This window comes from Diadema setosum, chromosome 18 (genome assembly GCF_964275005.1).
Source record: "Diadema setosum chromosome 18, eeDiaSeto1, whole genome shotgun sequence".
NCBI lineage: Eukaryota > Metazoa > Echinodermata > Echinoidea > Diadematoida > Diadematidae > Diadema > Diadema setosum.
In genome coordinates this window covers 26,038,457-26,095,443 of record NC_092702.1, presented here as the reverse complement: position 1 = coordinate 26,095,443, position 56,987 = coordinate 26,038,457, and the positions used below count along the sequence as shown (strand labels likewise).

At 37.7% G+C, this 56,987-nt stretch overlaps 2 protein-coding genes across 2 annotated transcripts; both read left to right on the top strand.

Moving 5' to 3' along the window:
• The first annotated feature begins 11,991 nt into the window (after positions 1-11,991).
• Positions 11,992-27,692, top strand: LOC140241418 (extracellular serine proteinase-like). The gene is made up of 8 exons (XM_072321149.1): positions 11,992-12,240; positions 14,045-14,185; positions 15,051-15,174; positions 16,980-17,086; positions 18,132-18,276; positions 18,730-18,914; positions 21,715-21,886; positions 27,409-27,692. Exons 1-8 carry the CDS (start codon positions 11,992-11,994, stop codon positions 27,690-27,692), a joined length of 1,407 nt encoding a protein of 468 aa, XP_072177250.1.
• Positions 27,693-35,486: 7,794 nt separating this feature from the next.
• On the top strand, positions 35,487-56,514 carry LOC140241417 (extracellular serine proteinase-like). Its single transcript, XM_072321148.1, has 8 exons — positions 35,487-35,696; positions 39,523-39,663; positions 42,184-42,307; positions 43,220-43,326; positions 44,625-44,769; positions 46,540-46,724; positions 55,893-56,064; positions 56,282-56,514. The coding sequence occupies exons 1-8, from the start codon at positions 35,487-35,489 to the stop codon at positions 56,512-56,514; spliced, it is 1,317 nt and encodes a 438-aa protein (XP_072177249.1).
• The last annotated feature ends 473 nt before the right edge of the window (positions 56,515-56,987 follow it).

Genomic DNA, 56,987 nt, shown 5'->3' with positions numbered 1-56,987 from the left:
TTTTGAATGGGGTTACGTTGAATTTGCATGATCATCTCGTGAGAGAATTCATGAAGTATTTTGTTCTTTACAAGTGAATACAACCATTCTATAGCACTGAGACGAAATATCAATTTTCAAAGAAAACACAATTGTAACCCCTCCCTGGGAGTGAGACCGGGACGGGCAATATGATTTCATACCTTCCTTTATTTTGGCTTCAGATTTTTTTCAGAAAAAATCGTATATAACGTATATTGTCAGATTTTTCTTCGATGATTGAGTGAAATAACGAACGAAATGTTCTGAAAATAGTTATTTTGTATCTCTGTCATTCTATATAATGTCATGTAGGCCTCCTGATTCTATTTAATGAATTATGAATGTTACATGACAATAGGAAGGAAATAAAGAATAATCCAAAAGAGTAGATAAAGTTCAAATGAACCTATCAGGATATTATTATTCGGAATCAACACTACTTGTATCTTACCTTTTTAAACGTTAGAAATGTAGGATCGAGTTTGGTTGCCGAACACATTCACAGACCAAAGTCCATTTACACAGATTATATTAACATTTCACATCTAAAGTACGAAGGATTGTCTTGCTATCACTACTAAAAGCAGGTATCGAAGATATTTTTTTTTTAAATGAGAAAAAAGAATCTTCCTTGATGGAAGTGACTGGCTGCAGGTTTGATAATGGCAGAATGGCGAAAGACGCGTTTACCGCATATAACTGCGTATGATACGTTCATACGCATATAATACTGCCGCAATTTACATTTCAATCAAGTATGATACAAATATTTGAGACAAAAACTTGCTCTGCCAAAAGAGATCTGTATCGTAGGCCTTTACGGTAAAAATTGACATCAGTTACTGTATAATTAAGCAATCTTGAGTTTTTCATATTTTCTCAAAGAACTATCCTTCTTCTACATTAATCTTCAGTTTGGTATCTTAAAGGGTGTGTACAGTTCTGGTCGAGGTCAAGATTTAGCTTTCAACGTTTTGTGAGATATTCAGAAACCACTCTATGAGATGTCAAAGAGCATGCGGTTCTAAAGGGTGTCAATAGTTTATTCGATGAAAATCGGCTTTGAAATGGCTTAGATATCCAAAATCAAGGTGAAACAAAGAGATACTAATAAAGTTGGGGCATGTCGCCTTTTATTATTAGCACTTTTTGGGATATCTCAGCCATTTGAAAACCAATTTTCATCAAATAAACGTTGAATCCTTCTTAGAATTACATGCTCTTTCATATTTCATAAGAGGCTTTTCATTATCTCACTTAGGAATGTTTAAAACATGAATCCCCACCTCAACCAGTACTGTACAGTCCCTTTAACATGTATGGAAAAGTGTGTTTTTTGCAGTTTTTCTACAACCCTTTTTTGGGGAAGAGTAGAATGATCAGGTATAACTTAGAGGCCTTTTTTCAAGTCTTGAAATCAATGTCTTGAAATCAATTGCACACTCTTCACTTATAAGTCTAATAAGTTTTGAAAGGATAACGCTGCTACCTTGAAAGTTAGCTTCAATTATGGGCGGAATGTGCTAATGGAACATGTATGATTTCAGCTTAATCTGATAATCCCTTCATTGTTGTTGCTCCGGTGGTTTACATCCTGTGTTTTGTCCCTTTCATGGCACAGCTAACACGGCTTGGTAGAGATTAAGCGCTTGAATAGATCGTGTACTTCAGAGCCTCTTTTCTTAGTTCACACTTTTCCAGAGTGTGTGCCTTCTTTCCAGTATTTAGGTAGGTTAGGGGAGTCCATTTGAATTGAGTTATACATCATTTTAAAGCTTAGAGTCTGCTCTTTCACAATCTGCCCTTAACTGCAAATTCATGTCTGGCGACTTTTTGTTGGTCTTGTGGTGCAGGGTCACATTTGATGTCAAAGGAAATTGTTTAGATTGTGTCTAAAATTCATACGTCTGTAAATTGATCTATAGTATACTTTCATAACTGATCTGTCACCAGGCCATTGACATATCTTACATGAAAATAATATGTAAAATAATGTGCGTTGTGTTAAAACACACACACACAGTACACACAGAGATTTCAATGATTTATGGCATGTTTCACGTGATCCAAAGGCATCTGGCTATCGTGATCTCTTCTTTCCACGCTCGTTGAACTTTGAAGATTAAAGTAAAAAAAAAAAAAATAGCTCTCATATGCCTGCGGAACTGTTTATATTTGCGGTATAACATGTATAATGTATACATTATGCATAAGCAATGCGTGAAATAGCGTTATGATAATACGATATCAGTTGATCAACAACGAAAGCGCGAGATATTACCCAATAACATTCGCCTGAAGTCCGACAGTCTAAGTGCATACCCAAAGCGTGCTTGCTACCAAATTTTTCATAATCAATTATCGCCAATCGACAAATCTGCTATGCAGATATTGCTATGGCACGATCCACCTCCTCAGAATGCTGAACGAGGAGAACTTTTATGTGGAATGAGGGTCGTGTACTACGATGGAAACATTATTTGACACTTTTGATCTCAAAACACTCCAAAACAACTCATCATTCTGGCAAACTGCGTCAGTCAGATGATTTTCCATGTAGAATCTTCAAGTGTTTTTACAAGCAAATTCTAAAAAGATAGGAACCTTCTGAGATCCATGTTTTGAGCTTTAAATGCATCGTTGTACAATATTCTAAGCTTTAAATCTGAACTGCATGGTCCTACGTCATGGGACTATAATTATGGTATCTGATATTGTGTGTGAACATGAAGCCGTGCCAAAGAATATTGCGGTTGAAAATGATCATAAAACGGTCGAAGGACCTTTTATATGCAACCACAGAGAGGTAAATTTATGGAGGGGAGGGATGCTTGAGAATTTTTCTTTCCCTTTTCTTTTCAATGACGTCTCTGTTTGATTTAAGATACGTATTATCAAAAACAAAGTTCAATCTCGGGCTTGACAAACATAAAAAAAGAATACGTTTCAGGTACGATGACGTCATTTACTCTAACAGAATCCTTGCAGGGTCTTCACGTCTGTCCGCCTGCAGGTATTGCCTGCTTTCAAGTGGGAAATATTTTACGGGGGGGGGGGGACGCATGGGTATTGAAATGTGCTGAACATGGTTTAGTATGAATAATGCGATAGTTTATTGGCATTCTATCAATGAGGTAAAATTTTCCTCTTAGCAACAATTTAGCACTGCAAATGGTGATTTAAACCTGTTACAGTTCTTTATTCCGAAGGTTCGTCATTTCAACGTTCGCATAACTTCGAAATTGAAATGATGAACGTTAATAATCCGATATGATATAAGGCTCCTTATTTCCAAGGTTCATTGCCTCAAAAGTAAGATAAGGTTCGTTAGTCGAAAACTGACAGGAAAGAGTTCTTACCTTATTTCATAATTTATCCAGAATTGCAAACTTCCGGAATAGCGAACAATATGGCGCAAGAAAAGATGAAACAAAAGGAAATTTTCGGATTATTGCACGAACTCATACGTGCAAGAAATATGTGCTTCAGAATGATTAGCCTTTGGAATAGCGAACCTTATTTCTTTTTCGTATTAACAAACCTTGGGAATAACAAACATCATACACTTTACTTCACCAAATTCCCCACATCACATTTCTATGGTTTGGTAATTTAGCTTTCTTTTTATTTCATACGTTTACTAGTCAAATTGCAACTACTCCGTGTGGTCGAGTAAAATTAGTTTCATTTGAAAGCTTCTTTAAAAGCATATTCTATTGTTTTGTTAAAAAGGCTGCCAATGCTTACATCAACGACACCTTCCTAAAATGAGAACACATTTTACAGGACAAAATTGCCAAATAGTTTCTCAAATTGGGATTTTGGCTTTGTTATTTTGGCTTTGTTGAGCTGCTTTAAACTGCTACACCATGTCTTTTCCAGTATAAGATATGAAGGGGAATCAAGATTCGATAATCGAAAAACGATAAGATGATAATTTCTGCTGGAAATTTCCATACAACGCAATGGATTAAGCTGCACTGAAATTTTCTTCAATTGTCTACTCTACTTGAGGCTATAACACTTAAGTCATGACGGTAACACATCGCACATCTATAACATCACTGGCATCGACCAAAGTCGACCAGCTGGTTCTGGCCATTGTATTCGAAGAGAGAAAGAAGAAATGAAACAAACATCTACGTCAATTACAACAAATCTGCAGTCCTCCATTACTGATACCTATCTTCTGGAAAAATGAATACGCTATGGCGGCTGGTATGCCCCCGCCATATAGCATTGTTCTTCCAGATCTGCAGTGCATCACAGTTTCATAATGATTGAAAAAAAGAAGAAGATAAAATAGCATGATTGAAAGTGTGAGGGCACAAACCTTAATGTGTTGAGTGCTTACACATTCCTTGAACCAGGTTAAATTTTGGATAGCTATTGTTTCAGAGAGCGAGGACTTAAAAAATTGAACATATTTACTCGTCCTTTGACCCTTGCCCTTTGACCTAGTAATATCCAATTTTCATAGCAATACTTGAGCTACTTTGAGCTATTTTCAGAAAAAGGGGGAAACAGGAATATTCTCTTATTATCACTTTGATAACCTTTGACCTTGTGGACCAAATCGTCCTTTACAGAATCATTGTGCAGTAATGCATGAATGCATTAATATCTAATGTTCTGTTTAAGACCCTCAAGACCCTTCTGTTTAGGTTTCCTAATCTGTTTGTACTTGTTTTGGACTAAAATTTATGTGTCGATATGCTGTTTGTCATAAATGATTTGTACCCAATCATATCTAATGTAACGGTATTAAGCAAAAATAAATCAAATCAATTCAAATAATCTAATGGAGATTAGATATACAATGAGCAATTTTCAAATAGTGTAATTGCGGCATTAATAACATAATTTGAGCATATTCTCTTGACCTTTGACCCTTGACCTTTGACCCATGACCCCCAAGTCTCAGAGAATTATTGTAAGGCAATACATGCATAATTTATGTATCAAGTTTCATGAAGATAACTTGAGCTAAATTCGAGATATAGAGAAATAAGTGAAATTAAGTAGCATCACTTGACATTTGCACTTTGACTCCACAGCCGAAAACGAGAATATTCAACCGGTAATACATTTTTACTCAACACTTACTGAAACTAAAAGAGGAATACAGTGGAGTTTTAGGAATATGACCTTGACATAATCACTGTTAACCTTGAGCGTGAAAACCCAAAAGTTGATAGGCACAGCTTCTTCCACTCATACATTATGTACATACATTTGCATACTTAAAGTTGCTTTTAAAGGCATAATTTACCATTTGCAGATGAAACAAAAGGTCGGCTTTAGTGCTTCAAAATAGTTCTAAAATGTGAGTTGTGGATAGAAAATATCGATATAAAAATGTAAATCTGTTTAATCAATGTTAAGTCTTGTTAAATATACAAAATGAGAACAATATTTATAATAAAATGTTTCTGGACTTACATGTAATCGTCTACAGTTATGGCTTAATGGGTAAAATAGTGATATCTCCTTTTATTTAAGGCTTTACTGTGAATTGTTCACACGGTAGGATGTTTTATGATACAACTGACCTACTTATATGCATAAAATGTGATATCTCGAACATTTTTAACATTACTGCTCCCAATGGTAAACAGTGCCTTGAAGTTACGCTGCACACAAAATCGAACTGGGAAGGAATGAAGGAATTAGGACAGATGGACGGACATCCCGAAAACATCACGCCTCCTTTGGCATTTTGTGGCGGAGGCATAAAAAAGAAAAACTTTGGAATATGGGCATTCCTTCTTAAGGTAGGTCACAAATTTACAAGACCATGCAGATAGAAAGTTTGCAACTGGGCATCCTTTAACCTATTTCATCTCCAGTACCAGATGGTATTATCAAAATTCCCCCTTCTTTTATACATATTGGATAATAAGTTTTGATTGTGATACTGGATTTGCAAAAGAAAGTTGAAGATAGTATTAGTGATAATAACAATGATAATAATAATGATAACAATAATAATGATAAAAATGATAATGATAATAGTTATAATAATAATAATAACTATTGTTATTACTATTGTTATTATTATTATTATCATTATTATCATTATTATTATCAATATGATTAATATTACTATTATTTCACGCTCCTACAACAGGTCTGACAGCAGGAAAACAAAGCTTGGAGTCGAAGAACTCCCCCAGAGAGGTAATGTTAAAGACAATTATCATTGATTAAAAAAGTTCTTGGTTACTTTATTTAGCATTAAGTCCACCTGTTGCAACGACCGAACGCTCCGTCACGTCCCTACAACAGGAAGAGTTCTTCAAGTGCTCCTCTGCTCGACAAATAAACCATCACATTTTTATCGCTGCAGTGAGGATCGTATATAAGAAGATAACGCAGCAGATATCATACGTGACAGCTACACTGATGCAATGTGTTTCCACGTTTCGTTTATAACATTTTTGAATTGCTATAAAAACTGATGACATACTCATATCTTCTTCTATTCAATACAAAAAAAGGGGATTACCTACTCATCCACCTGTCAGTATTTACCGAACGATTTTATGTCTGCGGACCTCTTAAAACATTTCTAGAACTCGACACACCCGAACAGTATACATAAGTGTACTCCATGAATTATTGATTGATTTCGTCGCATGCCTCAAATCACAATATGTTGACCATAAAAGGGCTTGGATTAAATGCAATATTCAGGACCATGATGTCATCAACTATTTTCATTGTTAGTAAAATTTACACTAGTATTTTACATAAGTGTATTTGCTATGCAATATGCAAGTTCTTTTAACAATGATAATATCTCATATTGATAAAGCGCCTTTTCAAAATTGAAGTGCTGAAGCAATTATAACAACATACAAGAAATCGACACTTCAGTTTACTGAACTAAACAAGAGAAAAAACCAAAACAAACAATGGCTTTAAACTTAGTATAATCAACTAGATATACCAATTTACTTAATAAAGGGGATGGCTAGTAACTGATCAGTGGGAATCAGTGGGAATGCTGGGGGTGATTGTTCCAATCCCTGTGGGATTCATTTAAGAGTACATTATAATCTTATATCTATTGTTGGGTGAAAATTATTTACTTTAGAATGACCTCATATTCGATCGTTAACGATCGCCCCGTCACTGTACAGGCATACTAACCTGGAAACATTGAAGTGCACATTACTTGAATATGAGACCATTCTAAAGCAAATAATTTTCACACAACAATAGATATATAATGTACTCTTAAATGAATCCCACAAGGATTGGAACAATCATCCCCCAGCATTCCCACTGAGTCCCACTGATCAGTTACTAACCATCCCCTTTCAATAAGAACTATCCTCCAGAAGTTTTACTTTAGAAACAAATGGATCTTCATTTTGTTTATTTATTTTTTTTTAGATTGATGTGTGTTAACTGCTGACTGGATGTTTTGGGGAGACTTATTAATTTGGGGGAGAAGGATAAGGATTGTGGTGCTGCAACACTGAAGGCGCGACGTCCGGCTGTTGTTCGAGCTCTTGGAGTGGTTACTATACGTGTGGTAAATCGGAGGTTATACTTTGACTGTATGCAAATTATTGAAAATAATCAAGAGCATTACTTGTAAATGTTTATGATTATTCTGTTCCAGTGCATTCCATTGGGGTTATAGGATTAAGACTCTCCAGATTTTGTTAATAAATACTTGTTCCGTCTCATTGTTCATAATGTCAGCCACGAAAAATAGAAAGAATGAAATGAAATATGTTGGGTTACGATGACAGTTGATATCTTTGTATATAATGTTTTCAACTGATAAACAGTATTTTGCATTCTCCGATGATATTGATTTGACCTGTTTATAGTCTTTCTGTACAATTGCATTTCTTCGGGTGTGGGAAAAAGCTCGATATATTGTGATGATAATCAAGATTTTGTCTTCCTCTTATCTTCCTTGGTATCTTAATGATAGGACCTACGTATACAGAATGCCATAACTGGAAAAAAAGAAACACAGTGCATTTATTGTATATAGGGTTGTGTGTTAGTAGTGAATGAACTGGTTTTCCCCCAATGGATATTGTTTACCTCCTGATTGAATATAGCATACGAATAATTTATGAGTTGTGAGTGCATATATTAGGGCACGAATATCGCACGAGGCGCAAGAGAAGCCACTGGTCTATTCAACAAGGCGCGTAGCCCCGCGTTGAATAGACCAGTGGCGAATCTCGCGCCGAGTGCGGTATTACGTGCCCCAATGCACGAACAAAATCATAAATTACTAGTATTTGTTTTATATATTATACAACACCTTGTCCACAATCACAGTACTAAATTAGTGACCGCCAACTCAGGAAGGCCCAAAAATAAATGTAACAATTAGGCCGAGAATTGTAAACCACCCTGTGTACTGCTTTCAAACTCTCGTCATGATTCGACCACACAGTCACAGGAATCACAAACTCCGCAGGGTCTAGCGTTGTACCCATTTTACGCTAACGTTAGATCGAGTTTAAAAATAGGCCTGACTGCTAGGCCGATCTGAGATGTCGGTAGATCTAGTAGTAGGTCTAGACTTTGTCTATTTCCGAAAATGATTTTGTATAAAAACACAGAAAAATAATCAAATTACGGTTTCTCAACTTGAAATGAAGTCTTGATTTTGGGATCACTGGCCGCAATACATGCAACTAGCTGGGTAAAGTAGCTGCGCGTACACGTATAACGTTGCAGTACTCCGCCGCGCCTGCCTGGTCGACTGTGAGACTAGACCGGCAGCGCAGCAGCGCAGCCGGCCAGCACGTACAGTGTAGTTTGCTGGCGCTTTGCTGCTGTGAGCCACAGAACTCTGTGAGCGGCCATGCATTAGTAGCCCCCCGCGAAGCCGTGCTATAGTACCTTCGAGCCGTGCAATAGGCCCCTGCCAGGGGCCTATTGTATGGCTGTCACTCTCAATGAGTTTGATAAGTATTTTCTATTGAATGTCATGTGACATGTTCTTGGCCAATCACAATTCGACATCATTCTGAGGTGTTGTATAGCGATACAAGGATAAAACAAAGAGAATTCAACATATTTTCACATTTCTAGTGAACGAGCGCTTGATTTACCTTTTTCAGAAAGCATAGGAAGCACAAAATTACCCTTAACAATTATTGTCAGTAACAAGTCAAGGGAATGTATTATTTTCATTTTTGATTATTTTTTGTTAGAGATGTCTCTAAATTTTCTATATCTTCTACATAATACGTGCCATAACAGACTAATAGTCTTCTCATCCAAAGATGGCTGCATGGAAGATTAAAAAAATCATGTCTTCTTAATCGATGTGAAAGGATGTTCATCTAAATTTCACTGATGAGTTCTACTCATACTATTGCTACATTCACTCAATCCCCGCATATACATAATTTAACCTGTCCTTTAAATTTCGAATCCTACAAGGTAAGAACATGACAGAATGTTTCTCCCAGCTTGTGTTGATACGTCGTCATAAGAGACAGCTTCAGACTGTAAAATTTTCTCTTGGTTAGCTCCCATGCTGAAAGGAGAACCCTTAAGAACTTTTTTTTTAATGGATCTACGATCTTCAAGAGGAACTTCCCATTTAGTTGTGGTTTTTCTATCCAATAACAGGTAATACAAATACAGAATATACATCATAAAGGTTAATACAAAAAAAAATATAAATGCGTCATTATGATAGAAACAATACATTCTTTGGAGTGGTGACAAAAAATAATACAACGACGGTAAAGATTGATCTGCGTATGCCGAAAAGCTGGGCTTGCAAGATATGGATCATACTTGAAATACAATATGCCTATTACCATGTACCCGAAATTGATCTGCTTATCACAGTTAGAGCATTTTATAACTTATAGTGCTTATATTTGATGAAGGTAATATAAAAACATATACTCTAGATAGTAACTTGTTTCAAAGTATAGAGAATGTGCAACCTTAAAATTGAGATTCCATTGTCAATGCACATACATTTTCATTGAACCGCACAGGTGTGACAGGAACTATGACGACAAAACAATAATTATGCATACAAACAAACAGAGTTGGTCACGCGAAAAATAGGAGGGGGAGGATGGTTCCTCAATCATTTCGTGTGTTGTTATAACTTATCATTATACCAGGATGTATAAGATTATGTGTGTAAAACTGGCAGTATTGCAGTCTCTAAATTCGATGTACTGATTATCAAAAGGAGATAAGGCTCCATCATTCATGTTTTAAGCTATCATCATAAAATGTCGTCAGAGGAGAATGAATCGCAAGATGTATTATCTCATAATATTGCGCAATAGTGTGAACACATACAAAAAAACCCCCTGAAACCAACCCTACCCATTGGGAAGTGCTAGGGAACCATGCCTCCAAAGTTTGACATCCCCCCCCCCCCCCTCACCTCCAAGTCGCCGAGTGGGGATCACCACTGTTGCTGGCCTTGCTAGAAAACGTGACTTTATAGTAGTAGGTACAGGCGCCTCACGCCTACATCTACAAGCAAAAAAATAAGGGAATAATTCATCACTCATGACTATCACCTCTTTTCAAGTCATAAACGAATAAAAAGAAGATATTTAATGTCACATAAAATCCTGTTCTTCATATGATTTCTTAATTTTGATTTTTAGGAAAACGTTAATTTGGCATAAAAGTTATGATTACGATTCCGCTGCAGATTGGTGACTCCATTTACTGTACATAATATGCCGGTATGTATGCGTATGTTTGTATCGCATGTGTGCTGTCATGAACATTCTCACATCATTCACATCGTCATACTGCACAGCCGAGTTTGACGGGAATTACGCCCTATATCAAGCAAAACATGAGTAAGTCAGCTCTTCAAGAACAGACGCCACTATCTATAAACTACCTTTAAACTTTGTGATATGATGAATACACTTTAGCGCTTACAGTCTCTCTGTAAGGAAGTTCATCTCAGATATCATAACATGATAATATCGATCCTAATCGAATGATTGACTGAGAGCAATCACATGACAAGTATGCTATTTTGCCGAATACGCCAATTAAGCGGGCATAAGATTTTACTAATGCCCGGTACTAAAGACCTCTGAAAGATCCTTTGCTAAAAAATGAAAGTTTATTGGTTCAGTTGGCTACCGTGATTTACAAAAAGAAAAAACAAACAAACAAACAAAAAAACCCAAAACCAACTTCATAAGTCCATCTTAGAGGATTGGGCCACAACCTGTATAATACGAGTGACATACCGGCAAAAATTTATTCTATCGTTGGTCAAATTGTCTCATTCTGTTTTATTTCCAGGGTATAACGACCGCCTGCACTCGTCCGCATCGCCTATTGATTTCCCCCCTTTCTTCGGTCGAATTATTACCTAGCTTTGAGCTCATGCTGCTTGCCTGCGAATTTCTACACAGCAAAATGCATGTAAATAATCAAGGTGCATTGTCAAATGACAAGGATCCACATGTCACCATTTAAAAATAATGAACATTAGTGTTAGTAAGAATTGTCTACCCTCTATTTCATTGGAACAGTCCAAAATATAACGGGCTCCCCCTCGCCTTTTTCAGCTGTTCAGACTGCTCCAAACTTACTGTCGGGTAGATAATTCTTTCTGAAAGCCGTCTGTTTAATGCGTATTATCTATTATAATACAATCATGACATTCTGTAGGCAGAATTTGAGAGTATTGACTTATACACAGGAAGTTGTTTTATGCCTAGCTGTATCCTGGTGCAAAGTGCACACTAGTAGCTAAACATTAAAAAAAAAAAAGTATTTGCGGCGCCTGACGTGAGTCGGTTTTTATGATTCATTCACTGAGCAACCTGAAGGCTACTGCCACTTTTCCACTTTTGTTCCTAGATGAACATGCATTTTTTTTTAATGTAGACATTTTAGTTTCTTCTTGTTAAAAATTCCTACCATACATTCCTGCTTTGAAGTATTCAAATTGGTGAGGTGCAAGTACAAACCATGCCCCGGTTCAGCAGTTTCTTGGCTCTCGTCATCGTGATCCTGGCACTGGTAAGGGAGGATGCAGCCATCGAGAACAAAGCGGCGAAGACCTGGACTAGCAGGACGCTATCAGTCGAACCAAAGCCCGTCAGAGACAGTGCGTCTCCGACACCGTCAAGGTCTTCTATCCCGAGTGAGCCGACTTCAAAGCTCAGGACGAAAGCAGAAAGTCACCGGGTTCCAGGAGAATACATTGTTGTACTCAAAGTGAGCAAAAGCATACAAAATCTTGAAGTAAAATATCACTATGTCAGCAGATTAGAAAAAATAGAGATGTTACGAAATTATGAAGTTGTGGTTATTTCCACAAATGCAAATGAGTGAGTTCGGGTTATAATCGTCACACATATTGCAATAATTTTACTTTGTACAGTGTTGTAAAAAAAATCTTCAAATTTCCATCGTTTTTTCTTCAAACGCGATTCACATGTAAATGGAATATTTTAATTTCAAATTTCGATATTCGATTGAAAAGCATATTTTTAAGAACTTTTAAGAAACCTCAGAAGGGAAGTAATTCCGAAATGTTGGTCTTGTTTGTGCGTGTGTTAACAAACAACAATGCAGCAGGTACATTGTACGTGGAAAGTATGACCTTACGGGGTTTTTGTTCTGTTACATCTGCCTAAAGATGTGTGATAAATTACCAGCCGATAATCAATACATGAAGGCCCTCAAACTATGCATAAAAATAGTAATGTTCAAAAGATTGTTTCCGAGAGCAATAACTGATATTCGTCATTATCACTAATGATATCCATCAGTTTTACTTTTTAATTTTGGTTCTAACAATCTTGCTAATTTTCAGGTTAGGACCGTTTTCCAGCTCTTTATGAGCTACGCTAAGAATGTTCAAACCAATTTAAAACGCAATTTAAAGGGGAAGGCTAGTAACTGATCAGTGGGAATCAGTGGAAATGCTGGGAGATGATTGTTCCAATCCTTATGGGATTCATTCAAGAGTTCATTGTATATCTATTGTTGTGTGAAAATGATTTGCTTCAGAACGGTCTCATATTCAAGTAATGTGCATATTAATGCTCCGTCACTGACCAGGGACGCTAACCTTGAAGCATTAAACTGCACATTACTTGAATATGAGACCATTCTGAAGCAAATCATTTTCACACAACAATAGATATACAATGAACTCTTGAATGAATCCCATAAGGATTGGAACAATCATCTCCCAGTATTTCTACTGATTCCCACTGATCAGTTGCTAGCCTTCCCCTTTAAACATTATGAATTCAAAGAGAACAATATTATGTTTTTTTGTTGATGCAACATCTTAGAAGCCGATACAAAATAATACATAGTCTATATGAATAAGAAATCCGTTACGAATTCATCTGTCATAAAACGTGAATTTCTTACACTATACCTTTCCTGGAAGCAGTTTCAGGTAATACTAGATAACATAAAATGTGCTCTATATTGAGACATAATTTGTTTACCTGAAGCCAGACTTTTGAAGAATTGTAATTCTCTATTCACTATACAGGCTACATACCGGAACTCTTTGAGACTGATACGCTAAAGAACCAGCAGAGGGATAGAACATTGGACGAATTCTTGATTATAACTAGTGGAGAGATTTACAAAAGTTTGATGCAGTCATAATGTAATACGTTTGTTCTGTAATTCTGTACAAGTGTTTTTTTTTCTGGGGGGGGGGGGTAGGGGGTAAAAATCGGTGGTCACAATATCAACAAGATATGTATTTCCCTTTTAAATATAGGTGTACGAATTAACCCACTTAAGAAATCCAAATGACTCGATATCCTCTCCCCCTACATGTATAGAGCATGTTGAAACGTACATATTCATTGAATTTGATAATAGATGATTCTTTTTTGTTGCGCTATTTTTAGTGGATATGTTGCGCGAAATGTTGTAAATCAATGATATATGTAACACCTGATTGTTTGTCGCCTTTTGCTGTTATTTTTCGTTTTAAACATTTTCTTCTTTTTTTTTCAAATCAATGTGCTTGTTCTTACTGTGGTAGCGGGAGCATGAGGTAAAGAGCTTTATGGACTCGCATTCAGCCGAAGTTCAGTCGTCGGGGGCAGATTCTGTAGTTCTATCGGTCTTCACTACTGTTGCCAATGGCTTCTCGGCTCGTTTGTCCCCCGTATTGCTCCTAAAAGTAAGTAAACTGCACTCACCGGAAAACTGCATAATACTAGTCCTGAGATATTTTTTTTTTTCCGTCGAGAAGAATTACTTCATGGTTATAACGCCACGAAGGTTTTTCGATTTATTTTTCAACTTTTACCATTCGCATAGATATCCTTTACCATGTGTTTAGCTGTACATTATTAGGAGATATGAAAAAAAAAATTCATTGGGTAAAAGAATGAATTAATTGATCCATTCAAGCCAAAAATTGATAATTTAATCTTTCACCACATGAAATATTCTGTCCATTGCACTCATATACATTCATCATTTGCATATTAATAATATGTTTGAAAGCAAGAGATTATTAAGCAGAGCGGTGAAGGTTGAGGTATGAATTTTCTTCAATTTGTCTTCCTCTACTACTGAAATTTGTAAGATCGCAACAGCTGAACAAACATATGGGAAAAAAGAACCACGAGACTCGAAACTGTCATTTCCTGCTTTCCATGCAGCAACACTATACTACTAGGCTATCCCTGGTTGCCGGCATTGACACGATGAACTTTGAACAAGTACCCAAGCTCCAAATTCCGACTCTGTTCTGTTAATTTAATTTATCTCCTATTTATTAAATTTGTAAGATCGCACTTGCTGATCTATTATAACAAGGAGATGAAGAATTAGACAAAATATGATGACTAGCTTTGATAATGATGTTGATATTTCTTGTTTTGTCTTGAATCATGGAATTAGTTGTTATTTAGCTGGAACGACATGCCGCAATACCTTGTTTTTCACAGTAAAATCTAATGAAACTGCCTACGCGCTTGGTAATCTGTATCGAGGAACTCTCATTTCTCTCCTCTCTATCTTTGTACATACCGTTCAAGTTCTTGGAGATGGATGAGGTGTCTTACATTGAAGAGAACAGCATCGTTTGGGCGCAGTACTCATGGGGAGTTGATCGTGTCAATCAACGCAGCCTCCCGTTGGACTTAGACACCGACTTTGCTGGTATGATATGATTTCATTGAAAAGACGCGATGTTCCTTTTAAAATGATCAGAAAACCGCGCAATCATTTGAACATTGGTTACGACGGTTCTACAGTGTCAAATAATTGTTATATTATAAAGGGAGATGTTAAATCATGCGCGGAATGCTTGGAACGAATGAGGATTTTTTTTTGTATGTAACTATGACAGAAACTTATTACACATGGTTTATCAAAACATACTAGTACGTTAAGAATTTGATATCTGCTTGCTGACTAACCAATCCATCAATGCTATCTAGTGAATCTTTTGCGTCACATTTTCATTAGGTTTTGGCAAGACACCTGTGTTACCTACGTTCTGGTTTTTGGTGGGTTTTGCTGTTGTTGTTGTTGTTGTAGTTCTATTTTCATTCCTATTCACTGACCTCCGAAAGTGACGTTGGTGTAACACTGCAGATGTTGCAACTATATTTCTTACCATCATTTCTCAGTCTGTCAGTACTTCTTAAAGAAGAAATCCCCTCCAAAATTTTAAAGCTTCATAAGGAAAAGAAAAGAAAAATCTTTACAGAACAGTGCAAAAATGATCAAAATCGGATTACAAAAAAGGAATTTATGACATTCTGACATTTCAATTTTTTCCGGAACACACTTCTTGACAAGTCCTTAATAAGAATACTCAAATCAGCAAGTTGATGATGTTATGCTCTCACAATTTCTTATTCATTTCAAATACACGAATGACAAAAGTTGTATAAATATAAAACTTGCCCTAAAATTACTCAAAAGCTGTATAGATATGAAACTTGCCTTAAAACAACTCGGAATAAAAAAAACACCACACTAAATTTAACCTGTTAAATAGCTCTAGGTATGGTAGTATACTTTTACCTGTTTTAAAAAAAAGATAATCTTTCTGAATTTCATCTATGTAACATGCGTTAGAATTTTGAGGACATGACATCATCAACTCGCTCATTTGAATATTCATAAGGACTGGTCAAGAAGTGTTTTCCGAAAAAAAAAGCGAAATTCCAAAATGTCACATCTTCCCTATTAATTATCCTATTTTTGTCAACTTGAAACGTTCCGTGGGGATTGTTTTCTCTTTCTTTTATAATTATTTTTTCTGCGGATTTCCTCCTAATTCCAAGGGGCACATTGTGTCCATTTTAATAAACATGTTCCAATTCTTCTTTGGTTTGAACTACAAGAAGAATGAAACCTATAATCATCGTCTGTAAACCGAGGATATGCACCACTACTAATAGAGCACATGAGTGAATATTTGAGGAAAATTGGACAATCCGTTAAAAAGGTAGTAATTTTTAAAGTTTTGGTGCTGACATCGCTGGATGGAAAGACTTTGTAACGTCATGTTTGGCAAATTTAGCATATTTTGACTTTTCTGGCATACTGAAAGAGCACTTGACCTCTATTTTGGAAAGCAGGGAGTGATATTAACACATTATGTGAGTAACAATTGAATCTAGAGAATATGAAATTTTTGATAAAAATGAAATTTTGTGGAATTCTCTTGAAATTTTCTTTGTATATTTCTTTTTTTTTTTCAAAACGTGGCGTTACAAACTATATAGTAGTCATTCCCTCAAAAGATAACTTTAAAAATCCATTACTTTCCAACGGATTGGTTTTGTTGTTGGCCATGTGTAAAAATTTTGCTGCATTCACTCAAACCACAGGTATATTTGGGTTTCATTCTTTTGAACGATTGCCTTAGACAAGCATTTCGAGCATGGACATGACCGAATCAGGTCAGAGTCTTTTCGTTTGCTATTTCTTACTGTACTCTGTGTATTCAGGTGACGGAAACGGAGTGAGCGTGTATATTCTGGACAGTGGAATTAATCCGAACAACACTTACTTTGGTGGCAGAGCTGTCGTTGGTACGGACACTGTTGGAGGACAGGTACTTGTTTTACATACTAAGGAAATGAAATACATGCATACAACCGTTAAAGAATTTAGCTTGTTGTTGTTTTTGTTGTTACTGTCGTTGTTGATTTCTTCCATTTTCTAATTATATTTCTCGTTATTATATTGTGAGAATCACATGGCATTATATCGCGTTACCTGTCGCCACTCAATTTACTGCCGTTCATTTTGTCATTGCAGCTGGTGAGCGCCATTTTCAACCTCCATACTGTAGTATATAATTCAGGCGTACACGCTAAACAAGAGGTGACAGTTATGCAACAATAAAATCATGTCCTTGCAAAATAGAATTAAAAATATACCTTTCTAACTTTTTCAAATGCCAAATATTACACCTGAAAAATTGCACGCCAGATCGTTGAAATTTTGATGGTAAAAAAGTTAATGCAAAAGCTCCTCCGTGTGGGACGGTTATAGCCCTCTCACCCCCCCCCCCCCCCCGGCGCTGATGAGAGGTTTAAAAAGATGTGAATAGTCATAGTAATGGCTTAGATAACTGAGTAGTAGAAATAGAAATTACACAACTACGTTTCTTTGGGACTCTCCGTTACAACTTTAACGACTGACCAACGTGTCTTATCTTTTATTTATTGAAAACGTTTTAGATATATAAAATATAATACTTATAAAAAGTGCACACTAATTTCAATTCTAAAAATTAAAAACTCGTGCAAATGGGAGACGGGGTATTCCCCTTATCACAACCATTCCACTCTGTCGCTGCGCTTGAATTATTAAACTTTCAATTTATTTCCCCGAAGATTTAACATTTTGATTGAAAATTTCCCAAGTATTCCACCAGATGTTGCATATCATTTCAATACAAGAAATGTAAATAAAGCTCTTCCCCGGACGGCACCCTAAATTGGATTGATATGTTTTCTTAGAAAGGTCCACTATTTCCAACTTTGACCTCGCCCTCCCCCCCCCCCCCAAAAAAAAAAAAAATAATAATAATAATAATAATGATAAAAAGTCAAGTTGGAGCCTATTGCTTCTATTATCGTGTTTCGATCCAGGATGGTATTGACTGTGATGGACACGGAACGCATGTCGCCGGAACGATAGGGGCAGACTCTTTCGGTATTGCCCGAGCTGCAACCCTGTATGGGATACGTGTTCTTGACTGCAATGGCAGAGGAACGCTGACTGGATTACTGGACGGTAAGATTTGCACATCTGCAGGAAAAAAAAAACCACACGCTTATTTCAATGACTAAATGAGTGAATGAATCACTTAACACACTATAAAACGTAAACGTACAGATAGATGATTTTTTTTTGTAAATTATTGAATATAACACAGAGTATGAGCAAATACTTAAGCATTTATCACATTAAGTTGCATGCAACGTGCAATATTAAAAAAAAATAGGACAAAATTTGACAGGAATCAGCGAACAATACTAACTTCTTAAACAGCATTTCAAGATATTTCTTTCGTTTTAACATTACGAAGTTTATTCTCACTCATATAGTACAGCGGTCTCATTCAATTCTTGCACCAGTCCTTCATCCCGTTGTTATTTCTCTCTCCCTCTCTCTCTCTCTCTCTTTCTCTCTCTCTCTCATCGGGACAACGTGCGGTTATCTTTCTCCCTATTGATACATAAGCAGGTTTGGATTGGGTCAGAAAAAATGCCAAAAAACCAGCCATCGTTTCGATGTCCCTGACCTCCATAGGCTCCGATGCCCTCGACGCTGCCGTGAACGATGTCTACAATGATGGTATTACAGTGGTGGCGGCAGCGGGGAATGACGAAGCCGACGCATGTTATTATTCACCTGGAAGAAACCCCAATGTAATTTAACCTTAATAGACATCTGTTTATCCACAACTCCTAAAAATAAGATAAAATAAAGTAGAATTGTTACATAACGTACATTCACATAGAAATAGCACAGTTGACGTATATAACGCAAAATACGGACAGGGGAGCCACACATGGGCTATGTAGGGCTCACAAAAGTAATTATTTTACTTTTGCCCTCAAGGCATGTGAGCCCTCATGCGATGCATTCCTGTACACATATACAATTAACTTATTAAATTATGGTTAAAACAGACTAATGAAAAAGTATATCACATTAAAATACAATAAAGAAATGATTAAAAAACACACAAAAATTTCCCAACATTCACTTTAAAACTAACTCAAAGTATACCTTCACTCTATTGAATGAAATTAAAGCATCCCCAAAAAGGAAAAAACGAAAGATAACAACTTCATACGATAAAAATATCAAACATTGTGCAATATGATTATTTGGAAGTCTGTCGACTGTATCATAAGCACGCTTTCCATTTTATTATATTTTCTATCGTACTAAACTTATTGACTTTCATTTTTTTCCGCCTCCTCCTGTTTAGCACCTGATCCTCTGACTACATGCATTGTCATCTTAGTGGGGCTTCGTTTTTTACATTTTAATGGATAGTTTCGATTTTACAATCGAGTGCAGACACTTGATTATCAACTTGTTCAGAAGTAGTTTTCTATTCCTTATTACTGGAGTCAATGGAAAGTTTTTGCATTAGAAAAATACTGCGGACAATTTAACAACCGTTGCATTTACAAACTCTCAAAATAATCTACATCTAAACACCCCCCCCCCCCAAAAAAAAAAAAAAAAAAAAAGCTCTGGAAAAGACGGTTCATCGTCATTATAACTGCATAATGCTCTTCCCATGATACAATCACAATAATGCTTCCGCTTGCGGAAAAAGGAAAAGGTGACATGAGTACCGAGTATCAAGTGGACATCAAGCGGACAACTGCAGCTTCAAAAAATAAATAGATGAATAAAAGCAAATAATAGGGATACCATCCACGGATTTCCGTTTATGACAGGGTACCGTAAAACAACTTTAATAGGGACAACGAGGTAAATAGAAACAAAACCGATGAACGTTGATTCTGCATATTTCATATTGGCTGTAACTTTTTTCACTGGTTGAAAAGACCATCCAACAGTGTCGAGAACGTGGTCCCCCTGATGTGAAAACCCCCACAGTCTTTAAGGGTACATTCGATCCCCATAGAAATATAAAGATATCACTAGATCAGGGTGGTCAAAACTTTCCTGCTTCTGTGGCCACTGATTGACAAAATAAGCTGAACATATACACCTGAATCTAGCCTTTTAGAACATACATTACTTCTTAGAATTTACACTATTTACTTCAACAGGTATTTATGGAAACATAACTTTTTCTTGTCATAGGCAAAAAAAAAAAATATTAAGACTGTGGTGAATAGGGACACCCTGGTGTCGTTAGATGGCCCTTTAAAATTTTTTCATGATTAATTGCTATGATGCCATAGATAAGCCAGTTCGAAGTTAGCTCATTATATAAGCTCATTAGTCAGAATGACCTTTGTTTTTTCTTAGACGGTTAGGGGCACTTCATTCACTTTTCAGAGCGACATAATGCATAGGCTTTACGTAACAATTTTAACATGGGATTCATCAATCCTGTTCAAACAAAGAATGAACTTGCGTAGACCATGCAGATGACCCGATTGATCTGTCAATTAACACTTGGGAAAGCATCCATCTCATTATTCTGCATTGAATGTTACCAACAATCTCTTTCTATTGATATTGCCAAATTCCACTTTTGCTGTAAGGTGGATGTGCTGGCAAGCCTCATTTATTAGGATTATACGAATAATCATGAGTATTACCTGCTTATCCGGGTGAATTTTTTGAAAAACTCAACATGCCTGCTTGAACAAAGTACCCTTTTCTGCTTATTAGCAAAGGGGGACTGCAAGCTTGCCTATTGCTCTGATATGTTTGTAATGCCTATAGCTACAATTGTAGCTTCCGAAAGTTTGAATTTTTGTTTCGAATCTGCTGACAAGGGAGCCATAAGATCATGGGTATAATGCGATTTCAGTTTTGTATCCATAGATGAGAGTGGCCCTGGCTGTCTTAACCCTATCTAAGGCGGGAAAGGTCTGGTATTAAACCCCGCCCCTATACCTACCCTCTGTCGCGTATGTGATTCTTTTTTCCTCTGGCTATAAGACGGGCCAAGACTCCTGCATGTTTTATTACCCTTAACACATTTGTTTAGATCAAACCCATACTTCAAGTGTCAGATTACAATTACTGTAGGAACTCCCAAATACTCCAGCCTCGAAATAGTTAAGTACTAGTGAATCTAGAGTGTATGATTACCGTTGTGGGTGGAAGAAGTAGTTTGATTTCAAAGAGTTCTGACGAGTAACACGTTTATATTTTAGCTCCTGTCGATGTGTTGTTAACAACTTTATGTATAAGGCTTTCTACATCTACATAAAATATCCACCTAAAGATTGAGTCGTTGAGCTGCATGAAAGACAATATACAATTAGAGGAACATTAAAATGATCCTGATTCATCCCGTTTTGCGGTATTAAAGGTAAAGAGGGACTAGTAGGCGGATGAACTCCCCTGTCCGATACACGAAGTGGCTTCTGTATCAAACCCTATAAACAAGACGTTAGTGTAGAGTGCATGAAAGTTATTTCCACATGACATCACAACTCAAACGTAATTGGACGCTTATTTCTTTTTTCTTTTTTTTTTTTTTTTTTTTACTTACAATGGCAGGTATTGACTGTGGCTGCGACCAATGACAATGACAATGAACCCGCGTTTTCCAACTATGGCAATTGTGTTGATCTGTACGCTCCTGGGGTTTATATTACCAGTACCTGGTACACAAGCGACAATGCTACCGCAACGATCAGCGGCACGTCGATGGCTTGTCCCCACGTCACTGGTGAGTTTTACGGGGACAGCAAAAGTCAACTCCATGTTTTAGATGGCATAAACTCTACTCCAAGTGCACATGTGGCCCCAATCACATCCATGTGCAAATTAGACGAGATCCGTGGTATATAGCTGTGCAATTGTCCCAATGCAGTGCGCCATGGGCGTAAATCCCGGGGGGGATGGGGGGGGGGGGGATATATCCCCCCCCCCCCACTTTTGAAGGAGGGGGGGATGGCCTGTACAAATATCCCCCCCCCCCTGAAATTCTCCCAAGAAAAAAGATGTAGGAACAAAAAAACAAACAAACAAAAAGAAATGTGGTGATGTTGATTTCAGCATGATGGATTATTGCATAGCCTATAATTTAGGCGGAGAATGCAGTTATTGTCTTTGTAATTTGCTGAAACGTATGATGCAGCGAGATAATTGTCTTTGCCAAGCGATACACCTGATGGGGCGAGACTACGAACAGTGGACGCATCTACCGCGTCCGCTAGGCGCCACGATCGCAGTTTTTTTTTTTTTTTTTTTCCGTGTAACAAGACTGCCACCGATTAAAAAAGAAAAGAAAACAACGACAAACAACTGGATCATAGGCGGCGTATTCGCGCGCATCCACTGTTCGTAGTCTCGTCGCATCAGACCAGCTGCATCCCCACCTAGCTAGCTTATAGGCTATATACTGTAATGCATGAGCCATGACGTTCGCACGCCCGCCTCGTGACGAGAGCATACTGCTGAACAGTGCTAGCAGCGCTCGCGTACTTCTCTCGCACGCCAATGCATGTAGAGCAATATCGACCGTAATGCATGCTTCGGATGTTGAAATACTGGTAGCCACACAACCAGATGGCAAGCAGCTGCATGCAACCAGGGAGGTGCTCTTCCCACCTCCTTGATGCAACACAGTCTGTGCCATCGACGTAGGCCTGAACGAGTGCACCATGCCGAGCGCGATACGACTCACGTCGAGCTCCGCATGAATTACCCAAAGATCTAAAATTTTAGATAACAAACGAGTTCGTGAACAGCCTTGTACGAGTTTCAGTCGTAGGAATTGCAACACATTTACCCTCTGCATATTGGCAACGATTTTGCTCAGTTAGTATAATTCGTTTGCCTCCAGAAAACACAAAAGGAACGGGTGTCGATTCCCATATTTTGCCATATGCAAGTACCTCCTTTAGTCTAATGAACATTGCTTTAGATTAATGGTTCAGACCTATTAACCAGATTTCTTTTTGTTTTCATGGGAGATGTGCAAAAAGCACTAGAAAGTTCACCTGTTAACAAACATAAATCAATAGATTAATAAGACAAGTTTATTCGCAGCCAATTTTACTGATATACAACATTCATCTCACGAACAGAAAAATGGATTCTTTAATCCCTAATTAAACAATCCCACAGAAAAGGCAAGACATATCATCAACAGTTTGCCAGAATAGTACGAAAAATGTTATACACTTCTGGGATTGAAATTTCCCCAGATTACATCATAAATGTGTTTACGAGATATTTGTTGCTGCCAGTAATTAATACCAGCAGTTGCGCCCGGTGCGCCCCCATCCCTTAATTCCCAAAGCGAAAAAAGTACAGCTACAAACGGCAGTTTTTGGACTGTAAAATGTCAAAATTTCACGCTCGCTCGCTTCGCTCGCTCGCATTGAATCGTCATGCCATTCTCCTGATGTTGCTGCCGGGTAATTGCCAGCAGTTGCGCCCGGTGCGCCCCCCCCCTTTTTTTTTTCAAAGCGAAAAAAATATAGCTACAAACGGCAGTTTGGGGACTGTAAGATGTCAAAATGTTCAAGCTCGCTCGAATCAGGGAGGTGGGAAGAGAAACACCTCCCTGCTCGCATTTAATCGATATGTCATTCTTCTGATGTTGCTGCCAGTAATTGCCAGCAGTTGCGCCCGGTGCGCCCCCACCCCCTTCATTTCCTAAGCGAAAAAATATAGCTACAAACTTTCAAGCTCGCTTGCTTCGCTCGCTCGCATTTAATCGTCATGCCATTCTCCCGATGTTGCTGCCGAGTAATTACCAGCAGTTGCGCCCGGTGCGTCCCCCCCCCCTTTTTTTTCAAAGCGAAAAAGATATAGCTACAAACGGCAGTTTTGGGACTGTGAAATGTCAAAATTTTCAAGCTCGCTCGCATTTAATCCTTATGTCATTCTTCTGATGTTGCTGCCAGTAAGTCAGCAGTTGCGCCCGGTGCACCCCCACCCCCCTTAATTTCCTAAGCGAAAAAATATAGCTACAAACTGCCGTTTTGGGACTGTACAGTGTCAAAATTTTCAAGCTCGCTTGCTTCGCTCGCTCGCATGAGTAATTTAATCGCTATGCTATTCTCCTGATGTTGCTGCCGAGTAATTGCCAGCAGTTGCTCCCGGTGCCCCCCCCCCCTCCTTAATTTTCAAAGCGAAAGAATGTAGCTACAAAAAGCAGTTTTGGGACTGTAAAATGTCAAAATTTTCAAGCTCGCTCGCTCGCATTTAATCGTCATGCCTTTCTCCCGATGTTGCTGCCGAGTAATTACCAGCAGTTGCGCCCGGTGCGCCCCCCCCCCCTTATTTTTCAAAGCGAAAAAGATATAGCTACAAACGGCAGTTTTGGGACTGTGAAATGTCAAAATTTTCAAGCTCGCTCGCATTTAATCCTTATGTCACTCTTCTGATGTTGCTGCCAGTAATTGTCAGCAGTTGCGCCCGGTGCACCCCCACCCCCCTTAATTTCCTAAGCGAAAAAATATAGCTACAAACTGCCGTTTTGGGACTGTACAATGTCAAAATTTCAAGCTCGCTTGCTTCGCTCGCTCGCATTTAATCGCTATGCTATTCTCCTGATGTTGCTGCCGAGTAATTGCCAACAGGTGCTCCCGGTGCCCCCCCCCTTAATTTTCAAAGCGAAAAAATGTAGCTACAAAAAGCAGTTTTGGGACTGTAAAATGTCAAAATTTTCAAGCTCGCTCGCTTCGCTCGCTCGCATTTAATCGTCATGCCATTCTCCTGATGTTGCTGCCGAGTAATTACCAGCAGTTGCGCCCGGTGCGCCCCCCTTATTTTTCAAAGCGAAAAAGATATAGCTACAAACGGCAGTTTTTGGACTGTGAAATGTCAAAATTTTCAAGCTCGCTCGCATATAATCTTTAAGTCATTCTCCTGATGTTGCTACCAGTAATTGCTAGCAGTTGCGCCCGGTGCGCTCCACCCCCCTTAATTTCTTAAGCGAAAAAATATAGCTACAAACTGCCGTTTTGGGACTGTACAATGTCAAACCCCCTCCCACACCCTCCCCCAGGCCGCTCCGCTCCCTCGCACAGATATTCAAACTCAAAGTCCCTCCCCTATCCCCCATCATTAAAACGGAACGATGCCCCTGTGATGATTGCTTCACTGACTTAAATCAAGAAAATTGAAGAATACAATTAATAGCTACAGGAAAATATCTACTGCGTTATTCAAGAAATGGATATCCTTATTATCATTTTATTGAATTTAGTTGGGCATTATTCAGTTTTTTGAAAGGGGGGGGGGGCGCAAAATCGCCTGTCAGCCAAGAAGAAAGAACATCAAAAGACAAGAGAAACAACAAGAAAAAATTCTTCATACCTTTAAGGTCTGATTCTCCGCCGAAAGTCGGCTGACAAGAAAAAACAAACAAACAAACAAACAAAAACAAGAACAAAAAGTCGTCATATTTTTGCTGCCACTTCCCTCCCACTTTGCATGGAAAGGAGTGGGACATTTGATCCCTGTAAAATGTGTGTGTGTGTGTGGGGGGGGGGGGGGGGCCGCCGGTCCGGTTATGGGCTTGTAATCGTGGTGATGGTGACTATCGCCAATCATCCCCCCCCCCCCCACTCCTCAGTACGGATTTACGCCGTTGCAGTGCGCAAAAGTCTTCACTATATTTCTTTTCCTTTGAATGAATCAAAGAAAAAGTTACTACACCAATATTTTTTTCCAGTTTTAATGATCGTGCAGCTTTTTAAAAAATATTTCTTAAGGGGAGCTATAAGTGGCGAAATATTTGCAAAAATCACTGAATCCTATTTCTGTACAAACTAAAGGAAATGATGAAATCATCGCCTTTTCTCATACTGGGAATGAAATCTTAACCGATATCAATGTGCCAATGAACAACAGGGCAGTTCTATAACATAACAAAAGAGAGCGCACACTGGCTGCATTTCATGAAATAAAGAAAGTCGCACGTACAATAAGATACAAAGAAAACGGAAAGATAAATTTGTTTATGATCGAAACTTGAAGTGTGAAATATTACTATCACTAAAATTCCATTCAATCGTTATCTCGACCATGACCACTTTCAGGTAATCACATGAATTTGAAACTGCGAGTGACAGGAAACTCCGTAATTGAATAACATTCTATTTCGTATCAGTGAATTAAAATAAACCTGCCTTACGCGGTTTTTAACTCGCAAGAAATCAGCTTACCTTCACCTGAGTCATAATGTGTGATGCTTCTTCAAAAAAAAATCAATAACACTCTGATAAAACATTTAGTTAATGAGGTCAAAAGCGCATTATAGCTACTTTTATTTACAGTTAACCCTACATCATGCATGTCATGGTTATATTTTACAGCATATAAGAAATACTAAGTTTCTTTACGTGAAAAAAATAACGAAATCCAACGCACATAGCCTCGAGGCATAGTCATAAAAACATGAAGAGGTATACAAAATGATAATAACTGCCACTTCATGCTGGTGCACCGCTCAAATATAACGTATCAATTCACTTACTGCTCTGTTACTTCTTCCATATTTTGGCTATGGATACATTTTGGTATATGCATAACTAGTCAAATGGATAATTATTTTACAGCGCTTTCTAGATGTTTATGTTGTTGAAGATGACACTCAGCCTTATTTGAAGAAGAGGAGAGAATTCTTGAAATACATGTCGATCACACCAGGCTAATGCCTTGCTGCAGGACACAAGGGCATAATGATGATAAAAAAAAAAAAAATCCGGCCAGCAGTCGTTATCTTTTCATCATACTTTATTGTGCATTCATAATTATATCATCAATGTGATTAACCATTCGTACATTCAAGAAAGATAATCACTCGTTTGTATTTTTTTAGGTCATATAATTGATCACCATTATTTTATTCGCTTATTTATAAGCATACGTGTATATTCGTTGTCATCGCATATCATGGCTGTCTCAGTATATACCTCGTTGAAATTGTCATTTAGTTACTCCCACGGCATTTCCCATGATCATCATCATTGTTGTCAATATCATATTTAGATGCTGCTATCTTACATTGTCGAGGCTGCTACAAAATGGTGACGATAATATTATAAGCAATAGAGGGATAACAATGATCAACTGACTCAATAATAGTTCATTTAATGATATTGACACTAAACGTAAGAGTGGCTTTCAAACCTACTTTTTTTCTACACCATACTATAGGCCCTAATCGAGAGTTATCATTCGGAGTGTACATGTATTATAATAGAGGCACTTGTTGTGCTTTCTCTGTAGGTGCGGCGGCCATAATACTTCAGGAACATAATTCGTACAGCCCCCGTCAGGTCATGACAAAGATCGTTAACGACGCCACGAAGAACGCCATCCCGAATGCATGGTCCATCAACAGGCTCCTGTACACACCCCGCGAGGTACTTACCACTACGGGGCACACTCCTCGCAGTCAGCCTTCTCATGTAACAGTGCGTGGTCAGTCTTCTCGTCTGAAGGGCACACCAGTGCTCTTTATCCCACTCTGCCTGATGGTCTTGATCGTCACATGGAGGGAGAATAAATGATAGAATCACACCGATGGGCATATTGCAGTCCAAAGTCCCCCCCCCCCCCCATGATTTCAGAATGTATACTGTCTTAACATCTTTAGTTCTCTCTTCGCAGGAAGAAGGAAGTGCTCGAAATAACATTACTTGGAATAAAGATAAAGTTTCAATTCTATATTTTTCAATTCAACTTCAAAATTTATTTCATTTTTCCGACATAACATAATATATCACTTCCTTTGATAACGCAGAATGAGGTAAGATGAACATTGCTGAAGGAAAAGGCTATACAATAAATGAGGAACTTTAGAGTAATTCTATATTTGCGTTCTTCGCAAATCATATGCGTGCTTACTGAAATCATCCCTCTGAAACTCACTTGCGTTTTATCGAAGTTTGTGTTGATGGTGTTGTCTTCACTACTCAGATATGTAAGGGGAAGATCAAAGTCTAGGAAAAACAAAGTCTGAAAGTGGAGAAAATAAATTCCTAGCGCATCGTCTGATATCGCAGTAGATTACTTCAAATAATATATGAATGTACTCTCAAAACATGCGATATACAAACACATGGATGAAACCAGTACCCTGATTCAGGAATGAAATGATTATTAAATGTTCATCTTGTTTTCACTCATTATTCTAATGGGACGAGTGACAATTTCTTCATAGGAGTAGGCCTATACATTGTATACAGGGAATAGTATATTCGGAGTAGTATTTTCACTAAATCATATAATATGTTGAAAATTATTTCGTAATTGGTGTGAGATCACGAATCACCAGTTTCTGTAAACCATTTTCTTTTTTTCTTTCTCTCTTTTTTTATCTTTCTTTTTGTCCAAATCGAGTGATAAAACTTTATTTCAAAGAGTACAATGGATTTTGACTTGAAACTTGTCTTCTTTCGTATGTCTCAAGGATGGAAAATTTTGAATCACATTCAGGGTCCCGTTGCATAAAACTTTTTTAGCAACCTTACAAAATTCAGGTTGGGATTTGCCCAACCTGAATTTAAGAATTTAAGAATTTAAGAATTTAAGAATGTAAAATCCGTTGCATAAAAACTCTGGTTGGGAGCTTCCAACCGGAAAAAAAAAATCCGGTTGGAGTTTTATGCAACGGGCCCCCTGATCATTAAAATGTGACGTCAGTATAAATTCATTTCCTAAAATCACATTATTGTCAATATCTTCATAAAAAGAATGCCCTGGAGCGCGTGAGGCGGGCGGACCCCGCGTTAAAATTTCAAAATGCTCCAAATAACCAATAAATGATTTTCCATATCATTATGTCTCAGACAATTTTGAGCATTGAAATTTGGCGTGCACACACGTCCGTGCGCGCGCGTAATTAGGGAGCTTTAGATTTTCGCGACGGGGACGTTCAGAGGAAAAAAACAAACATGTTCTACGCATGGGCAAAATCACGTATGAAAGTCGATTTATTCATAGCTCGCGTAGTCTGAGTTTTCACTGCACGTTTTGTGGTATTTTCAGGTCCACTCAATCCTAGCCTTTTGCAAAGGCAGCTTGCTATAATTTCAGTACACGCGCTCACAGCACGTGACCGGCGAGCCCATTGCGAGCCGCCTTTGAAAAAGGCTAGCTCAATTCACGACGCAGAGAGCTGCTTGACGCACTGATCATAATTATGGTTGCGTCCTAGCGTAATTTAATAGGGAGCTTTAGATTTTAGACGCGCGGACGTTCAAAGAGAAAAAAAAAACATGATCTGAGCGTGCGCAGTAGCGCGGATCAAGTTACTGCGCACGCTCAGATCATGTTTTTTTTTCTCTTTGAACGTCCGCGCGTCTAAAATCTAAAGCTCCCTAATGCTACTTTTGAGCACGACGCAGGAGAGGGGAGAACGTCCAACGCAAGCGTCGTCTCAAACGTACGCGCTGCATATAATAAAACTCCCTATTCACACGTATATACGCGTAAGTAAAATGAAATTGATTTCTTTTTTTCATGGAATCGATTTGTAATATTATGGATAATAATTATGTTTACCAAATTCTAAGTCTCTCCGATGTCACATGACGTCATACTGGCTCGCCAAAGTTGAAATTCCGCGCCAGCGTCAATCTTGAATCCGCTGTAGCTCATTAGAATGGACAGTAAGGCCATCTTTCAATCAAACTTTTGTATGAAATAAATGAATAAATATGTTTGTTTTTTTTTTCCTGTTTGTCATCACCAATGTCGGGATGCGGCTCATCCGGCGTTGCGGCCTTGTCGCCGTCGAATACGGTATTCAAATTATAAATCTGAAGTGCACGGTCCTACGTCATGGAACTATGATGTGATTACGGTATAGGATTGATAGCATCTCATTCGGTAGCACTTGTATACAGACAGTTGACTCTGCCAGGAACCTTGGTGTAAGACTAGATAAACATATGACATTGTCAGCCCATGTGAATCAAATTTGTAAAACAGCCTGTTTGCCTTGCGGAAGATTGGAACAATTCGTCCTTTCCTTTCTAATAAGTCGACGTAGAAACTTGTTCATGCTCACATAATGTCTCGTCTTGATTTCTGCAACGGCAGTTTGTATGGTTTATCGAACAATGAAATCCAAAAGTTGCAGAGAATACAAAACTCTCCTGCTAGGTTGGTTACACGTGCTCGACTCAATGAACATAATCAAGTCCAATCTTAAGACAACTGCACTGGCTGCCAGTAAAGCAACGGATTGACTTCACCATCTTAATCATGGTATTTATGTGTTTGCAAGAACTAGGCCCTGTATTTACAACAGCTGATAACAAAATATCGTCCAGCAAGAAATCTTCGCTCTTAGTCCAAACTTCTGTTATACACCCCCACAAATATCAACACAGTTTTACGGCACAAGATCTTTTCAGCTGGTAGCAGCAGAGTTTTGGAACAAATTACCCACGTATTTCAAGTAAACCAACACAGTAGATGATTTTATGCGTTTGTTGAAAACACATCTTTTTAACATGTCCGTGGACTCGATCTAACACTACACAATGTTTGTCACAGCTCTGTAACTTTTCATCTTGTTGTGCCTCCTCTCTCTCTCTCATGTCTATTTTCTTAGACATTACTCTATTTTTGTGATATGCACTATACAAATACGGTGTATTATTATAATGACGTCTCCAAAACTGTTAAACCAATTTTGCAGCTGAAAATAATCATAAAAAGTTGTTCACTGTACAGATAACCTTTACTATGCAACCGCAGGCAAGTAACTTTATGAACGGGAGCGAGGCTGGAGAGATTTTGAACACATCCCCTTTTCCTTCTCTTCTCTCTAAATGACGTCGCTTTTAAATTTAGTATACCTATGAATGCAAACAAAGATCAACCTCGAGCTTAACAAATATCAATAAAATTCGACCAAAGGTGCAATGACATCATGTACACTGTACTTAAATAGCATCGTCGTAGGGTCTCTGTGCCTGACTGTCTGATTACCGGTCTTCGATTGCGAAACATTTAATATCCTTAATGTTGTTCAGTTAAGCATGATGCAGTAGAAGTTATTGTGTGTGTGTGTGTGTGTGTGTGTGTGTGTGTGTGTGTGTGTGTGTGTGTGTGTGTGTGTGTGTGTGTGATTGGCATGCAGTCATCATGGTGAAATTTCCCTCTAATCGTCAAGTACCGCAAATGGTGTCGTAGACCAATCAAATCCCCAAGACTACAATTTCGTTTGGTTATGCATTTCTTTTCTTTTTTTTTTTTCATTACGAATTCTAGTAGTCACTGCTGGTACTTCGTGGATGAGGTCGCGTAAAATATCTTCCATTGATTTCTTTGTTAATCATATTCTGTTGTCTATTCTGGCTGCACAAATTTCAAAAGTGTCCTAATTCCTAGATTCTGCAGCCTCCTAAACCGACAACTCACTTTAGAAAATTTAAGTACCTATCAGTATCTCAAATTTTGAAATTTCTAATATTCCTTTTGAATTTTAAACAACTATAATAGCTAGTTCCATCTAGTTTGTCAAGATGTAAGATATGCAGTGGAGCTAAATGTTACAAATTGAATTTACAAAATGACCTCAATGATCTACTCTTGCCGAGCCACCATTCAAGTCATGACTGTTACACATCACATATCTACATACCATTAGATTCAATCTCCCAGTGTATTTAAAGAAAAAGTGAAATGATATGTCAAATCAAAACACATGAAATCAAGAATTGATTCAGTCCTCCACTTCTGTTTCCAACCTTTTGAAAAAAAAAAAAAAAAAAAAACCGCAACAAGATTTTGGCAGAGGGACACTCCTTCTGATAGTAGGTTTAAAAATCACAAGATCAAGGCGGTAGAAATGATTTGCCACGTTGCATCCTTTGACCAACAAAGATGTTTCATCTCCAGTAGCATACCAGATTCTGTATCTAAAGATTCCCCGTTCTAAATAAGGGTGTGAACAATAAGCTTTGTTAGGTGGTAGAAGTTTTTGCGAAAGAAAGTTCAAAGGAGTACTTGATTTGTGTTCTTTATTTCACCCACCTATAACAGCTGCGACAAGGAAAACAACAAAAACAAACTTGAAGTTCAAGAACCTTTTCGGGAAAGTAAATGTTGAAGACAATCAACATCCAGACTATACAGTATACTGTAGTTTCTGAGTTTTTAAGAACAATTTACTGACATCTATTATTCAAGATTCAAGATTCAAGATAATTTATTGTCATGTATAAAATATACATAAAATTTGTTTTCGGACATACATAAAGATAGAGGTGCATAAATGAAGAATATAAATCATGAAATAACTTAACATGAGTTTTATACCATACATACATAAAATATATACATTTAATACAAAAAAAAAGAATGAAATATTGCAGGAGAAAATAAGCGTATATAAAGTATGCATTTTTTTTTTCCTTCGCCCCATTCGCCCCATCCAGGCACTTCCATATGCTAGAGCACTCCTCCAGTTGAGACTTTAACACATGTTCTACACGCCACCACTACCCCCCCCCCCCCCCTCAGAGAGTACTCTCAGAGAGTACACTTCCACATACACACCCACACACACGCACACACACATACACGCACACACACATACCCCACACCCGCGAGTTACACCCATATAAACTTATTCATACACACACACACACACACACACCAAAACTATCACCTAATCAACGTGAAAGAGCGCTCCAGCACACAAAGAGCCTGGGCAAGGATAGGAGACAGTAAATTATCTCAAAGAGAATTTGCTGCGTGACAAAGGCTATATAAAAAAAAACAGAGACATTCATACACCATACTAAAATATAACAGGCAGTGTGACGTATTGCAAATGCTGAATAATGTTATCGTATTTGCATTTTGTTGAAAAGTTCTCTTAATTCTTTTCCTTCTTTCCTTTTCTGCGTATGTTCCAGTAACAAATACAATATATAATAAATTAAAAATATTTCATCACAAAATCTAAAACATTCAATTCAGTCATAGGTCATAGGGTTGGCAAGACATGCAGCTCAAAACTTCCCAGGTGTACTGTTGGCTCATCCACAATTACACTGCTGCTGTTTACAAATTTGTGTACAATTATTTTGCAATGAGTCAAAAATATGTAACAATTCAACATAACTAATGAACAATACAATTGTCATCAAGTGCACACATACTGGACTTTCACACCACAAATACATTGCACAAAGGGTAGTTAAGTTCAACACATACAGTACATGTAGATAGGTCAGAGCCCTGCTTGGGCGGAGTCATCTGGCACTTGTCTTAAAATACGACTCATGAACCATGAATCATTAAAACAGTTCACATATTTTAAACATATGACATGTACTATAAATAACAAAAAACATAACCTCATCTATTAAATCTGCTATTGAAAGCTTTACATGCTGCGATCAGAAATGACCGTCTGAACCTCTCCGTCTTTACTTTTGGAAATCTAATTCTACCTGCTCTGTTTACAGTCACCTCATCATGAAACGGATGTGATTCATCTTTCATTACAATATCAAATCTAAACACAAAAACAAATTGTACAATATCCTCTAGATGTTGCACAGGCATTCCTATAATTTTACTGACTTATGATACAACTCTTATCAATTTAAACTTATTTTTCTCTGTTAAACTACTAAACCATGCTACTGATAAAAAACACATAACAAACTGTATTACACTTTGATAAAACAAAACAAATATTTAACAATACAATCACTGATTGCCTTTTAACTAAATTTTCTTATTATTTACATCCCACTTAAGTTTATCGTCTATAATTCTTGACCTCTTCAGGAAATGTTCTTATATATGTAATATATATATTTTTTTGAAACAAGGAAGGGAAAACTGACCAGAAGCAAATAATAAATAGCGAGAATTTTGAGCAAAGAAAATGGTGTTTTCATCGGGATTCGAACCCGATGATTATGTCAGGTTAATGTGTGTGTGTGTGTGTGTGTGTGTGTGTGTGTGTGTGTGTGTGTGTGTGTGTGTGTGTGGCACACATACACACACTATAGCTTCTGACCACACGAGCAAAGAGAGTTAAGAGTTTGGCACTTGTTTGGGACGGACACCGATCTAGGGCTTTCAATAGCTCAGTCGGTAGAGCACCGGTCTAGTAATCCGGAGGTCTCGAGTTCGAATCCCGATGAAAACCCATTTTCTTTGCTCAAAATTCTCGCTGTACATAATATATATATATATATATATATATATATAATATATATACATAAATATATATTTATAATAACTTCTCACATTAGATGTCTCGTCACGGTATCATTCAAGATTAATAGAAGACAGCGATAGTGATCATGACGTGTTTATCTTCAAAGTTTCTGTTTATGGCGTTTGTCTGTACTTTGCACTTCTTATAAACTCCCAACATCGTGCACTGTGAATTTTCGCACAGCAATGATATATATATATATATATATATATATATATATATATATATATATATGTTTGTGTGTGTGTGTGTGTGTGTGTGTGTGTTACATCACTCGCACACATTATACTTTGGCCATAAAACCCCCAAAAATCTAATTTTGATCTTCTAAAGGAAGAGCTCCCAGAAAAAGAAAAGAATAAACATAATTATGCAAATCCATTTAATCTTGGGGTTATCAACGGTTTTGCCTCCGATCATATAGAAACACCGAAATGATTTTTCTTGCACTCGATGTTAATCCTCACACCGTTCAAGAAGAACTTCGAAGTTGGAGTGTGAATGTATGCAGTATAAAATCCTTAGAATTGTGTAGTTAAAGATGAATTAATTTGTTAGAAATTAAGTATTTGGTTGCTTTGGGAGATCATTACATAGATTACCTATGATCTTTTTTTTTCTGATGATTACTCGTCGCCTCTCTAAATCTCTTTACAAGGAAACTCATTTCAGATGGCATATCAACTCCTTGCATAAAGGCCAGTGTAGTCAGATAGTGAGAAAATTGGATTGACATTATTATAATTATAAAGCTAACAGTTTGCAATGTCTACGGAAGGTCTTTATTGTTTCTATCTATGTACAATGTACATATTCGTAGCTAATAAAACCAGACATTCCAGGAGGTAAATCCCGAACTTTATTGAGCACTTTGTTGGGGCCAGGCGTCAGGCCGCTTTTTCATGATTTCGCTTGAACAACCTAAAGGCTAATGTCACTTCTGTGAGTTTGCATGTGAAGACCTCTGGCAATTTTGAAACTAGCTCAAGAGAAAACACTTGTTTCGTGTTGATAATTTAGTCTCTCCGAGGAAAATTACTGCTCTACATTCCTTCTCTGAAATATTGTTTTCTACTTTCAAACTGGTGCAAAGTAAGTGCAAACAATGCCCCGGTCATGCAGTTTTTGGGTGCTCGTCGTGTTGGGAATAGCACTTCTACGGGAAGGTGAAACGTTTGAACCAAAGCCCATCAGAGAGAGCCCTTCTCCAACACCGTCACGGCCTGCTATCAAGAGTGACAGTGGGCCGACTTCAAAGCTCAGGACGAAAGCAGAAAGTCACCGGGTTCCAGGAGAGTACATTGTCGTCCTCAAAGTGAGCGAAGTGAATTATCACATAATCTACTTGCTTCCTTTGATCCAAATAAAGCGCCTATTTTGCTGATGATTTCCATTCCAAAGAGTTGTAGGCTTATTGATACGCATTCTTTTGTAAACCTCGACAATTAGGATTAACTTCGAAATAGTTTCTTCCTACAAAGTCATTGTTATGTCTACAAAATTACATGTCGCAATATGCACCTTGACCCGAGATAACACCATTTATTCGATAAACTGCCTTTTCTAGATGAAGTTTAGTGTTCTGGACGGGCATGCATAGGACAAAAATACTGTGTTTAGTTGACTGTGTACTCATGAAGTAAAACCGATTAAAAAGATAAGATTATGACAATGGCAATTTTTGTTTTCAGTTTAGTAATGCTCCCTCATATTTTGTAACAATGCATATCAGTCTGGACGACACAAAATAATTCCAAATTCAAATCCAAAGACTACGTGAAAATATAGAGGAGATGAGATCTCCTGTATATCTGACAATCTGTAGTAACTATAATCAGAGAGGATTATGATATTCAAATCTTGTCAGACAGAAGAATTTGATGTATCATGGCAAAAATAGGGAAACCATCCATCCTTTCCACTATGTGCCCTCGAGAAAGCATTTTGTTTAAGTAAGTTCCTTCTTGATATCGAAAAAAAAAAAACAGCACACACACAATCGTGTTCTAATTGCTCCGTTTATTAGGAGTAGTGCTCATACGAGAATGAATCAAAATAAGATAGAGACCTTCGAATGCTGGCCGTTTGTGGTATCATTTGCTTTATTACAGAGAAGACGCTTTCATAATCATAAAAAAACATAAAGTGATTCGTTCTTCTTTCATCGGCTCACAACGCCCATCCGTTACCATGCCGTGTTTTAAAGGTAATACTACATAATATAGTAATTTTATAAACAATGTAGTAACAAACTAAAAATCAATCACTTTATTTGCATTGTTATTGGGGCTTCATCACATTTTGGTCCTTATCGAATGCATGGATATTAATGCTATAACTAATACCAGTCTTAAGGATCTGACATCGTGCTCGGAACACTATCAAATACTGATATTTAGGACCTAAATATATACATTCAAATGCTCCATTATCAAGTTTCAGTATTCATTACATGGGTATCAAGAAGGGAATGCATTCGAAACTTCTTGTAAAAAGCATAATAAATATGTGCATGTGGGAACAAAAGATGCAGTTACGTGGAAAGTGTGTTTACGAGTCCGGTAAATATGATATTGACTATTTTTCTTAGTAATGTTACATCTGCAGCGGTGGATCTATCACTGGGTCTACCCACACTTCGTCAAATCACTTGGTCTATACTCCCACTTGGTCATAGCCATTTAGTCTCAACCCACATGGTCTGATCCCATGTCATCTACAACCAGTTTGTCTATATAATGACTATTTAGTTCAATTGCCACTTATGCTCATTATCAGTTTGTCTACTTATGATATTGTTGAGACCGCTGAGTAGGTACCCAAAACAGAGTTCAACTCTAAAGGACATAAGAAGAAACCAGGCACCAGTCATCTCGATGGCTAATGTCTCAATCCAGTATTTTATTCGAGCTTGCAAGATTACATAACTGTCACACACCAGTGCTGATACCAAGATTTAGTTTTCTCCCCAGTCAACTTCAGAAGACATATTCCTCAAGACTCACTCTAATTTCTTCCAACAGCAAGGCATCATTCATCACCTTCGTGCATACAACGAATTACTTTAAGAACAATGACTCTACTCTACAGTGACCGTAAGCGACGACCATTTGTGGTCTGGTCTGGGGACAGAGTCTACTTCGGTTGATAAACTCTACGGGGGCTCGTCCGTGGCAAGGAAGAACCACAGATACAAACAATGTTCTCAGATAATGTGTCCGCCCATAAGACTTGCCCTACCAAACTTTCAAGTGTAATCCTAATTTGCCTAACTCTGGGACCGTAACAATATGCCCATTCGTTTAACAAGCACGGGTTGTTAAACAAAATGAAAAAAAAAAGTCCAAGGAGAGAAAAAAAAATGCAATTAGGCCATCTGATCATGAGACGAAATGATTATTGGCCAAACTGGATCTTAGACAAAGTGAGAATTGCACCAAACGGGAATTAGACGAAATTGATAGCAGACAAAAAGAGTTTAGCCGGAGTATGCGACCATCTGATAGTAGACCAAGTGAAAATAAACCCCTGCAGCTGGTGATAAATACATAAAGACATCAACATTATGTAAAAACATTTTTTTAGAAATCAGTATCCTTCAAAATCTTGTGTCTCGAATTTAATCGACATTCAATATCCCCTTAGGTTTTTTTTCAGTTCTATAAGAATGTTCATTACGACGTGTTAAGGTTAGGACCACTTTCCCCAAGTTCTTAGATAATTCATTATAATTATTATTAGTTCTAATTGTTCATGTAGTTTAAGATCGCTAAAATCAATTTCAAATGAAAGTTAAACAGCATGAAGCCACGAATTATATCGTGCTTGTTTGTGGCGCCATTAATTGCAGAAATTGATTTACATAGAATATCCTTTTCAGATCGCCATGACAAATTTGATACTATCAATATACAATCCACCTGTTATTGATCAGTATTTAGGAGACAGGTCTTTATCTTATGCTGAATCTTCTCCCTGGTACAACATTCCCTTGCGTATTCATACTATGCCCACAACTTTTTTTTTTTTAAAGAGAGCACTATATATTTCAGTGATCTTATGACTTAATTGACAACTTCAAATTCCTTTCTTTCTTGCTTTTTGTGCTCTTCAAAGTGTGATAAGCGGCATTATACCTTGTATTCATTATCATCAGTGATAAAAATCAACGCATTATAATACCATATCAAAGGTTTTGCTTACAAACTGGTAGGTCAATACTCAGGGAAACTTTAAGCATGAGTGAACACATTCGTTTTTGACCTTCAAGATACAACAGTTAAAATGCAAAAAAAAAAAAGACATGTTGTCGTTTATATAATGCAAATACCCTTCAAGATAGCAATAACAACAAAAGACCAAGGAAACACAATGTGTATGAATGAAACAGTTCAGTTCAGTTCAGTTTATTTTATTTAATCACGGCAATTTGCTTCAGCAAAGCTGTTCTTCTGCAAATCCGTGAACAATATAAAAATAGCAGTAATACATACAAAGTGAATATACAATAATAAAGAAATGAACAAGTATCAGGTATAGCAACAAAAACAACGAAACATTAAAAAAGTAAAGCAAAAAAAAAAGGACAACGGAGCAAATACCCTAAAGAAACATGTTATTTCAACAATATCAAGTAGAGACAGGAGAGAGAGAGAGAGAGAGAGAGAGAGAGAAATCCTGAGCAGTTGCTTCGGCTACAGCAGATATATATCAAGAGCTCGTTTGAAACTGGACAGAGAGAGCTTACATTTCAGATCATAAGTTAACCAAGTAAGTTTTCGTTTCCTTGCGTCTCTTTATAGCCTCAAACAAAAACAAGATGAGAATATAAAAAGGGGAAAACTAAGACTTTCCTTTCAATTTCAACTTCAAAAGCAAAATATGTAATTTCATTTTAAATATACGAACCCCGTAGGAAATAAAGATGACGAAACATCATCTCTCCTAACGTGTGAAACGTGATCAAAAGCAAGCCTGCATGGGCTTGACACATGATAAAAGCTGAGTTTATGTTACATCTTTTTAGTAGGCTATGGTACTCGAAACGTTGTAAATCATGAGTCTATCAGGCAGTTAATAAATCTGCCGTATCTCTATTGTTGTTGTTTTTTTTTCTCTCGAATCAATTTGTTTGTTCATAGCCGGATTATGACATAAACACGTTCATGGACTCGCATTCACCCACAGTTCAGGCGTCGGGAGCGAATTCTTCAATTCTATCTGTCTTCACTACCGTTGTCAAAGGCTTCTCCGCTCGTTTGTCTCCCGAATTGCTCCAAAGAGTAAGGAACACTATGCAAATACTATTCTGGAGCTCTCTTTTGGTTCTGAAGTAAATTCTTCTTTTTGAATCTGTCTCGTTAATGTTTTTGCTACAGGCCTTTCTGCTGAAACTCTTCAGCCCCCCCCCCCCCCTTTTATACCCCTTTTTCACTGCTACCATTTCACTAAGATATATAATTTTTATTACCGATATTCAAATGTTTAGTGGCAGGAGGAATAGAAAAGTTTATTCTTTTTGTGTTTGTTGGTAGGTTTGTATATTAAGACAAGCCCCTTCACACTGGACACACAAGATTATTGTAAAAGTGAACAGAAAAATATAAAATGTCATTAAAACATGATAAATCTTCATATTACCAGCGAAAAGCATTCCTGGCATTGAATTCTCTCCTATTTTCAGGACTATTTCGTCCCTATACTGCAATTTTCCTACAGTATAATTATATGTTCTCATGACATGGCCTACCCATGAATATCACATTTTGGACTATAGGTCTATACCATATTCATCCACAGACATTATGATTTTCATCGAAGCAAAGCTTATCTGTACTTCACCTGTGTTTTGGATTTGATGTAAACCTCACGTAGATCCAGATTAATGCAATGCAGCACTGAAAGCGCTTGTTTTTGTCGTGTACGTGGTATTTGTAATTCTACATCATGTAGTACGTAAAAAAGATACGCTATTGCAGGATCTGTTAGATCCGTATCTGAATGGAAGGTGTTTTATTTTCTCTTTTCACACTTCACTGCAACTAGTTTAAAGTGTTTGATCAAGATGCACGTTAAACATCCACATGACGGATTGAAAGTTCGATTACTAGTATAGTTAAAGTGGCACCATTGAACAACGTTAAAAGTAAAGAAAACTCTAATGGTTATTTATTAACCGCTTTGCTGGTGGACATTGGTAGGGCAGCAACAAGGGTTTGAAGAATATATGAAAAGCAGCAAAGCTTGTAACAATTACCCTAGTCTTTTCACAAGAACATTGCGGACTTCATATTGTTGAATAGTACAAGTACACCTGTATTTGTTTTCTGTCTCTGATTCCCCCTCTCCTAACACAAGCAGCTGATATGCATATCAGAGCCTACAAACACACACACACACACACACACACACACACACACACACACACACACACACACACACTCTCTCTCTCTCTCTCTCTCTCTCTCTCTCATACACAAACAAACACACATTGTACATAACGATGTACGAGAAATTGAGGCTCGACATTTTTTTTTTCCCCTCTCTGGCGGCCCTTCGGGCTTTACCTTGAAAAAAAAAAATATATATATATATATTAGCATCATCAGAAAAAAACCGAACATTGCATTCCACTTCAAATCTTGCTGATTGGGCCAACAAAGGATAACCTTTTTGGAAAAGTGGCTTTCCGACATAAATCTGTGCAGTGGTCACGTGCCAGCGGGCCACTGCTAGTGTTGATCCTTGTATACACGAACGAAATATCGATATCTTGTTCAAGTCCTGGAATGAAAATTCAAAGGTAACGCTTTTCTGCTTTAATTCTGCATTGTACGGTATCACATTTCTAATGAATGTTCTGACGAAATACAGCGTCCCTACACATCACGCCTTTGAGTGGGTTACGGAGGCATATTATTGCATTCCATTGCTACTTTGTTTAAAGTCCTATTGTAGGTCCATTCAAAGCATGCATTTTTGACCCAGGAGGAAGCATAAAATGTCTGAAGCGGGTGAGATGATGAAGTGTATGACTTGGAGAAAAAAACAAACGACGAATTAGAAAAATATGAGGATTAGTTTTCGCATTGAAACTGATGTTTCTTGTTTTGTTTTAATGACATGCTATGGCAGCTTTTAATAGTAAAATCTGATGTAATGCTCATGATACGTTTACACCATGTTCTTGGCTGCCACGACAGCCACATTTCAGGCTACCGTGGTCAAAACGGGATGGACGTGAGACAACGCGGTGGGACGTATGGGAAAGGCAAACGTGACAGGCCGTGGTTGCCATGTCAGATGTGTAAACTTTCAGATGTGTAAACTGTCCCAATTCGAATGCAGCCGTTTGGCAGCCTCGTTTGGCGCAACTTTATGCGCCGTCCCGCTACGGACCACCTCTAAGTTTTATTACGGCCTATTGCGTGCCGTTTTGTTGTGTTCACCCTGTTTTATTACGGCGTACAATGTTTCTCATCAGCAGCGGGACTGCCGTAGCATTTTTTTTTTGACAGTTTAAAAATCTTACACAGCATCCACGGCAATCACTGCCTGTCACGTCTGGCTATCACGTCTCACCGCATAGTCTCACGTCCATCCCTTTTTGACCATGGTGGCCTAAAACGTGACTGCCGTGTCCGCCGGGAACACAGTGTGAATACAGCACTATGAGAAACTTGTATCCTGTGCAAAAACGGGGATGAACCCAACAAACGAAACGTTCTTGTTTGATTACCAACATCCCTCTCTCGATGGACCATCATTTCTTTTTATTCTACCTTTGTATCTTAACGATAAAGTTCTTGGAGATGGAGGAGGTGTCTTACATCGAAGAAAACAGCATCGTTTGGGCGCAGTACTCATGGGGAATTGATCGTGTCAATCAACGCAGGCTCCCGCTAGACTTAAACGCTTACTACGATGGTATGTATGATTCCATTGAAAAAATAAGATTTTCTTTTTATCAAGATTATCAGAAAACATCACAAAATCTTAAAAAGTCATTGACGATTCCCCAGTGCAGAAATAAATTCTTTAATATGGATAACTTGAATGAAATGCACAATGATGGGAACAAGTGATTTCTTTTTTTATTCTCTCTCTCTCTCTCTCTCTCTCTTCTGGGGGATTACTATGAAAAGAAAACATTGCATATGATTATAAAACATGTGATAGGTGTCAAATCTTTATATTTGTCCTTGCTGGTTACCACTTAATCCGCCGAAGTTGCGTGGTGAATAATTATTTTGTTTCCATATTCATTATCTATTCCAATTCCTATATCTGTATTTTCAAAAGTTACGCTTTTTGACACTGAAGATTTTGCCTTTTTTTTCAATCCCATCACTTCTAAGTTTATTTTAAAGGGGCACACGTGTCCATTAAAAATGAATGTTCATTTTCCAATTTTCTTTTGTCTAAACTGGAGTCTTCTTTCACATTTTTTTCTCGTAAGGTTGCCCACTCACGAGTTTATACAGCCACAAGTTCGACATTGAAAGAAGGTCCATGAGTCCCGCAGTCCACAAATCATACAGCCCATTAGTTCGACACTAGGCAAATAAGGCACACGAGTTCGACATTACAACACGAAGTTTAAAATGTCGGTCCTGTAGGCCTTATTGTTTGAACTCATGGGCTGTATGATTCGTGCGCTGTATGACTCGTAGGACGTATGACTCATGGGCTGTATGGTGTGTGATTCGTTGGTGTCGAACTCGTGACGTGCACCCGTCCTAGACACCCCATTCGAACGCTGACATTTATTGGCCCAATCAGCTCAGAGTCGTTTCGTTCGCTGTTCCTTACTGCTCTCTAATGCGTATGTGCATTCAGGTGGTGGGAAAGGAGTTAGCGTATACATCCTGGACACTGGAATTAGTCCGAACAACATTTTTTTCGGTGACAGGGCTGTCGTTGGGACAGACACTGTTGGAGGACAAGTATGTATATCTGAAGGAATTCGTCTTATGTGTGTATGTGTGTGTATGTGCGTATTTGCGTGTTTGCATAGGAAACGTGGGACATTGCGTATTTGTTTAACAACACCCCCCCCCCCCCACCTCCCCCAATGTCTGGTTGTCGACATTCCCATCATGAGTGAGCATATTGTACATTGGTCACATTTATACAACTCTCCTTATTTTTGATCATTCTATTTTTCTTGAAACTGTCGGTGTAAGTTAACACTATGTTCAGGTAGACTGTGATGGCATAATGAAAAATCAAGTAACCACAATGTGTCGTTACCACATCTTCTTCAGAGTACCTTGTTTCCTTACACTGTTTCCTTGAAACGAGGCGTCTTGTTTCAAAAGAACATTGATATCGTGTAAGTTCATGTCACAGTATATTCTAGCAATGAAATTTTATGTTTTCAAGGTATAGGGGATTTAGTTGAGTATGAAAACTTCTCAAAGTACAGGATGTACACGTTTTAGGTCTGGATTTTAACGTGGGTCTCTTGTTGAAATCTAAAACATCATCCAAGATACAACGATGCTGCCATATGCTTCAAAACCTCGCAATGGCTTGGTCATCAAGACATTTTTTTTTAAAGTAGCTTTACAGTCGTTTTAGTGACGATGGGCAAGGATAAGCTAATAACAAATTTAAATTTTCGTTCATTTCTAAATTCCAAACCTTCTTGCCTTTGAACTGTTTTATCATTCTAACTTCATGACTTTTGTTGCGAAAGATACAAGGAGAAAAAAAAAGAACAAGAACATTATTAATTTGTTCAGATTAGAGGAAGACTTGTAATTATTTAGAGCTTCATCACCTTGTATCTTTGCAAAGCTAGAGCTTAATCATTAAAGCAAAAAGAATCAAGTTTTAAAATTGTTTGGTCTTAACAACAGAGTAAGGAAGATATCATTTTAGGGTAAAACATGTTAGTAAGTAAGTTCAGTTTTGACAGAAAAACACTGTGTTAGGAAAATTTTTATCATAGAATCATTTATATCTATATGTTTTATAGCCCTAGTCAAGTTGGACACACAAAAAGCCCTTGTGAAAAGGATGCATGCGTTTGTCGGGACTTAAACTCGGGTCTCTTGTTGAAATCTAGAGCATCATCAAAGATACAGCGATGCTGTTGTGTGGTTCAAAGCCTTAATTGCTACGGTTTGATCATCAGGGCGTAGTCGCATCTGGCGTCAAGACATGTTTTTCATTACAGTCTTTTTGGTACGTATGGCCAAGGAGGATTTAATTCTTGCATTTCGTTCATTTGCTCCAGGAAGGAATCGATTGTAGGGGACACGGAACGCATGTCGCCGGAACAATAGGGGCAGACTCTTACGGTATTGCCCGAGCTGCGACCCTGTATGGAGTACGTGTTTTAAACTGCTACGGCCGTGGAACCCTGACTGAAACCATAGAAGGTAAATGCCCCTGTCACACTTTTCCAGATAAGGCAAACTCATAAGAAACGCATGTCGTATCCGTTGATATCCCTTAAAATGAGCGCTCATATCCTTGTTACCTTTGGATGGATGCTTATCTTCCGTCAGAGCGTCCAGGAAACGTTGTGCATGCACAAAGTGTTTTTTTTTTCCTCGCTAAAAGCGGATATCGTTATCCGACCCTTATCCGATAGTTGTACGTTTCCTCCTGTATCTGTACTGTACTATGTTGTTTTCCACGCGTTTCCACGCGTTGGCCTTTTGCAAAGTCAGTTACTGCTAGATGGAACGGATGGAACGGCTATGCACAGCACATCAAACGCATTACCACGGCATAGCCACAGGACGACTACCGGGCAAACACATGTAGTTACTGATGGCTAACTGACAGGTCGGCCATAAGTGATGATAACAGCATATTATGTACAGAATATCCGCAGGACATCCGCCGTATATGAGCAGGACATGAAGCTGATATTTAACGAATATGTACCGGCCTTGCTGCACTGACTCCCTCAAGGACATACATAAATCCCGTAGGACCTCGCCCTTGTAATTCTTCTATGACTTTTTGTTGTCTGTCGTGACGAGCTGCCACCGTCTTCAAGCTATACATCGACACAGGGCAGCGTGTCAGTTAGACACACGATTTAATAAGGCGAAACAAATCAGAACTACTTTGACCAGTCCCCCTGAATTAACCACGCAAGTGGTGTATTTCAGGTGAAAAGGTGAGATGCACATCAAAGAGAGAACAACATGCATAACAATTATATGATTCAAGGTCGGAAGGACATGGGGGAAACAACCTTCTCACCCTTCTGTGACAGGATAACAAGTCTTTCGGAAGAGCAAGATTTCAGTCAGTTTACTATCATGCATGGCTGTTGCAAGAATGTTGCACATATTAATGAGGAACTGCACAGATCTGAATAAACTTAGGAAGCATCAATATAACATAATACTACACCAATAATACCACCACAATGGGCAGCCCTTTAGTATTACATTCGTCAGAGTGGAGCGATGAAGCACAAACAATATGACTTGGCATCGGCTGAGATGAACTGTTGGATATTCACAGGTTAAAAGTTGTGACTTTCATTGCTCTGTTGATTGAAGTGGCGAACTTCAAGTTGGAAGGGAGACTGCTCCAAACCTTGAGTCCAATGTCCTAACATGAAAAATGTATTTCTGGACATTGATATTCTGAACACAATCAAATGTTCTTTGACTCCCAAATATACTAATACAGCGGATGAGTTCAATGAAGAATACTCCTGGTGTAATATACATTTTCATGTTCATGAGGAAATCAATGTTGATCAAGCTGTTAATCATCATAAAAACATCTGAAAAAATAATCAGGAAAACAAAAAAACATAAAGAAAACTAAATTTCTAAAGTAACACCGAGCACCGAATTAATCTGATCACTACGAATCCCAACGCTAACTTGATCTTCAATATCTTCAAGAGAACGTTACTGTTGGCAATTGGCATGCCATTTTTTTTTTTTTTAAGAATGGAAGAATCACAAAATTAACGAATATGACAGAAATCAAGAAATGATTCCTACTTCTGCAACCGCTTGTCATAGTTGACAACAATAGTATGAAGTACCTTAAATCTTTTATTTCATTTGTGCTCACTCATCCTTCAATATCCTGCCATCCTGCAGTATCTGGTTTTTTTTTCCCCTGGCTGTGTCCAATTACGAAAACGGTGTTTCTTTTTTTTCCATAAGCAGGTCTGAATTGGGTTAGACAAAATGCGAGAAAGCCAGCCATCGTTTCGATGTCCCTGGGTTCCGTAGGCTCCGATGCCGTCGACGATGCCGTAAACAATGTCTTCAATTATGGTATTACAGTTGTGGCGTCAGCGGGAAATGACAGAATGGACGCATGCACGTTTTCACCTGCAAGAAATCCAAATGTGAGTTAACTTCGGTATACTTTTCTCATTTTTTCTTCTCTATATAGTTCAAGTTCAAGTTCAAATTTTATTCGTTATTCCACAAGGAAATAATATATAAACGTAAATCTCACTTTCTTGAGTGACAGAAACAATGCATGTAAATTTGGACAGAGAAAACAACAATAATAGAAAAAAACTAACAGTAGCAATACATTGCAATAATTGCTAAGGTAACGAAAGTGAAATAATTGTCAAAATGCACTGTGTGAAAAAACGGAGGGACCCACTAAAAAGACAATGCTTTTACAGTGCAGGCCCCTCTTGTATTAAAAGCTCGATGCAAAAATTGCTTGAAAACAGCAACAAAGTAGCACAAAAAGTTTGGCACAAAAAGTCTGGTAGCCCACTAAGAGACAGATGGACAAACAGTTACATACAAAACAACAACAAACAAAATAATGAGCATGAGAGAAGACTGGGACAGCAACGAGACACTGACTTGACGACACGAGAGGAAACAAGACTATAGCGTGACAAAGAGGTAACAGAATAGACAGGAATATGTAACAGAGACAACGATCCTCGGAGGTTTGAGGAAGAAAGAGAAGAAGAAAAAGAAGAAAAAAACAAGAAAGAGAAGAAGAAAAAAAAGAAGAAAAAGAATATACAACAACCCTTCAACTGCGAAGTATAGGTTTAAGAAGATCTTATCATAGACAAAGCTTAGGCAATAGTAACAATAATAAAAAGAACGACAATACAGATTTTGCGGACGGGTAACAAAATAAGCCTATAAACTAATCTGATTCTGGGGGTCGTCATTATAGGAATTGTAAAAGAAAAAACTTCAATCTCCTTTTAAATGAGTATGTAGAAGGAGCAGATTTTATATCGTGATTCAGGGAATTCCAATAATTTGCTCCAGTGTAAATAGGTGTATTCTTTGCTAGAATCGTTCGAAGAAGTGGTAAGTGAAACTCGTTAGAACGTCGGGTGGGGTAATTATGGAATGATTGATTTTTTTTAACATAGAACCAAAGATAGGTGGGAGTAAACTGTTATCATACATGTACATAACTTGGCCTAAGTTAGATAAAAATAATTCGTTGATTTTTAATAGCTTATTACAGTCAAGCAATGCATTTGTATGTGAACGTGTGGGAGAATTGGAAATGATACTGAGGGCTTTCTTTTGCAGTAATAACACTCTATTCAGCAGCGTCTGATGAGTATTGCCCCAAGCTAAAATTACATAATTAAAGTAAGGGAGTATCAAAGAGGAGTATAACACAAGTAATGTCTTTTCAGGAATATAAAAATTTCAGTCTGTTCATAACACCTATATTGCGAGAAATACATGTTGCAGATATGATCAACATGTATTTTCCAAGAAAGTTTATTATCTACAAAAATACCAAGAAATAAAAAACATGTCACACTTTCTAAATTACAATCATTCAGAACTATTTCTGAATTCAAAGAATCAACAGTATTGCTTAAAAGCATATATTTTGTTTTTTGAACATTCAATGATAACTTGTTAGCTCTGACCCAATCGGTCACTTTTTTCAATTCTGTATTAACTTGTTGAACAAGAACATCGATATCGTTATGTGCATGAAAAACACTGGTCATCAAAAAAGTGTATAAGGGAAAGTACCTCAGATACAGAGGAAAAAAACATTGATATATATTATGAATAACAGCGGCCCTAAAAGACTTCCCTATGGAACGCCACACTTAACATGTCTTATAACTGAATTATATCTTTAATTGAAACAAACTGTTTCCTGTTAGCTAAATAACTCTTGAACGACTCCAAGGCCTTCCCGCGTATTCCATAGTGCGATGACTTGTGGAGTAAAATGTTGTGATTAATTGTATCGAAGGCCTTGGAGAAGTCCAAGAATATACTAATCAAATGAGAATGGTTGTCAGTTGCATTAACAACTTTATCAATAAAATGAAGAACTGCATTGATAGTACTATGTTTTTCTGGGAAACCAAACTGGGAATTTGTGAAAATTTTGTGCACATTAAAAAAATTGATAATTCTGGTGTATATTATTTTTTCTAAAATGGCTGACATCCAGATTATTGCCTTTCTTAAATATTGGAATCACTTTAGCCAATTTCATTTTATCAGGAAACATATCATCAAAAATTGACAGATTAAACATGTGAGCCAAGGGGTCTGCAACTGATGATATAACACCTTTAAGAATACAATTATCTATATCATCATAACCGGAACTGCGTTTGTTTTTAAAGAGGATACAATATCGATAATCTCATATCTATTTGTTGGAGTTAAAAAAGAGAATTGGGGTTACACTAGTCTAAGTAAAATTCTGTTCTGCAGCCGGAATACCATGAGTAAGCGTTTCATCTATTTTTGAAAAATAAGAATTAAAAACATTTGCAATATCAACAGGGTCATTAATTATTTCATCATCCCACTTTATTTCACCAATTTCTGCTTTTTTGTTCCGAATATTCATAGCCTGCTTTAAAACTTTCCAGGTATTCTTAATATCAAATTTAAATCTCGACAGCTGCTGAGAAGTGACAGTAATACCGATTACAATCCTTGTACAATTTCCTTGCTTTCCTGTTCTATCGTAGTTATATACATAAGGTAGTATATTCATTCCTTCCACAATTCTTCGAGGGACTTCAATGCCCCAAAACAAATTCGTTTTGCCAATTGACAAAGAACTGCCAGGTTGCAATTCAATCCGCCTGTACAAGGGCCCTCAAGCAGGACATGTTTTCCCTTCCCAAGGTTAAACATATACTAGTAAATGCCATGAAAAATGCAAAATATCGATCGGACGTGAGATATCAACAGAGCGTGCGCTGTTGGGATCGCAAAACTCTCTTACAATTTGTATTATACACTATAGGGCACCCGAATGGTCAACATCTTCAATGACCTTAGCTTCAGGAAGAAACTCTAATCTTTCGATCAAAGTCATTTTTCTGGACAGCATCAAACACAAAATCAATAAACATGAACAGTGGCGGATCCAGAGGGGGGCGCAACCGGCGCACACCCCCTTTAATTTTCATTAAAAACAAAGAAAATAAAAAGAAAAAAATGAAATAAAACCCGGAAGTGGCACCAGAAATATTAGTCACGCCCCCCCCCCCCCCTTTGCAGAATTCCTGGATCCGCCCCTGATGAATATACGCCACGAATGCAGCCACTTTTGTCTATAGGGGAACCTGATAAAATAGGTTTTTTCGTATATGAGATGACGCCACATGTATACCAGGTTCCCGTAAGGAACTGGTTATTTTTCCTTTTTTCTTCTTCTTCTTGTTCTTCTTCTTCGACACCTTTTAATTCATAGTTCGAGATTCACACACCGCAAGCGTTGTATAGCAGATATCTGTTTTGTTAAAGATTGCTTCAGTGAGTTATATCATTCATTCCTTCCTTCATGAAGGAAAATTTATCTAGTCTCTAGATCTTACTCTTTTAATAGGCTTTGTTCTCTTGAGACAAAGAAATTGTCTTGTAATTTCATTCACACTGTAAAAGGTAAGAAATGAAGTGTGCCATCGATAAGGTAAGAGCAAACATAGATTAATGTCAAAGAAGATGCGTGGTGTCAACCAAATGACAATTGTATATCAAAGGTAACTTTACCAGTATAAAATTTCTATTCATATGAATATTGTCGTTGTCCCAGCGTTTTCATGGATTCATTCTCACATTTTGGTACAGAGTGAATAGGCGGGTGAACTCCCTTATCCGACGCAGGGTCCCGAAACTACACGCTCCAGCTGAAATAGGTTCCCTCCACTATTGCACCCCATACACAACAAGCGATAACTGCGTCCCGTCTTCCTTTTAATAGAAGATAGAAAATAGAATATATTATATTCGGAGAATTAAAAAAAAATATCAAGCTTCAGTTTTGAACAATTTTCAAATGTCATGGCTTTTTCTTTCAAACAATTTAACTTCCTTCGTTTTCACTGTTAGTGTGAGGAAAACTATAGGGAGATTATTTCACTATTTGGGAGCAACATACATGAACGCCCGATCACCAAGAGAATTTTTTGGATTCCCTGACGGATTTCAACGATGAATGATTTTGAAAACCCCGGAGATGGTCAAATGTTTGAGATGATGACTTTAACTGCATGGGTTCATGCAAAAACCCTGGTGCTGCACCAATACTATCTCTGTACATGCTATTCAAAGGAGTTCTCCGTTTCACAATTAGCCAATGTAAATCATGAAATGATGGACTACAATGAGAAACAAATAAGAATTGCAATGTAACGTAGCACACGCATTCTGCGCAATTTGCAGCTGCTTGTCAGGTATGAGACCAAGGAATGAGCTGTTTTCATAATGCCATCAACTTTTGACAAATGCAATGATGATCTTATTCAATACTATCACTTGCAAATGCTTCCGAATATAAACACATAAATGTATGCTTGCAGCAGATACCCTTCAAAAGTTATGTGTATAAAAATCAAACCAATTCCCCAAATTGTTTGAGGCAATAACTAACAATAATAGTAAGAATGTGCCCACAGTCACAACAGACAAATCAAAGAATAAACTAGACTTAGAAATGTGTCATAACAATTTAGATGATCCGTTTGCGATCTGAGGCCATTGCCTTGAAAGCAGAAACACGTCAGAATGACGTCAATTTCACGTCATTGCTGCCGTCAGAAAGACGTTAACTGTTTACAATTTCTTGTATTTTTGCTCAAATGGAAGACGTAAAAAAGAAGTCACATTTGTGACGTTAAAATGGCGTCCCAATGTGTCGTATTTTTACATAAATAAACAAAGACAATGAACGTCTTTTAGAGGTCTCAAACTGCGTCAAAATGTCATAGTCTTGCTCTATGGAAGACGTCCCAAAAGACGTGAATGTTCCAGACTATACAGGGATAAGTTGATGACATCTGTCAAGACTGGAAGAAGCGGGTCCAGACAACTCAAAACAAGTTGAAAATGCATTTGTAACACTGGCTAGATTTTTTTTCACACCTCACAACAAGGGCCTTGGCATATGTGACCGATAAGGTCGAGAAGTTGTCAAGCAAAATATCATCAGGATATGAAGACACAGAATTGGAGGTGGAAGGAGGTGTAGCGGGACATCCATCTGGACAGAGTTCATCTGTTTTCTGCATGAGGAAAAAAAAACTCCCAAAGTCGTTTGCTAGAGCTACAGTGTCAGGATTGGGAGGAAGAGGAACATCTTGTTTACGTTCAGGTAGCTTATTTGTGCACTGGAACACTTCACGTGGTTGGACTTGTGCTTGTCAATTTAGTGATATGGAGAAGACGTGCCCTGCAGCGCTCATCACATTATTTGCTCATATTCTCGTATCCTTATATGCAGCGAGATCAGTGTCAGAACTACGTGTAGCTCGTTTCTTGAGCCTTTTAGCTGCCTTCACATCATTGTTGCAACAAGGAACAAGATTGTGCGATGAGATCTTCTTTGTCAAGAGGGGAACGTGATCATCCAGGGCTTGTGAGAAGGTTGCGTTATAGCAGTCAACCAATTCATGTAGATCCTTCGGAGTGTCAGTGCAGCGTCTGGATGAACGTAGGTCATCTTTCAATGAATCCAGGTCTATAGACTCTATGAAATCACAGGCACAGTAAGCTTCTCAGCATCCAAATGACAAATCACGAAAGAATGAAGTGAGAGAAAATGATGTGGCATTAGTTGACACGAAATAATGTTTTCTGCTTGAGGGGAAATAACAAGATCCAAAATACTGCCTGATTCATGTGTGGGCTCGATGACATGCTATATTGTAAGCCTACAGACTCCAAAACATCAACAGACTGGGAAGATGATGGGTCACTTGGTAAGTCAACATGAATGTTAAAGGCACCGGTAGAAGCAGAAGCGGATATGTATAGACAGGATAAGAGACTCGAGGTATTCACCAAATTCTCTGACGAAAGTGCTTATTGAGAATGGATGGTTAGCCGAATATGGTGGCCTATAAATGACTGCCAAACACAAGCGAAAAGATTCATACTTGATGTTCCACTCCGAATATTCAAAGGATTAGTAAGGTTTCAGCTCAAGTTCCATCACTTGGTATTATTACATCCATGGTATTATTCCTTTAAGTGTACATGGTGAGAATGTTGATATCGTTACAGAATATAAATACTTAGGAGTTCATATTGACAATGAACTGTCATGGGGAACACATGTTAGGAAAACATACTCAAAGGCAAGTCAAAGGTTGTATTTTCTTAGGAAAATGAACAAGTTCAATGTGAGTAGAGATTTCATGAGACTGTTTTGCAGCTCAGTAATTCAATCTGTGATCTCATATTGTTGTGCATCTGGTTTAACTCTCTAGAGGGTACAGGATAGGTTAAGGCTTGAGAGGATTACAAAGACTGCTGGGAAAATAATAGGTGAAGATGTAGAATGTCTCAGTAATTTGGCAGGTGAACGGCTTCTGACTCACTTTCAAAAATTATTGAAGGATTCTTTACACCCACTAAATCCTCTAGTGATTTTAAATGAGTCTGGTCGAGCACGTCAGATACGTGTTAGAACAGAACGTTTTCGGAAAACTTTCATTCCATGTGCAATACACTTATTCAATAGTTTACAACGACGCTGAGTCAGTGACTGTTCGGTCTTTGCTGTTCCAGTCCTTTTTATTATGAGTCTGTAGACTGACATATGAACCTTATGAAACTGATATCCAATGTAACTATCTGTGAAGAATTATATTAGGAATTTATATACTTCATGTATGCATTTAAAGGGTGTGTACAGTTCTGGTCGAGGTGAGGATTTAGCTTTTAACGTTTTGCGAGATATTCAGAAACCACTCTATGAGATGTCAAAGAGCATGCAGTTCTAAGGGGGTATCAAAAGTTTATTCGATGAAATTAGGTTTTGAAATGGCTGAGATATCCAAAAACAAGGTGAAACAAAGATATCCTAATAAAGTTGTGGCATGTGGCCTTTTATTATTAGCACTTTTTTGGATATCTCAGCCATTTGAAAACCAATTTTCATCAAATAAACGTTGAATCCTTCTTAAAATTACATGCTCTTTCATATTTCATAAGAGGCTTTTCATTATCTCACTTAGGAATGTTCCCCACCTCAACCAGTACTGTACAGTCCCTTTAAATTTGTTATTGATGGGGAAAGCATGTAGTTTCTCTTCTAGCATATGCATTTTCTCTCTTTTCTTGCTATCTTTTTTTTTCTTTTCTCCCTCCCCCTTCCCCTACCTTCTTTTTTTGTATCATTAGATATTACAAAGAAGAATTTTTTTATTCCATGTGCAATATACATATTCAATAGTACTCGGCGACACTGAGTCAGTTGGAGCTGTTTGGTTTCGACCGTAGTCACTTTCTTTAATCTTTTCTTAGGCGTCTGTAGATTTGACACATGAATTGTGTTTAGGGATTTATATGTATCATAAGATGCCATTTAAATTTGTTATATATGCATTATGATATGTTACTTAATGTGTTATTGATGGGGAAACAATAGGGTACATGTAGTCTCTCTACCAGCATATGCATTTTTTTTCTCTTTTCTTCTTTTTCTTGCTTTCTCTCTCTTTTTTTTTTCTTTCTTCCTCTTCTTTTCTTTCCCCCTCATTGCCCTCTCACCCTTACTTCTCGCCTCGTATCACCTGATATAATGAAGACGTTTGGTCATATTTATTTATTTTCACCACTCGATTTGTTTTCACGTGCATTAAGCCCACTTGCACAAGACCATGGTAAATTGTTTGAGTAGATGCGGATTGTCTCGCCTGGAGTGTGCCGGGCGTTGATCGTGCTAACTACACGAATTTGCATGATTCGGTTGGCAGTGGTCACTGCCTGGCTTGCAACTGGTGGGACATTCCGCATCTGAAGTTACATGACGTTACATGAAGGTATGCTACTCCTGAACACTGCATTCCAGCTTGTGTCCTTCACTAGGGCACTATCGACAGGTTGTTTTTGCCTCTTTCCCAGTGCAGCCTTTGTATATATATTTCTTTCTTGTAATTTAATTCAAACACAGTGCAGTGCTTAAATGATGTCCTTTTTCTCTTCTCTATATCAGACTTTTCCTTTCTTTTTACCATTTCTAGTTGGGTGACTCCCTTTTTTCTTTCTCCCTCACTCTCTTTCATATTTCTTTCTCTCTCTGTCTTTTTATCTCTTATTAGTCTCTCTTCCTGGTTACTCTGTATTATGATTGTGAAGATTTTTTAATTGTGTTTTAATTCATGTGGATTGAATATTATGTGCGACTGCTAAGTTATATTGTTATAGTTATATTTTCATGTCTGAATTATGTATACAGTGTACTTTGTATAATTTGTATTGTATTTTTTCACCTGGAAAATGATTATCTTTTTTGTTGGAAGAAAGACTAATAAAAATATCTGTATCTGTATCTGTATCTGTATCTGTATCACTTACATTCCATCTCTAACCAAGAGGGCTATGCCACCACCAGGTCGGGATGTCCGGGGATGATCGAGAAGCTTATACCCTGTTGGGGTCACTTCAGCCCTGTGGGCATTATCAATATCTTTCAACCATGTCTCGGTTGTAACAAAAAGATCAAATTTCTCGTTCGTGACATAGTCAACGAGGGAGCAGGTTTTGTCCCGAATTGACCTTCCATTCACCATGCCAAATTTCTCATTTGACTTCTCTCCATCTTGGCACTGACATATAAAATGTCCCTTTGGTAACTGGCACTGTCATATGCGTATGATGTCGTAAGAAATATTCAGTCGAACGGAGAAAAAAAAAATTAGTGTCAGTGTTCGGTTGGTGTATACAATAACATCAGATGTCACTCATGTAAGTGTAAAAAGAATAAACACAAATAATCGATGGCTCATTGTGATATTATTGTCTATGAATTGGAAAGTCAATTGGACCTGACTATAAGAGCGGAGTTACACGAGAAATAGTCGTTCTTGGCATTGAGATTGGAATGAAAATCAAATTCTCGGAAGGAGGTACGTTCTCTTGAAGATCTTTTTAAATAAATTTGTCAAAAATTTGTGTGCTTCATTTTGCCGACAACATGAAAACACAGCTTCGACATGATTTCGCATGACATGTACAACTCATTATCATTATTGTTATAATTATGATAATTTTTGTATTTGTATACCTTTTAATGGCAGGTGTTGACAGTGGCTGCGACCGAAGATAATGACGAGAGGGCCACGTTTTCCAATTACGGCGATTGTGTGGATCTATATGCGCCTGGGGTTGATATTATCAGTACATGGTACACCGGCCGCAATGCTACTGCAACCATGAGCGGCACGTCCATGTCTTGTCCCCACGTCACAGGTGAGTTTTACGGGCTTTCGTGGACAGCGACAGTCATCTTCACGTTGTAGATGACATGAACTGTACTCTGAAACATTGTTTTAAAGGACAGTACAAGGACAAAATCGGGTTTTGTATCACCTACATCTAAGTATCGGAAATGATACATGTCATCGTAAAGTGTTATAATTATCAGTGTGTAGATAAAGGGCATGCATGCTGTTCTTTCTCCGTATAGGTGCAGCAGCCATAATACTCGGAGAACACAATTCGTACAGCCCGCAGCAGGTTATGGACAAGATTATTAATGACACCACGAACACCGTCCGGAACGCGTATCCCGCTTCAAACAACAAGCTCCTGTACATTGCTCCCCGTCAGTACGGTCAGTCCTCTCGCCTGAAGGGCACACCAGTGATCTTTGTCCCACTCTGTCTGATGGTCTTGATGGTCACAAGGAGGAAAAATTAATGACAGAATTACACAGAATACCATAGTTCAATTTTGCTATGTCCTACCCCCCCCCCCATATATATATACACTAAACGAAAAAAGTAAGTTCCCCCCTAACATTTTTGGATATATCTCAAAAAGTATTTTACGGATTTTCATAATTCAAAAGGGGATGGATAGGGAATTTCATTACTCATAACATGAATGGCGTATCATTGCCACAAGATATCATTATTTGTGTAAAAAGACGCATTTTATGTCAAAATGCATGGGAAAAAAAAATGTTGCACTTTAGGCCATATGAAGCATATTGTATACATTTCCTATGTAAGTTCACAAATGACCTTTTTAAATTGTGTAATTCTCAGGAATTTCTTCAGGTACAATGTGCTTCCCTATTAAACTTTGCATACTTTTTAAACAATAGCCTTTTCAATATGAAAATGTTGGTAGAAGCCATGTGATTTGTAATTCCAATTTGGGTTGATCAC

Excerpts from the sequence above, each read along its gene's own strand:
- LOC140241418 (XM_072321149.1), top strand. The coding sequence starts at position 11,992 with ATGCCCCGGTTCAGCAGTTTCTTGGCTCTCGTCATCGTGATCCTGGCA. Across the intron at positions 12,241-14,044 it reads AATACATTGTTGTACTCAAA|CGGGAGCATGAGGTAAAGAG; the intron begins GTGAGCAAAAGC and ends TTACTGTGGTAG. Across the intron at positions 21,887-27,408 it reads GGCTTGTCCCCACGTCACTG|GTGCGGCGGCCATAATACTT; the intron begins GTGAGTTTTACG and ends CTTTCTCTGTAG.
- LOC140241417 (XM_072321148.1), top strand. The coding sequence starts at position 35,487 with ATGCCCCGGTCATGCAGTTTTTGGGTGCTCGTCGTGTTGGGAATAGCA. Across the intron at positions 35,697-39,522 it reads AGTACATTGTCGTCCTCAAA|CCGGATTATGACATAAACAC; the intron begins GTGAGCGAAGTG and ends GTTTGTTCATAG. Across the intron at positions 39,664-42,183 it reads CTCCCGAATTGCTCCAAAGA|TTCTTGGAGATGGAGGAGGT; the intron begins GTAAGGAACACT and ends TTAACGATAAAG.